This window comes from Macrotis lagotis, chromosome X (assembly GCF_037893015.1).
Source record: "Macrotis lagotis isolate mMagLag1 chromosome X, bilby.v1.9.chrom.fasta, whole genome shotgun sequence".
Lineage (NCBI taxonomy): Eukaryota > Metazoa > Chordata > Mammalia > Peramelemorphia > Peramelidae > Macrotis > Macrotis lagotis.
The window spans coordinates 193358852-193430940 of record NC_133666.1 but is presented as its reverse complement, the minus strand read 5'-3'; the positions used below and the strand labels follow the sequence as shown (position 1 = coordinate 193430940).

At 35.1% G+C, this 72089-nt stretch overlaps 2 protein-coding genes and 2 pseudogenes across 2 annotated transcripts; all 4 read left to right on the top strand.

Moving 5' to 3' along the window:
- Positions 1-5779: 5779 nt before the first annotated feature.
- On the top strand, positions 5780-6328 carry LOC141499883 (interferon alpha-16-like). The gene has a single exon (XM_074202672.1). The coding sequence runs from the start codon at positions 5780-5782 to the stop codon at positions 6326-6328; it is 549 nt and encodes a 182-aa protein (XP_074058773.1).
- A 9550-nt stretch (positions 6329-15878) lies between these two features.
- Positions 15879-29606, top strand: LOC141498929 (interferon alpha-1-like; annotated as a pseudogene).
- A 16339-nt stretch (positions 29607-45945) lies between these two features.
- LOC141499011 (interferon alpha-16-like) lies at positions 45946-46497 on the top strand. The gene has a single exon (XM_074201988.1). The coding sequence runs from the start codon at positions 45946-45948 to the stop codon at positions 46495-46497; it is 552 nt and encodes a 183-aa protein (XP_074058089.1).
- Positions 46498-51382: 4885 nt separating this feature from the next.
- LOC141498260 (ADP/ATP translocase 3-like) lies at positions 51383-52481 on the top strand (annotated as a pseudogene).
- Positions 52482-72089: the final 19608 nt, after the last annotated feature.

The window sequence follows — 72089 nt, the reverse complement described above, 5'->3', positions numbered from 1 at the left end:
TCATGGGAATGATGGGTATTTAATGAAATAGAGAATGATCAAGTAGATATGACAGTTTCTTTCCAAAATTATCAAATCATTTCATAGCTACATAACTTTTTTTTCCTTTTCTGTCTACCTTTAGACACATGTATGTTTGATCCTGTATTACTCTTTTTTCTTGACTTTCAATTTTATATGACGAAGTTGAATTCTGCTCTTAGATGGGAGGGGGCATTTTCCCAAACTTTAGGTTTTTTGGTGCAGCTGTTTTACAGCTAGTTGTAGGAGTCTGTAAGTTTAAAATTCTCCTGAGCTGGTATAATCTAAGGAGTTCTGTTTTCCTGCTCTCCAGAACTGTCCTCAGGTCTGTGATTAACCACAAATCATCTTTTCTGCCCTGGAACTATAACCTATGTCCCTGTTCTCCTGGGGCTCAAGTGTGCTAGTGCAACTGTGAGTTGAATCTGTTTATGGGCATTCAACAGAGTCCTTCACCCAGCGCAAGCCAAATACACTCCTGAATTTTTTGACTGAGAACTGTGGAAAGTACCTCTGCTGCCACTGAATCAATCCTGCATTGGCCTTCTGTGGATTTGTGGCTTCATGGCCCAGGTTAGAGCAACTTGTGCTAGAGAGACCCTGTTCTCCTCTCTCACTCAGGTGACAAAATAAATTCTTCCTCCTTCTAAGTTGTCCTACTTTTCCATTTTTTGGCAGCTCTTCATACTTTTTTTTTTTTAGGTTTTGGCAAGGAAAACTGGGTTAAGTGGCTTGTCCAAGGCCACAAAGCTAGGTAAATATTAAGTGTCTGACACCGGATTTGAACTCAGGTACTCCAGGGCCGGTGCTTTATCCACTACGCCACCTAGCGGCCCTGGCAACTCTTTATACTATATAAAAATCCATCTAGTCCTAAATGATGCATTGATTTAAACATGAATAAGTATTACTTTGTCAAAAGTTCTTTTTTAAAAAATATATTAGATATCATGACAGCTAGGTGGTGCAGTGGATAGAGCACTGGTCCTAGAGTCAGGAGGACCTGAGTTCAAATTCGGCCTCAGGCATTTAATAATTGCTTAGCTGTGTGACCTTGGGCAAGTCACTTAACCTTATTGACTTAAATAAATAAAATTTTAAAAAAGGTAGATATTGTGACTTTGATGGTTTTTTAAAAAATGTTTAAACTACATATTTTCTTAATGTTGGACTATTCTTATATATGACTTAAATCAATTGTACTCCTATTGAATAAATTTTCTCGAAAATTACTCAACTCTGATGATTTTACTGTAAAATATTTGAATAAAAATTCTTAGTTATATGACTTTTTTCAATCATTTATTCTTCATGATATCAGTCCACAGCTTTTCACCTTTCATTTATTCTTCCTTGTTTTAAACATTAAATCTACATTTATGGGGGCAGCTAGGTGGCACAGTGGATAAAGCACCAGCCCTGGAGTCAGGAGTACCTGAGTTCAAATCCGGTCTCAGACACTTAATAATTACCTAGCTGTATGGCCTTGGGCAAGCCACTTAACCCCATTTGCCTTGCAAAAAAACATACAAAAAAAATCTACATTTATTTAAAATTGGATTTTACAGCCTTGCTGAGTTTTTGAGAACAATTAGTATAGCAGAGCTACTAATAGTTTTTTAAGGGATCGATTCTAGAATTGTTCTAGAGTTTGATGAAAACTGATTGTTTTCTTTTAAGCTCATTCAAAAAATTTGAATTCATTTTATTGAAAGTGAACGATTAAATACTGCCACTTGTTTTATAAATTTAACTACCATATCTATGTATATGCCAATATTTATTTTCAATTTTCACATTTGTTGGCATATAAATTGGAAAGTAAAGTATAAAAAGTATTTTATAATTTGTTCTCTTTTTCATTAGTTTATTACTATTATTTTTTTTGTTGCACTGCTCTTTTTCTTGTATTGGTTAAATGTTATTTGTTGGTTTTTCTGAAAAAATCACTCAGATCTATTTATGAATTCTACAGAATTTTGAAATTCTAATTGATGCATTTGTCTTGAATTTTCTAGATTTTCTTTTTTGACCTATTTGAGTTTCTTTATTGTCTTTTTAAAAAATTTTATGTGTTCAGTTCATTGATGTTCAAAATATTTGGTAAATATTGTTGCTATATAACATATTCTCTCCATGCTACTTTAGAAAATAAAGACATGCTTATATGTTATCTCATCATTATGATTTTCATTCCTGAGTTGATTAGCTATTTCTCTAATTCATTCCTTGACATATTTGTACAGAATTAGGTTATTTAGTCTCCAGTTGCATTGCTTTGCTTGTGCTCCCTTCATTGAGCATTGTTTCTGTGAATTATTATCTACATAAAACATGAATTTTTTTTATTTTAGTACTTTAGTTTTATTATAATCTGGCTATACAAATTATATACCTGTGCATTTTCTCTTCTAAGAAATAGCAACAACAGCAATCATATAGAATCAGTAGATATATACAAAATGGTCTAAGATTTGTAAAGAATTTATATTATATATTTGTATTATATTATATATTTGTAATATATTACCTATTTGTAAAGAATTTATATATATCATATCTTTTGAGTCCCAAACCCATTATCAAGTATGAACTCATTTTCAAACCCCCAAGACCCAAATATGTAAACATTTTTAAAAAGTAAATCTGGTTGTGATTCAAGACATAAAAAAAGAAGAGATATTAACAAAACTGGTGAATGAAGATATTGAAGTTGATATAAGGATAGAAATGGGAATAAGAGAGAAAAGAAGAAAAACAAAGTAGAGAGTGGCCAGAACAAAATATATGAAAAAAGTACAAGCTAATGCTGAATATATAGGTTTCATATGGATGATAGAAGGTCTTACTATTGCTATGAATTTATTATTTGGAAAATAGTTAACCACATTTAAGAAGACATTCAAAATTTGTCCCCCCAATATCTTTTTAATATAATTTGAAAAATTTTAAAGAACTATATAAATATTATTACACTGAATTATCATTATTTACTTCATAACATTCTTAGTATAATTATTATTAGGTTCATTCTAATAGAGATAGAAATGGAAGGCATGAGAACCTTAGTAATTTGCTCTAGTTATAACTAAAAATTGCTTCAAGTGGGATTGAATTCAAAATTTTAGGTTCAAACCTAACATCCTAGATGATATGATACAGGGACTCTCATGTAACAGATTATATAATAGCTCTAATAATTTACAATAAACTATTCTAACAACCAGCCCTCCAAAAACTACACTTTGTACTTTAATTTTAAACTGCATTAGCTACCTACCGATTTTCCATTTCTTTCTAAAATTTAGACAATCAACAAGAGCAATAAAACAAACCATGATGAAATAATAATATTTGCCTATTTCTGAAGTATTCATAGCCAAGATGAAAACATGTGAAAATTAGCTGATATGAGCAAGTCTTCAGAATATTCTGGTTTGTGAAGCACTTTATATAAACTATTAAAGAGTCCTCAGCACCGTAACAGGGAGAGATAGGACTCATAGTTAGTAAGTGCAAAATGGTGAGATTACTTTCAGGACTTAATTTCTCCAGCTTTAGTATTCTTTTCTCCCCATGGTTGGTAATGGAGTGCCACTGGGAGAATTTGAGTAAGGGTATCTATATTAGAGCAATGCAAGATTAATATCTCCATTTTCAGGAGGAGTGAATTGACAGAGGATAACCTGGGCTCAAGAAAAAAATAGAATATAAATTTGGAAAAAAATTAAAATTAAATCAAAAAGCTTTAGCAAGAAGAGATCATGATCTGAATAGGATGGTTGTTGTGGAAGGTGAAATAAACTAACTGCAAGCACATTGCAGAGACCCACAAAGAGCTGGTGAATGAACTACATGTAGAGGGTGAAGGAGAAAAGAATCATAAATGATTCCAAGGTGAATCAAGGATTACATTGGTATCATTAAAAAAAATAGAATAACTTCTGTCACTTCTTGAGATTTTTCAAATGAATTAAGGTAATAGACATAAAAGGATGTGGAATTTATCTTTGAGATTTTAAACCATCTGAATTTGGTTTTTCTCTAGATCAAAAATTCCTCAAGAGTAAAAGGGATGTGAAAAAAACATAAGGAAAGTGAACTCATGTCAAATACTGAAAACAGAGGTAGAGAACATAGTTTCACTTCTTGTTAATGAAGAAAATTTAGATGATGTAAACCCAGTGCAGTGAGCTCAGCAATTCAGTGTACCAGCACAATCAAACTACAGGGTCAATATTGCCAGGATTTTCTTACATATTACATAATATACTATTGATGGAGTTGTAAACTAATCCAACCATAAAGAGTTATAACATTGCCTATATCCTTTGATGCAGAATACTGCATCAAAAATACTGCCTCATCTATATCCCATAGAGATCACAAAAAGGGGAAAAGACTCACTTGTGCAGAAACATTCAAAGCTGCTCTTTTGGTGAAGCTAACAATTGGATACTGGTGGCATGCTCATCAACTGAGAAATGGCTCAACAAGCTGTTGTATATGGTTGTGATGGAATATTAGTATTTTGTAGGAAAGAATGATCAAAATAATTTCATAAATACCTGGAAAGAATTACTGAAGCACAGTGAGGGGAGCAAAATCAGGAGGACATTGTATATTGTAACAATATTATATATTGAAGAATTGTGGATAATTTAGAAATTCTCAATAATACATTGATCCAAGATAAGCTCAACAGGCTATCTTCCTACAGAGAAAGGATTTATGTTGTCTGACTACATATTCAAGCGTATCATTTTTAACTTACCTTTATTATATATTGGTTTCTTTTACAAAGTTACTAAGGTGAAAATGGTTTACCACATTTTTCATAAATAATTATATCAGATTGCTCATTGTATCAGAGAAGGGCAAAGGGAATATGTGAGGGAAAGGGGAAAGAATATGGTACTGAAAACTTAAAGAAAAGTAAATGTTGAAGTTACTTTCATGTTCAATTAGAGAAAAAATAAAACATTATTTTTAAAAAGTTACAATATTGTTCAGGAAAGCCACAGGGGATTAGATTGGCATAACTTTTCAAGAATGTGACAGAGTTAACCTGAATAAGCTCTCATAGTTGGAACAAATGAGGTAAGGGAAGGCAGACTACAGAGGTTATACACATGGTTAACTGGAAGATAGCAGCAGAGTAAGATCAAGTATGACAGGAGAAAGGTGTAGGTGTAGTGGATGATGTGAAACAACCCTTTATCGGGAGGACTAGGTCACAAGATAGGAATTATAGGAATGAAAGGGCAAATATGATTATTGTCTGAATAGTTGGAGAATAGGTAAAGAGGAGGCCATGGATTGAAGTAAAGGAAAGAATATCATTGAAACCAAGGAATATACAAGGTAAGGAAGACTGAAACATAGATGATGGCAATGGAATTAGTGGGAAAAGGACTGGAGTGAGAAATATTTCAGGGACAAAACTAATAGCATTTTGTAAATGACAATATATGCCTTATAAGGGAATGAGAAAAATAGGAAGCCTCATTTGAAAGAGCTTAATCTGTAAACTCTAAGGGTAAATTTGGTTGCAGTTCCACAAATATTGTAAAGATAGGCTTGTTTAAAAATAAAAAAGGAAAGTAGCTGAAGGAAAGTGGAAATTCCATTAAAGTAATGATAATTGCATTCAGTACTATTTAAGACAGAGAGAGAATAGCCCAGAGACCATATACCCAAGACACTGAGACACTGATCTCCTAGCTCAGCCAGACCCAAATCATCCATCAGCATCACCATGACCTCCTGGACCTTGTTTGCAGTTGCGCTGGTGATGCTCTGTTCCAGCTCCCTATGTTCTCTGGGCTGTGACCTGACTCAAGGACTGCAGGAAGACTTCTCACTTCTGAACCAAATGAGCACATTTCCCCTGGTGCCATGTTGGAAGGACTGGATGGGGTTTAATTTCCCAAAGAAAGCCATGGAAGGCAGCCAACTTCAGAGGGGGAATGCCACAGTCATTGTTCATGAGATGCTCCAACAGATCTTCACCATCTTCAGTTTGAAAGTTGTTCCTGCTGCTTGGAATCAGACCCAGCTCATGCAACTGTTCATTGGACTGGATCAGCAGCTGCAACAACTGGAGAAGTGTTTTGGACAAGGTGTGGAGTGGGAAGAAACTTTGGATAATGAGAATCTCAGGCTATCCTTGAAGAGCTACTTCCAAGGAATAAGTCAGTACCTGCAAGGAAAAGAATATAGCCACTGTGCCTGGGAAATTGTGAGAGTAGAGATCAGGAGGGTCTTCCTGTTCATGAGTAAACTAACCAGAAAACTCAGAGACTGAGGAAGAAAAAATGACTTTCAGTTCTTCAAATTATTGACTGCTTCTTAAAATTAACAAACAGAAAGAATTATTTCTACACCAACTAAAAATCATCTGCATTCACTAAATGATTTTAATACAATATAAGTTGCCATTCCTTGGTTGAAAGGAGTATCATCATCTGCCTTCAATAGCTGAACAGTTTATAATTTGTGGACTTCTATTTCTATATCTATCTTTTATTTATACTATTTATTTTTATGGCAATATTTATATTTATTCTTCTTAGAAGGTATATTTTTCTAGTACTTATATTTAACATATGGTGAATTGTTTTTATTGCCAAATGAAATACAAAAATTTAAAGAACACATTTTTATGAATAAAATTATTTTATTAAGAAGATTCATGTGACAATGTTCATTTAACCATTCAGGGCAAGAATACAATTCAAGAAACTAAATCATCAATTTTCAAGGGGTTGTGCTACTTGGTGGATGCCAAACCATATTGACACTGTGGCCTCAGAACGATTACACTCTAATGGAAATGTGTCACTGGTTCCACAATACATGTGTCCATAGGCAAGACATGACAGAGACAAAGCTGTGGAGCTTTAAAATAATGCCAATTCTGGCAAAGAAATAATGATAATGGAATTAAAGGAGCTAAAATTTCCATACCCTTTGGCTGAGAAATTCCTTTATTTTGTTTACACTCTTAGGAAACCATTGGTAAGAAGAATGTCTCCAGTGGAGCCAAAATATTTTCAGGAACACTTTTAGTGTTTGGAAAGAATTGGAAACAAAGTAGACTGCCTTGGACTGAGAAATGGGAAAACTAGGACCATTGGTTATATTGCAACCAGCAACATTCTCAAGTGCTGTCTGAAAAACATTAAGATATAATTGGGAAATGTTTAACAAAATACCTAAGAATATAATGGAACAAAGAAAATCATATGTGATTTTTCTTAGTCAATCTGTGGACTGCAAAGTTCCTTATCTTCAGAACTAGATTTCATAGTGGAAAAGCTTGGAGTTAGGCAGATCTTAAAATGCCGACAGGGGCATTTTCTAGGTAGGTGACCTTGGGCAAGTCCCTTCAGCTCCTTCAATTTTATTTTCCTCATCTGTTAGATGGAGAAAATAATAGCACCTACCCTACAGGTAGAAGCTTAGAGGGTTCTTTTTTGTGAGAATGGAATTAGTTGACATTTGGAAGTGTTGTATAAAATGACAACCCGCAGTATTATCAATAATTATAATCATAATTATTCAAAAATTATTACTACTCAGAGTGTTCCATTACAGAGAATTTAAAGGGTCAATAGAGAAATATCAAAGTCAATGAGAAAGTGGAAGTGAATAGAGAATAGGAAAGGAGATTATCCATTTATAATCATGAATTAAAAGGAAAAGAATGGCAGAAAATAGTGGTATCATATTACAAGAGAGGAGAACATTCCACATTTCAGGTGATTTATGAAAACAATCCTTTTGCGTTTTCACAAATAAAGGAATTGATATTTCCCTATTACATTTGCCTTTCAGTTGTTGCATTTTCTGATCAGGCACAATTTGTTAAACTCTACCCTATATTCTCATTCATAAAGCAGGGAAATGGTACTGTCCTATATTCCTAAAGAGGTGAGGGGTCATATCCTTTGACTGGGATTCACTGATGGAAACTTGGCCCATTTATATACTGACACTTTTCTTGTCTTTTCAGACAGAGTTTGGGGTAAGCAAAGCATAAGGACCAGAGGAAGGAAAAAGAATAATGTTTGGGTATCTTTAACTATCATTTAACCTTAGAGAATCATGGTGTAATGGCATCACTGGATTGGGAACAAAGAAACCTGAATGTTAATGCTAACTTTCTCACAGATTACCTTGTCTCAGGGAAACATATCTTGCTTGTCCTCTCTTTGTTTCACTTTCCTAATCTTCATAGAAGGGATTTGATTTGACAAATTCAAAGTCTCTTCTGTTCAGAAAGTTATTGATATCTGAATTGGATAAATGTGTTTTATGCAGATGTTTGCTTCACTTAAATCATAACATACATACACTTATCTCCTCTCTGGAGTCCACACTTTCATTTGGTATTTCACTCTTCATATAGCAGAAGTCGTGAATAGTTTTCTCCAAAGATAATAAAAGACAATACACAAAAAATTAATCATTTCTTTTACTCTCAAGTCATTACATTTGTTTTTTTTTTTACTCTGCACTTGGGATCTTCACTGCATCAGGCAAAATTGTTTTCTCTCACTAGAACCATTTCTGTCCCTTGTTGTGTTTGTTCATGTCAACAAAAGTGTTAGATTAAAATCCCTAAATACTGTAGCTTGGATTTAGGTATGTAACTACTATGCTTAGTCACCTAATTTTATAGATGAAGAGCAAGACTTAGAGAGGTTTATGGCCATAATGGCAATAAATGTGAGAAATACAGAGAAGCTTGGAAAGATGCACCAAGTGATTAACATGAATTTAAAGGAACAATTAAAACCAATATGTTTCCAATGACTTACAAAGTAAAAGAAAAGAACAAACACCACATTCAACTAGACCATGAAAATGCTATAAAATTAAAATGACCAAATATGGCCTCAAGGAATAGATATGAGATGACATATTTGCCCATGTCCTTGCAGTGCTGAGGGGCCATTGGTAGAGTTCTTGGCACATAATATCACTATTTCAATATATTGTTTAATTATTTCCTTCTTTTTTTTCTTATAAGGGCTAACTGGTAAGAAGGATATAGTAGGAAATGATAATTTTTTTTTAAAGAACAGAAAGTCCATGAGAGCAGGGACTGTCTTTGCTATGTAAGTGGCAAACTCTGCTCTTTGCACAGTGTTCAACATATGATAATGGATTAATAAATGCTTTTTCTAAGGCAAAACCAAAATGACAGAGTAAAGGCAGCATAGTAACTACCCACATTTCCCCCAAATAATTTTCAACTGATATTAGAAATAGAATTCTGAAACAGCACTATCAACAAGATGTAGAAATAAGAGAATTCCCAGGCCAAGACAACTTAAGAGTGCAACACTAGTGATGACAGCAGCTACAGGAGCTCTCAACTCAGAGATGAAAATCCATGTACCAAAATGAGGTCAAAATATGTGTATGTATCAGTCATAAAGGGTAACATCATAAGCAAATTACAAGAGCAAGGAAATGTCTACTTGTCAGATCTATGGGGAAGGAAAGAATTTATGCCCAACGAAGAAATAGAAATAAGGACAAAATGTAAAACAGATAAATTTGTTTATATTAAATAAAAATGATTTTGCAGAAGAAAAATCAATGCAAACAAGAATTGAAGGAAAAGGACAAAGCTGGGAAATAATTCTAATAGAAAATGTCTCTACAAAAGGTTCATTTCTCAAACATATATAGAAAACAGAGTTAAATTTGTAAAAATACAAGATATTCCCCTATTCCTAAGTGGTCAAAGGATAGGAACAGGCAGTTTTTAGATGATAGCATACACACACACACACACACACACACACACACACACAAACACACACATATGTATACTACCATACTACCTATTGTGTCCCAGGTGTACCCATTTTGGGGGGGCTCACCTGTTTTTTCTTTTGTTTTTTTGCAAGGAAATGGGGTTAAGTGACTTGCCCAAAGTTACACAGCTAGGTAATTATTAAGTGTCTGAGGCCAGAATTGAACTCAGGGCTTCCTGATTCCAGGACTGGTGATCTTTCCACTGGGTCACCTAACTGCCCCTATATACTACAAAAATCCATGACAGCACATGTATATATTGTATCCAATTGCCTACCATTTTCTGAAGGAGAGAATAAAATGAGAGAGAAAAATTTGGAGCACATTTACATATGATTGCTAAATTTTATTGATGTGGAATTGTGGGGAAAAAAGAAATACTGTTTGAAAAGTAGGCATTGATCTACATTTTGATTCCATTAGATTTTCTTTGGAGATAGCATTTATCATAAGTTCTTTAGAATCAGGGGTGGAGCCAAGATGTTAGAGGAAAGCCAAGGACTGCCCCAAGTTCTCCCCCAAACTCTTCCAAATACCTATAAATAATGACTCTAAACAAATTATAGAGTGGCAGATCACACTAAAAGGTAAAAAATTTTACTGTCTAAAGGAATATGGAAGATTGACTAGGAAAGGTCTATTGCCTTAAGGTGAGAGAGGAGCACAGTGCAGATCTGACCAGGTCAGCACTGAACACCAGCCATCCAGGTACAGGAAACCAGGCTACTGTGTCAGTAGCAACTTGGGAGTTTCCAGACACCTCAGTCCAGAGACTGCAAAGAATATAAGCTTAGCCGGAAAAATCTGTCTGACCAGGGTGAGAGTGGAGCACAGTCCAATGCAGGCTTCAGAATCAACTCCATCTGACTATGAGCAGTACTTGGGAACCATTGCATTAGCAGCCAAGGCAGGTTCCCAGGTTCTCAGCCCACAGACTCTTAAGGATGCCATAAGGAGATTACAGGGGTCTCTTTGCTATCCCTGAGCTAGGATATTGCAGTTTTGCTCATACTCTGATTTAGGTCACAGTCTAGGGTTGCAGTCCTAGGAGAGGAGAAGCATTATCACAACAGAGCTTGTTGCCACCACAGAGCCAGAACCCTCCTCACAATTCCAGTGCAGAATGAATACTTGTGGTCACCCACAGACCAGAGTACAGACCAGGAGAGGAGTTAAAAACTTCTCCTTAGATCATACCATCTTAGAAGAACTGAGACATCAAAGACTACCAAAAATATCTCTGAAAAGGGTTTCATCAAAAAATCTAACACATAGGATAATGTCCCTTCCATCATGGAAGCATACTTCAGTGTTAACATATAAACTTAAAAGTTCTATATAAACTGAGATTATGAGCAAACAACAAGAATGGAATCTAACCATAGAAAGTTACAGTGATGATGGGGAAGATCAGATATCAGATAAGAAGAGAACAGAAACAAAACTGTTGCATCCAAAGCTTCAAAAATAAGAAAATGTGATTTTAGGTCATGTAAGAACTCCAATTAAAAAATCAAGGAAGAAAAGTAGAGGAAAAAATGTGAAAGAAAATGGTCTTAAGACCACAAAAATCTTTAAAAAAGGAGTAAAAATTTGGGAAAAGAATCACAAAAAAATGGAAGAAAAAAAATCACTTGAAAAACAGCATAAGCTAAATTCTAAAAGAAGCCTAAAATCCATTAAAGAAGAAAATCTCAAGTAGAATTAGCTAAATCACAAGGGAGGTACAAGAGCTAACTGAAGAAAATGATTCATTAAAAATTTGAATTGGGCAAGTGGAAGTTAATGATTCCTGGAGACATGAAGAATCAAAATCATGAAACATGAAACAAAATCAAGACAATGAAAAAAAATAGAAGAAAATGTGAAATATTTCCTAGGAAGAGCTAATGAGCTACAAAAATAAATCCAGGAAAGATAGTGTGAGAATTATATATCAGAGTCCTTCACCCAGTACCATGCCTAATACACCCCCTAAAGTCTTCTTGTGAACAGCCATCCAAACTCCTTACAATCTGTGCTTTGAGAGCTGTGGAAGCTTCCACTGCAGCCACTGATTCAATTACTCAGAAGCTTGATGTGGATTTGTGGCTTCATGGCCCAGCCTAGAGCAGCTTACTCTAGAGAGACCCCATTCTCTTCTCTCACTCTGGTGACATAGACCTTTCTCCTGCCTTCTAAGTTGTCCTAAAATTAGAGATTTTTTTTTTCTCCATGCTATTATGGACTCTGCTACTGGAGAATTTGTTTCTGGCTCTATTTAAAGTTGTCTGAAGAGTAGGAGAGCTCAGACAAGTCCCTGTCTAATCTAGGCTATTTTAACACCTATTCTACTTTTCACTTTTTGATTGCTCTTTTAACTGTGCAAAAACCCATCTAGTCCTAAACATTGTACCATTTTGAACATAAAAAGTATTGCTTTTTCAAAAACTTTTTAAATCTATAATATATCATTTATATATTATTACATTTGAAAAGCTTGAAAGCACTATAAAAATAATATTAAATTGGATAATTATTATTTATTTCATGATAATATAAATAGCATTGGGTCTATTTTAACTGGGGAAGAAATGGAAGCTATGAGAGCCTAATTTACTCTAGTTATAACTAATAATTGTCCCAGAGGAAATGGATTTAAGCCTTTTAACTCCAAATCAAACATCCCAGGTGAAGTGATTCTCATGTAATGGCTTATATAATGGCAATCATATAATGATTACAATAAACTGTTGTAAGCTATTAAATTTCAACAACCAGTTCTGTAAAAACACAGTGTACTTTTAAGTGAGAACTACATTAGCCACTATTTTCCACTCCTTTCTTAAATCTGGATAATCAACAAAGCAATAAAAAACAAGTCATGATCTGTAATGTTTGCCAATATCTGAAGCATTCATACCCATGATGAAAATGAGCTGATATGAGCAGTCTCCAGAATATCCATGTTTGTGAAACATTTTATATACATTATTTAACAAAGTTCTTCACTCTGTGACAGGAAGAGACAGTTTTCACAGTTAGGAAGTGCAAGAGATAGGATTTATACTCAGGTCCTAATTTCTCTGACTCTAGTATTCTTTTCTCCCCATAGTTGGCAATGGAGAGCCACAGGGAGAATTTGAGTAAGAGTGTCTATGTTAGAGCAATGTAAAATGACTCAGTCCATTTTCAGGAGGAAAGACTGTACAGAGAATGACTTGGGCTCAGGTAAAAGAATTAGGAAAAAATGAGAATAACATTAGCAAGAAGAGATCAGGACCTAAATTGGATGGTTGTTGTGGAAGATGAGACAAACTAATTGCAGGCACATTGCAGAGATCTACAAAGAGCCTGTGAATGAACTACATGTAGAAGAAGAAGGGGAAAGAAACCATAAATGATTCCACAATGAACCAGGGATGACACTGGTATCATTAACAAAAATAGAACAATTTCTCTCCCTTCTAGATTTTTTTTTGAAATGAATTCAGGTAGCAGACATAAAAGGATGCAAAATTCCTCTTTGGGTGTATTTAAAGCATCAGAATTCTGTTTTCTCTTGGTCAAAAATTCCTGGAGGGTAAAGGGAATGTGAAAAAACAAAAGGAAAGTCAGCTTATGCAAATACTGAAAAACAGAAATAGAGAACAATAGTTTCCTCTCTGCTCAATGAAGCAAATTGTGCTGAGGTAATCCCAGTGCAGTGAGCTCATCACTTCAGGGTACCAGCAAAATCAAAACTACAGAGCCATGATCGAAATATGTCCGGGTAAGTAAAAGAGATGTATCTGGGACTGGATCATTGGCTGAGGGGATTCTGTGAATCTGTAGGATACAGATAATTTACACAGACAGCTGCTCTATCACTTACTAAGGAAATACCAAGTTAGGCTATTTGAGTGGACATCCCACAACCTCAATAGAACCCCGACTGTCTCATGGTAGAACAAGTGTCAAAAGGGAATCCACAGGATGAGTCACTGCCTTACTCAACATCATGATGTGAGTAAAAATTGAGCTTACAATTGACTCCCTGAAATAGTCTTGCCAATCTGTCTTAATAAAATAAAAGTTTTTCTCATTCTTGAGGCATAGATCTTAAAACAAAAGAATGATGGAGCTAGAAGGAACTTTAGGAATAATTCCTTTGATTCTTTGAATCCTCAAACTAAGGCATATTGTGATGTGTTAATAGATCAAATTCAACAAACTCATGTAAATGTCATTTAATTTTTACAGTTCAGTTAAATTGTCTTTATGAAATTAGAGGCTCTACATAACAATGCATACATGTTTTAATTGGTTAATTTTTTTATACCACAATAAAGTATAGTGACTGATTTTCTGTAAGGGCAATGATCATTTTTATTTTTGCTTTGTCTGCAAGCACTTGTCTTCTAGATGATTGTTCTAATGCTCTTTGACTGTGCAATCTCTTCTATGAGTTCATGCATTTAAGTCAATACAAGGTTATCCTCACATCATCCTGAAAGCCAGCTGTTCCCAGGATATATCCCTTCTCATGGACCAGGATGATGTATATGGAGACAAAGCATTACCTTAGAGAAGGGGTCCCCTGTGGCACAAACTTTTCTTAGAATAAACCTTTTGGAAGCTGACTTCCCTTCCCTGTGGTAATACTATTTAATCACTAGAAAAGACAGGGATTACAAGATGAGGGATATTTTCTTCTGAAATTTTATTTTATTTTATTTTTTTGCAAGGCAATGGGGTTAAGTGACTTTCCCAAGACCACACAGCTAAGTAATTATTAAGTAATTATTAAGACTCCAAGACCAATGCTCTATCCACCGTGCCACCTAGCTGCCCCTCTTCTGAAATTTTAGAAGCACATAATGTACAGTTGGTAGAGTTTTCTATTGATCCAAACTTTGTGGAGGGCAATTGGAATTATGCACAAAGAACTATAAAACTAAGTATATCTTTTGATGAAGAAATATAACTGCTAGATCCCATAGTGATCAAATAAAATGGGAAAAGACTTGTACAGAAATATTCAAGGCAACTTTTTTGGTGGTGAAGAATTGGAAATTCAGGGTATGCCCATTAATTGAGAAATGGCTCAATAAAGTGTGTGATTTGTATATATATATATATATATATATATATATATATATATATATATATATATATATATATATAGTTGTGATTGAATGTTATTGTGCCATAAAAAATATTGTTCAGGATAATTTCAGAAATATATGGAAAGACTTACTTAAACTGAACAAAAGTGAAGTAAGCCAAACCAGAAGGATGTTGCACATAGGAATATTATACAGTGAAGAAATGTGGATAATTTAGGACTTCCCAATAATACAATGATCAAAGTCAACTTCAATATACTATCTTACTCCAGAGAAAGAACTGATATTGTTTGAATATATATATTCAAACATACTTTAGTTCCATTTTTTTGCTTATCTGTTACAAAATGACTAATGTGAAAATGGTTTATATGATTTCTCAAGTATAATCAAAATCAGACAACTTATTCTATCAGAGAGGGGCAAAAGGAGTATGGGAGGGAAAAGGGAAATAATATGGTACTGAAAACTTAAAAGAAAAACAAATGTTTAAATTGTTTTAATGTAAAATTAGAGAGCAAATAAAATGCCATTTTAAGTTAAAAGTTAAAAGTTTTTCAGGAAAGTCATAGGAGAACAGATTGTATACCTTCTCAAGAACATGACAGAACAAAGCTCTCAAATTTGGGAAGAGGGAGGTAAGAGAACATAGATCATAGAGGTTATACACATGGCTAGCTATCAGATAGCACAGTGAAATAAAATGTGACTAAAGGGAGGCTAAGATGTAATAGATAATGTGAGACAAGCATTTATGCAGAGGACTAGGTCACAGGGTGAGAACTGTAGGAATGAAAGGGCTAAGTACAACAAAATATGATTTCTAGTCTGAATAGTGGTAGAACAGGTAAAGATGAGACCATAGAATGAGGTGCAAAAAGGAATACCATTGAAACCAAAGGAAGGCAATAGATAAAGAAGATCTAAACATAGACAATGACAGTGGAGGTAATGGGAAGAGGACCAGAATGAGAAATATTTCAGCACTAAAATTAGTAGCATTTAGCAAATTACTATATGTACCTTGCAATGGAATGAGGGAAAATAAGTAAAATAGGATGCCTAATGTCAAAGAGCTTAATTTGAAAACTCTTTAGAAGGATCAATTTTCAGTTTCATAAATATTTTTAAAATGGAGTTGTTTTAAGATTAAAAAGGAAAGTAGCTTAAAGAAAGTGTTTTGCATTGAACTAAGAGCTGAGCTTGCTACTTACAGAGCAAAGACAGTCCCTGCTCTCATGGAGTCTCCATTCTTTAAAAGGACAACAACATCTAACAGTACCTACATTTCCCACTGAATTTTTTTTTTATCATCTTTCTGGAGAGATAAGGCTTATAAGAAGAAAAGATGAAAGGAAAAAAAAGGCCAGCAAAATAAATCAATGTATTGAAATAGAATGACATCATGTGCAAAGTACACTACTGATGGCCTCCCAATTCTGCAATGAAGTAGGGGGAATATATCTTCTCATATCTATTCTTTGAGTTGAAATTTAGTTATTGTATAGATGACTATCTCAAGATTCTTAACAATCAATCAGAATTTTTCAACAATTTCTCCTACATGAAGTGTTCTCATTATGGATAGTTTACTGGTTCTAAAACAGAAATATCAAAGCAAATGAGAAAGTGAAGGTGAATAGTGAATAGAAAAGGAGCTTAGACAATTGGAATCATGAATAAAAAGATAAAAGATGGCAAGATATAGTTGTAGCATATTATAGGATTGGAGAAAATTTCACAATTATGGTGATTCATTAAATCAACCACTTTTAGTCTTTCCAAGTAAAGTCACTGGTATTTATTATTCCTTTTTCTTTCAATTTTATCATTTTTTAATCAGGCACATTTTTAATAGCTAAACCCAACACTTTCATTCAATAAAGGAGGGAAAGGAAATTCACAAAGAGAGGAAGGCTCATATTTTTTGTCTGTGATCCACTGATGGAAACTTGCCCCATTGCTGTGTTGACTCTTTTCTTGTCTTTTCACATAGGGTTTGGGGTAAGCAGAGCATGGGGAGCAGAGGAAGGAAAAAGACTAATGTGTGCTGTTCTTTAACATTAACGGTTTCCTATTTCTTATTTGACCTTAGAAATATTGGTATAATAGCATTGCTGAATTGGGTACCAAGAAACCTCAATTGAAATTTTGTCTCACTGAATTACTGTCTTGTGGAAATTTACTTCAGCATCTTGTTGTTTCAGTTTCCTAATCTTCAGACAGAGGGGAGTAGTTTGGGCAAATTCTAAAGTCTTTTCTGTCTAGAAAGTTTTTGATATAAGGATTGGATTTTTTATGTTTTATGAGGTTGTTAGTTTCACTGCAGTCATCACATACATCCACTTATCTTCTCTCTGGAGGCCTTACTTTCATCTGGGGCTTCCCGGGTTATAGTTGTCTCCAAACTTAGCAAAGACAATAATGGAAATTTAAAATATGGTTATTCTCAAGTGATTATGTTATATTATATTTTTCACCTTGACCCTTCACTGGCTCATGACCTGGCAAAATTATTTTCTCTCCCTAGAACCATTATTGTCCACCTCCTTGTGGTTTTTCACATAAAGAAAAGAAATAAAATATAATTCCCCAAACCTAGCAGTTGGAATTATGGCTGTGAAATCACAATGCTTGGACACCTCATTTTACAGATGAAGAACCTCAGACTTAGAGGGCTTTATGGTCACAAAGGCAATAAAATGTGATAAATGCAGAGAAGCTTGGAAAGATGCATGATTCAAGTACACTTGCAGAAAAATGAAAAACAACTTACCTCCAATGACTTGAAAATAAAAAAGAACAAACACCACTTCCAGCTAAAGTATCAAAATGTAATGCTACAAAATTAAATAACTAAATTTCAACTCAAAGAATAGATATGAGAAGATATATTCCCCCTACTTCATTGCAGAATTGGGAGGCCATTAGTAGCATACTTTGCACATGATGTCATTCTATTTCAATACATTGGTTAATTTTGCTGGCCTTTTTTTCTTTCATCTTTTCTTCTTATAAGTCTTATCTCTCCAGAAAGATGATAAAAAAATTCAGTGGGGCATGTAGGTACTGTTAGATGTTGTTGTCCTTTTAAAGAATGGAGACTGCATGAGAGCAGGGACTGTCTTTGCTCTGTAAGTAGCAAGCTCAGCTTAGTTCAATGCTTAACATTCGATAATTGACAAATCATTGTTTTTCTTCTGAGGCAAAACCATAATGACAGTAAAGGCAGTATGATAACTCCCAACATTAACCACAAAGAACTTTGAACTAGGGCTACAAATAGAATTCTTAATCAGTACAACCAAAAAAAAAAGATAGAAATGAGATTTTTCCAGTCCCAGCACAAAGTGTGAGTCACAACAAGAATAGCTATGTACCTTGGAGGTGATGCATCAGAAACCACAGCAACTTCTGGAGCTCTCAACTCATAGCTGGGAAGCAGATCAGTTGACTGTTTAAAAAGAGTTTGCATTGGACCTCTTTGTAAGGACTGGGTGTCATTTTACATCTTCATTGCCTGTAATCAAGTTCCATATCATAGTTGCATTGCAGAGAGAAGCATATCCTTAGATCAAGCAAGAATACTACTTGGTCTAAATACCAAAGAGATCAAAGGTACTAAATAATAAAAATGTTTTTTTATCCTCAAAGCACAACACACTGTCAAATCTAATAGAGAACATTTCTTATGATTGGCATAACCAGAAAAAACTCACATTTTTGTAATAAAAATTGCCCACATTTATATCTTCCCTAAATCTTTCTTAAGTACTTTGCATTTATTATCTTATTTGATTTTTCAAACCACCTGTTTTGGCTGCATTTATCAGTCAGGCAATTAGAGGCTCAAATAAGTAATATCAGAGGTATAAATCATGCAGGCACATTAAAATGTAAAATATTTAATAATATAAATATATAAAACATATTTATATATAAATATATAATAAAATGTATAATGAATATAATATATAAATATATAATATAAATAATATAAATAATATAAATAAAACATCAGGAAAACAGAGTATTATAATATGATGTTTTAAAAGTCAATAAATAGGGGGCGGAGCCAAGATGGCGACAAGAAGGGATCGAGTCTTAGGAGCTCTCTGATAAAATTCATCAGCTAAGGACTCTAACTAAACTTTTGAGAGACAGAACCCACAAAGGGACCCAGCGAGGCAGTTTTCCTACTCAAGGTAACCTGGAAAAGAGCAGAAAGGCTCTGCTCCCCGGGATTGGAGAGGCGGCCTGCCAGAGGGGTGGCCCACCAGAGCCAAAGACCTTCAGCCTCCCAGAGGCAGCCCCAGGGAGCTGGGAGTCTCAGCTCACAGCAGCGGGGGAGTCTCCTGAGCTGCACCCCAGGGAGCACTGGGCACAAAGTGGGGGGACAGTGGGGGACCTCTGCCAGAGCCAGGACATGGAGCCCAGCACTCAGGGCACACAGCCAGTAGCTTGGTTTTTCCACAGCCCAGATCCAGAAACAGAAGCAGGCAGCTGGGAAGCAAGAGCCCCCAGGGCATGAGCCCATTGAGCTGAGGGAGGGGAGTGAAGAGAGACTGCTGAGCTCTGTCCTGTGCCCCTGGAACAGGACTCTGGGGCTCTGACCACATTCAGATCCTGATCCCAGTCTAGGCCCCACCTATAGAACAGCAGGCTCCCCCACCTCAGCCCCGTGGCAGAGTGGGGCGCTTATGGTCATTCACAGACCAGGAGGGACGACAGAGCCTCACACACTGAGACTCTTGTGGGAGTGTCCCAAAAGCTCAGGAAGCACCCCCTAAAACAGGGTTAGACTGGGAAAATGAGCAAGCAGTGAAACAAGAGAAACACCATTGAGAAATACATTATCTATGAACCCAAGAAAGATTAATATAGTCAGTCTGAAGATGAGGAAGCACAAGCTCCTGCATCCAAAGACTCCAAGAAAAATAGAAATTGGGCTCAGGCTATGGCAGAGCTCAAAAAAGACTTTGAAAATCAAATGAAGGAGTTGGAAGAAAAACTGGGAAAAGAAAGGAGAGAGATGCAGGAAAGACATCAAAATGAAATTAGCAGCCTAGTCAAGGAAATCCAAAAAAATGCTGAAGAAAATAGCATGCTAAAAACCAGCTTAGGTCAAATGGATAAAACAGTTCAAAAAGTTATTGAGGAGAAGAATACTTTAAAAAGCAAAATTGGCCAGATGGAAAAAGAAATAAGAAAACTCTCTGAGGAGAACAAATCCTTCAGACAAAGAATAGAATTCAGGGAGATTGATGAATTTAACAGAAATCGGAATCAATACTTCAAAACAAAAAAAATGAAAAATTAGAAGAAAATGTGAAATATCTCATTGAAAAAACAACTAATATGGAAAACAGACTTAGGAAAGATAATTTAAAAATTATTGGAATACCTGAAAGTCATCAGGAAAAGAGCCTTGACATCACTTTCAAAGAATTACTACAGGAAAATTGCCCTGATATTCTAGAAGCAGAGGGCAAAATAGAAATGGAGAGAATACACCGATCCCCCCCGAGAAAGAGATCCCAAAAAACCAACCCCTAGGAATATTATAGCCAAGTTCCAGAACCCCAAGTGAAAGAGAAAATATTACAAGCAGCCAGAAGGACACAGTTCAAATATCGTGGCGCTGCAGTCAGGATTACACAGGACTTAGCAGCAGCTACATGGGAAGCTTGGAGGGCTTGGAATACAATATACCGGAAGGCAAAAGAGCTTAGAATGCAGCCAAGAATGAACTACCCAGCAAGGATGAATGTCCTCTTCCAGGGAAAAAGATGGAATTTCAATGAACCAGGGGAATTTCAAAGGTCCTTTTGGAATGGCCAGAGCTGAACAGAAGGTTTGATCTTCAGATACAGGACTCAGGTGAAGCATGGAGATTGGAGGAGAGGGGGGGAAATATGAGGGACTTAATGAGGATGAACTGCATGTATTCCTGCATAGAAAAATGACACTGATAATACCCATATGAACCTTCTCAGTTAATAGAGCAGGTAGAGAGAGCTTTTATAGTTGAAGTACAGGAGAAAGCTGAATTCGAAGATAAAATATGGTGTAAAAATGGAGTCAATAGAAAAAAAAAAAGGGAAATGGAATGGGAGAAAGAAAAAGGAGAGGGGGAATAGTCCAAGATATCTCACATAAGATTTTTTTTATTACAATGAGCTATTGCAATGATATGGAAGTGGGGAGGCAAAGGAGAATGAGGGAACCTTTGCTCTCATCAGAGATGGCTAGGAGAGGAAACAGCATATATACTCAATGGGGTATAGACATCTGGAGTAAGAAGGAGCTGGGAGCAGGGGTAAGGGGTGGGGCTATGAATAAAGGAGGAGAGGATGGACCATGGTGGGGGGAGTCGCCAGATATAACACATTTTCTTTCTTAATTCTTGCAAGGGGCTGGGATTGGAAGGCCTGCCCAGGACCACAGGGCCAGGTGGATTCTGGGCCTAAGGGGTGGTATGGGGGCTCAGGGCTTCTTGGCCCCAGGACCAGGGTTCTGTCTGCTGCGCCACTCAGCGACCCTACAGCAGAGTCAGAGTGAAAGGAGAGAGAAAGTAGAGTACATGGTAGTGGAGAAATAAGAAAGGAGGGAGTTGCGATCAGCAATGGCAACGGTGGAAAAATATGGAAATAATTTTTGTGATGGACTTATCATAAAGAATGAAATCGACCCAAGACAGAGTTGTTGGTGTTGGAACAAAGACTCAAGCACATTTTTTGTTATTATTATTTGGGGGAGGGTGCAAGGCAAGTGGGGCTGGATGGCCTGCCTGGGGCCACATAGCAGGGTGATCTTTGGGTGTCTGGGGCCGGATTTGGACCCAGGTGCTCTTGGCTCAAGGGCCAATGCTCTGTCTGCCACCCAGCCACCCATACTATTATTACTATTTTATTTTATTTTATTTTGGGTCTTTTTTTCTTTCTTTTTTTTTTTGGTTTTTGCAGGGCAGTGGGGATCGGGTGGCTTGCATGTCACGCAGCTGGGTGATTGTTGGGTTTACGAGGCTGGATATGGACTCGGGTGCTCGTGGCTCCAGGGCTGGTGCTTCGTCCATTGTGCCACCTGGCCATACCTACAATTATTACTATTATTTTTTTATTTTAATTTTTTTCTCTCCCCTTTACTTTTTTCTCCCAAGCAAATCTATATTCATGGGGGAGGAGGGGTATTTTGTTTACTTGTAAACAAGAATTTTTTATTAATGTAAAAAAACACTTGTACAAAATGAGAATAAAAAATAAATTAAAAAACAATTGAAAAAAAAGTCAATAAATAGGGGCAGCTAGGTGACGCAGGGGGTAGAGCACCAGCCCTGGAGTCAGGAGTATCTGAGTTCAAATCTGGCCTCAGACACTTAATAATTACCTAGCTGTGTGACTCTGGGCAAGCTACTTAACCTCATTGCCTTGCAAAAAATAATAAATAAAAGTCAATAAATAGCCCAGTATGATCCTGAAAAGTTTATTGGCCCTGTTCTTTGCAACTGAAAAGTTTCATTGGCCTGTAAAGTTCATTGATCTGTTTCTTTTTTCTATTTGACACCATTGAGTTAAATGACATGTCCAAGGTCAGCTACTAATAAGTTTCCAAGATGGAAGTCAACCTCAGCTCTTCCTATTTTCATCATTTGTATTTTATTCGTTTTGTCAGGAAGCATTTTCAATGTGCAGGTTTGTACATCTGGATGGACAGAGCAAAATTTAAGTTCCAGAAACAGACTCAGGAAAAGCAAAGTGCCACAGAAAACTGTCAATTCTTTGCCTCTCTTTATTTCTTTAAATATTTTAAATAATTTTAATAATTTTATAATAAAATAAATAATTTAAAATAGATAAATATTTCTTTAAATATTTAAATATTTTGCTCACAGCTTATTGCTTTTATTGCCATTTCAAAAATTATATCAAACAGTAATTGTGTAAAGTGAACAGTTTGGCTATATTTTTGCATTTATGGAAATAATATCTAATGTTTCTTCATTCTATATAAACCTGTCTTTGCTTTCTTCAACTGAATATTTTATATTTTCCCAATTACATGAGAAAATAATGTTAAACATTTATTTTCCAATTTCTAAATTCCAAATCTTTTCCTTTCCTCAATTTTCTCTATTCTCATTGAGAAGGAAAGACTTTCATGTAGGTTATACATATGCATTCATACAAAACATATTGATTTATAGTCATGTGAAAATAAACCAAAAAATCCCAAGAAAAACAAAGAAAAAAGTTTTTTTTTGTTTAAAATATGCTTCCCCTTTCTCCCAAGATGGCACTGAAGTTAAAAAAGAAAGCAATTGCTTTCACAACACCCAAGGTAAAAGCAAATCCAAGTCTTGAAGGCCAAGAAGGTAGAGTTGAAGGATGCCCATAGCTAGAAAAAAAGAAGGAATGCCCATGTCCCCTACCTTATGTTTCTTGCTAAGGTTTTTAAGGAATCTTAAATAGCCTTGGAAAAGTGACCTGCTTTGGAGAAGGAAGTTTGATAACTATGCCATTATTAATTTTCCTGTATTCATAGAATCATTTTTGAAGTACATTGAGGACAAGAAAATCCAAGTCTTCATTGTAAAGTCAAGGTAGCAAGCATCACATCAAGCAAGCAGTAAAGAAGACATTGATGTGGCTAAGGTCAACACACTGATGGAAAGAAGCAGATTTGTGCCCAATGTGTTATAATGTTTTAGATATTGCCAACAAGATTGGAATCATCTAACTGTATGACTCTACCTACAAGGTTAAAAAAAATCATTTTCCACAGCTTTTGTGATAAGAACTCAGACAAGAACTATTTGGAAAACTGGAAAAGAAAATTAGATTTAATCCAACACCTCACACCATGTACCAAAATGGAAGTCAAAATATGTGCATGATTTAGACGTTAAGGTTGATACCAAGAGCAAATTAGATGAGAAGGGATAGTGGACCTGTCAGACCTATGGGGAAGGGAAGAATTCATGACCAAAGAAGAGATAGAAAACATGACAAAGTGCAAAACAGATAAATTTGATTATATTAAACTAAAAGGTTTTTAAACAAATAAAACTAAAGCAATCAAGATAGGAAGGGAAATAGAAAGCTGGAAAATAATCCTAATAGTAAGAGTCTCTGATCAAGGCTTCAAATCATAAGAATCAAATTCATAAAAATGCTAGTCATTCCTCAATTAATAAATGGTCAAACAATATCAACTATCAACAGGCAGTTTTCAGATGATAGCACATATATTTGCTATATGCAGCTAAATATTACATTCAGAATGGGGGGAGAAGAGGGAAGAGGAAGAAAAATTTGGATCTTGATTGTAAATATAAAGGTTAAAATTTTACACATGAAATTTTTGAAAAAAATGAAATAATACTGAAAAATTTGGCATCAATTTACATTTTACTTTTTATAGTTTTCCTCAGGTGATCGATAGCATTTTTAATCAAAAGTACTTTAGAATTGGGGTGGGGCCAAGATGTCAGAGAAAGACAAGGGACTTGCCTGAGTTATCCCCCAAATTGCTCCAAATATTTTTAAATAAAGTCTCCAAACAAATTTGAGAGTGGCAGAACCCACCAAAAGAGAAAGTGAATCAATTGGCTGGAAAAGGTCTGTTGTCCTGAGGTGAGAGGAGCACAGTGCAGGGAAGATCAGGCCAGCACCACATATTCCCAGCCATCCAGGGAAAGGAAACAAACTCTGGTGTGCTAGTGCAACTGTGACCTGAACCTGTTTGGGGCATTCCACAAAAGTGCTTCACCACAGTCAGCCAAGTACAGCCCTCTAGTCTGCGTGTGACAAGTCATCCAAGCTCCCTACAGTCTATAGACTGAGAGCTGTGGAAGCTGCCCCTGCAGCTACTTATTCATCCCCCCATAGACTGGCTGTGGATTTATTACTTCATGGTCCAGGCTAGAGCAGCTTGTGCTAGAGAAGCCCTGTTCTCCTCTCACTCTGGTGACACAAACCTTTCCTTCCTGCCCTTCCAAGTTTTCCTGAGATGAAACATTGTTTCACCCCATGTTTTTGTGGAGTCTTGCTCCAAAAATGCTCTGGAGGCTCTATTTAAAGTTGTCTGAAGGGGGAAGAGCTCAGAAAAATCTAAAATTCAAAAATTATTTCAAATTTTTTATTTTTCTTTATTTTATGACTTCTTTTTGATTGATTTTTGGCAAACTTGTGTTTTTAACTGTTGGGTAAGCACATATTCAATTTCTTAGTGTTTTTCTATAAAGTTGTTCTTCATTTTATATATGTGTGTGTGTACATATATATACATGAATTCTATAGAACTTTATGATTCTAAATCATGCATTTTTTCTTGAATTTTCTAGATTTTCTTTTCTGTCTTTGGGTTTTTTATTGCATTAAAATATGTGTTCAGTTCATTGCTGTTCATAATATTTTGTAAATGTTCTGGAATTATTTTTGCTATAAAATGTATTCTCTGAACATTCTTTTACATAAGTAAAGATATGCTGCTGTGTTATCTCATCATTATGACTTTTTCCAAATCAACTTTTTCTCTAATTTATTCTTTGACATATTTGTTTAGAATTATGTTATTTAGTCGTCAGTACTATTGTTTTTCTTGCTTTTCCCTTCATTGATTACTATTTGTGTAAATTATCATCTACAAAAATATAAACTTCTTTCTGACCTAAAAAATCTCTATCAATAAACACTCTTTAAAAATAAATTTGGTTGCAATTCCAGAATTATAAGAAAGAAGGGGTTTTAATGACAACTATCAGAAAAGATATTGAGCATGATATAAGACAAAGAAATGAGAATAAGAGGGAAGAGAAGAAAAATGAAGGTTAGAGTGGCTACATAAAGTATCTGGAAAGAAATATAAGGTAAGACTGAATACCCTAGAAGGAATACAGCCTATGGGGCTTTGCTTGTTGTTTGGAAAATAGTTAATCACATTAAAAGTTTGGAAAACAAACATTTCCTTATAATAACTGAAAAAATTTAAAGCATTATATACATATTATTAAAATGGTACATTTATTTGCTTCATATGGCGTTTAATATAAATATTATTAGGTCCATTTTAATAGGGGAAGGCATGAAAACCTCAGAAATTTATTCTGGTTATAACTAATAATTGTCTCATGTGGGATTGGATTCAAATCTTTTTTTTGTTTGTTTGCTTGTTTTTTGCAAGGCAAATGGGGTTAAGTGGCTTGCCCAAGGCCACACAGCTAGGTAATTATTAAGTGTGAGGCTGGATTTGAACTCAGGTACTCCTGACTCCAGAGCTGGTGCTCTATCTATTATGCCACCTAGCTACCCCGATTCAAATCTTTTTGATCCAAACTTAACATCCTAGATGATATGCTACTATGACTCTCATGTAATAGCTTATATAATGGCACTCATATAATAACTTACAGTAAACTGCTGTAGGCTGCAAAATGGCAACAAACAACTCTCCCAAAAAACACAGCATATTTTTAAATTTAACTACATTAGTCACCTATTTCTTTAATAAACCTAGACAATCAGCAAAGCAATGAAACAAACCACGAATAGATTTAATTCAACGACTTCAGCTAAATGTCTTTGTCTTTTTGCAATTCCATCAAATTTTCTTTATGAATCTGGAGGCTCTACAGGATAAAACATATGTTTTCATTGGTTAATTTTTATGCTACTTTAAAGGATAGTACCTTTGTTTTTCTGTAAGAACAATGATAATATTTATTTTTGCTTTGTTTGAAAGCACTTGCAATCTAGATGACTGTGTTCTTGCTCTTTAAAAGGGAAATTTCATCTATGAGTCCATGCTTTTGAGCCAACACAGACTCATCCTCACACCTCCTGATAGCCAGCTATCCCCAGGAGAACACTTGCCCCTTCTCATTGACCTGAATATTGTGTATAGAGACAACACATTCTTTTAGAGAAAGGGTCCACTGTGGCACCAACTATTCTCAAAATAAACTCATTGCAAATTTGTTTTCCTTCTACAAGGTAATGCTATTTAATTGCTAATTGATCCAGGGATTGGAAGAGTACTGAAGGCATGAGAAAACAGTTTAATTTCTCCCTAATATGCAAGAACCTAGATGATGAGGTTAAGGTTTGAAGAGTGACCACTTTAAGGATTAACAATCTCTGCGCTTCATTGATAAGTATTTTGCCTTGTGAGGTTACTTCCCTATTTTTACCTTATGAATTCTGTAGTAATTGATCTAGCACCTAATTTCTCTTGGAATTAAGAACTGGAGAAGGTAACTTATTCTCACTGTTAAGTGATGACAAGACATTCATTTAGGAATTCACATTCTAACAATAGGAGTCAATACACCTAGGCAAGTGTCTCCAAGCAGGAGTATTGCTTTATTAAATGCTAGAAGTATATAACACACTGCTTCTTGAGTTGTAAACTGATTCTCCCATTCTGGAAAGCAATTTGGAAATATGCGCTAAGAGTCATAAAGCTGTGCATATACTTTAAAGCAGTTAGATTTATATCCCAAATAGATAAAAAAAAGGGGGGGGAGATACTTACAGAACTTTTCATTTGTAACTTTTTGAGGTTGTTAAGAATTAGAACTTGAAAGTATGCCAACCAATAGGGAAAGGGCACCATATGCTGTAGTATATGATTCTGATGAAATATTACTAAGCTATAAGAAGTGATGATCTGAATAATTTCAGAAAAATCTGGAAAACTTTGGAAAGAGTTACATAAAAATGAAACAAAGTGAAGCGAGCAAAACCAGGCAGACACTATATCACAACAACAACGTTATACAATGAAGAATCATGGATAACTTAGTTATTCTCAATAATACAATGATTCAAGGCAACTTCAACATGCTATCTGTCTTCCTCCAGAGAAAACTGTTTTTGTCTAAATATATACCCAAGCATACTAATTTTTCTTTCTTTCTTTCATTTTTTTTTTAGTTTTTGCAAGGCAATGGGGTTAAGTGGCTTGCTCAAGGCCATACAGCTAGTTAACTAGTAAGTGTCTGAGGCTGGATTTGAACTCCAGTACTCCTGACTCCAAGGCCAGTGTTTGATCCACTGTGCCACCTAGCCACCCCTTTCTTTAATTTTTAAGTTTTCTTTTGCAAAAATACTAACATGAAAATAGTTGATGTAATTTCTCATTTATAACATATCAAATTAGTTGATGTATCACAGGGGGGCAAGGTAAGGATGGGACAGAAAAAGGAAAGAATATGGAACCGAAAATTTAAAGAAAACCAAATGCTGAAATTGCTTTCACATATAATTAGAGAACATATGAAATATTAGTTTTATCAAAAATTGCAAGTTTGTTCAGGAAAGTCGTAGGGGAATAGATTGGCATACATTTTCAAAAAATGCAACAGAGTTAAGCAGAATAAAATCTCAAATTTGGAAAGAATGAGGTGAAGGAAGGCAGGTCACAGACATTGTACACTTGAATAACTACAAGATAGCAGCACAGTGAAATCAAGTATGACTGCAGGAATACTTAGATGTAGTGGATGATGAAAGGCAAACATTAATCAGGAGAATGAGGTCACAGGGTGGGAATGATGGGCATGAAAGGGCTGAGTTCAACAAAATAAGATTTTTGGTCTGAATAGCTGGCATACAGGTAAGTGGGAGGTCATGGAATGAAGTGAAGAAAGGAATAACCCTGAAACCAAAGGAAGAAAAAAAAAAGATAATTAAGACCTAATCAAAAATGTTGGCAATGGCAGCACTAGGGAGAGGATTGTAGTGAAAAATATTTTAGTTATAAAATTAAAAGCATTTAGTAAATGACTATATGTGTCTTACAAGGGAATGAGAAAAATTTAAGTAAAATAGTATGCCTCATCTCAAAGAATTTAATCTATGAACTCTCCAAAAAGGGGGAAATTTGCTTGCAGTTTTACAAAGATTTAAAAGATGGGTTGGTTTTAAGGTTAAAAAAAAGACAGTGGAAATTCCGTTTTAAGTAATGAAAAGTAATTACATTTAGCACTATTTAAGAGAAAGTAACCCAAAGACCAGATATCCAAGACACTGACAAAGACTCACTGATCTCCCAGCTCAGCCAAACCCAAACCATCCATCAGCATCACCAAGACCTTCTAGACCTTATTGCCATTTGCCCTGGTGCAGGTCTGCTCCAGTTCCCTCTGCTCTCTGGGTTGTGATCTGACTCAGGGATTGCAGGAAGACTTCCCACTTCTGAACCAAATAAGCATATTTCCCCCTGGTGCTATCTTGGAAGGACTGGACCAGCTTTAAGTTCCCAAAGGAAGCCATGGAAGGCAGAGTCATTATTCATGAAATGCTCCAACAGATCTTCACCATCTTCAGTCTGAAAGCTGTTCCTGCAGCTTGAAATCAGACCCAGCTCATGCAACTGCTCATTGGACTGGGTCAGCAGCTGCAGCAGCTGGAGAAGTGTCTTGGGCAAGATGGGCAGTAGGAAGACCTTTTCTTGGAGAGCCAGAACCTCGGGCTGGCCTTGAAGAGCTACTTCCAAGGAATAAGCCAGTACCTGCAAGGAAGAGAGTATAGTCACTGTGCCTGGGAGATTGTGCAAGTAGAGATCAGGAGCATCTTCCTGTTTATGGGTACACTACCAAGAAAATTCGAAAACTGCAGAATAAAAAAACGACTTTCAGTTCTTCAAATACTGAGTCCTTCCTAAAATTATGCAAACATTAGAAAGAATTATTTCTACACAAAGTAAAAATTATTGGGATTAAGTCAATGATTTTGTCACAATATAAGTTTCTATTCCTTTATTGAAAGGAAATCTGATTCTGGGGAATCATCATCTGTTTTCAAGGACTTAACATTTTATAATTGGGAGCTTTCTATTTATGTATCTATCTTTTTATTTTTTACTATTTGTTGTTATGCTAATGTTTATTTTTCTCCTTTGAAGAAGGAACACTTCTCTAGTACTCATAAAGTTTATTGTGAATTGTATTTTGCATATGAAATAAATTCTTTTAAAGTACTCTATTTTATTAAAAAAGACATTCTTTGTTAATAAATATGATAAGAAAATGAAGATTTAACTACACATGAGTTCAGAGGAGATTCATTACAAGAATGCAATTCGAGAAGCTAAACCAACTCTGCAACTCAGTGGATTTATATAGTTGCAAAATAACACAGAGAATGTGCTCCTAGATAAATCATATTCTAAAGGAAAGGTACAACCTATTCCAAAATACATGTGTCCATAGGAAAGACTTAATTAACATTGAAAAAATATTGTAGCTTACGAATAACAAGACAATTCTGGGAAAGAAATCATAATCTTGGAAATAAAACCACTAAAGTTTTTATACCCTTTAGCTGAGAAATTCCACTAAGTTTACACCCCAAGGAGACCATTGATTGATAAGAACAATATGTCCAATTGAGTCAAAATATTTATAGAAATGCTTATAAGGATATGAAAGAAGTGGAAACAAAGTAGACTTCCATTGACTGAGGAATGGCAAACTTTTGGCATTACATATGTTTCAGGAAGCAAGTATTGACTGAATTACATTAAAAATGTTTAACAAAATACCTAACATTGTAATAGTACATAGATAATGACCATATGTGATTTTCTAAGTCAATATGTGGCCTGCAGAGATATTTATATTCTGAGCTAGATGCTCAAGTGGATAAACTTCAAGTCACCTGATAGAGGTGACCTTGGGCAAATCCCTTCAGCCCTTATAACTTTATTTCCCTCATTTGTAAAATGGAAAAATATAATTGCATCTACATTACAGGGTTTTTGCTGGGAATATCAAATTAGTTTACAAAGGAAAGGTATTGTGTAAAAGACAACTCTCATTACTATTAAAAATTACAATCAGAATTATTTAACAATTACTTGGCACTTGGAATAATTAGGACTCATATACAAAGTTCAAAATAGAAATATCAAAGTAAATGAGAAAGTGGAGTTGAATAGTCAATAGGAAAGAATCTTAGGCATTTAGAAAAATGAATGAAAAGAAAAAGGGATGGTAGGAAGTGGTTGTAGCATATTGTAAGAGAGGAAAAAATTCCACATTTCATATGATTCATGAAAAAAAACATTTTCAGTCTTCGCAGGTTAAGGAATTGACAATTCTTTGTTTCATTTGTCTTTTAATTTTGTCATTTTCTGATTAAACACAATTCTTTTATTTCAGCCCCATATTCTCATTCATAAAGGAGGGAAAGGTATCTTTCATATATATATATGCATATGCATATATATAAAATATATATATATTCATGAAGAAATGAAGGGTCATATCTCTTGTCCGTGATTCACTTATGGAAACTTGCCCCATATCTATGTTGACTCATTTCTGGTCTTTTCAGGAAGGGTTTGATGTAAGCATCATAGGGAGCAGAGGAAAGAATAAGTATTGTATTTGTTACTCTTTCCTTTGACCTTAGAAATCTTGGTGTAATGGCATTATAGTACTGGATAACAAGAAACCTGAGTTTTACTGTGGACTTTGTCAATGACTGTCTTTCTCAGGAAAACTTACTTTGCTTTTGTTTCCTAATCTTTAAACAGAGTGGAAGAGTTTGGCAAATCCCAAAAGTCTCTTTTGTCTAGGAAGTTTTTATTATCTAAATTAGATAGATGTGTTTTATGAGGATGTTTGCTTCACTGCTATCACTGTACATAGCCACTTATCTTCTTTCTGGAGACCACACTTTCATCTGGAGTTTCCCTCTTCAAATAGGGGAAGTCCTACTCATAGTTTTCTCCAAAGTCTATAAAGGCAATAATGAAAATTAATTATTGCTTTTACTCTCCAGTGGCTACATTTTAATTTGTACTCCTGGGCTCTTCACTGGCTCATATTAGGCAAAGTTGTTATCTCTCCCTGGACCCATTTCTGTGTCTAAAATCTGTAAATTCTAGAAACTTGGATTATAGATGTTAGATGACCATATTTGTACACTTCAGTTTTACGGATGAAGAACCTGAGGTTTAGAGTGATTCTTGGTCACAATGGCAATAAATGAGATAAATACAAAGAAGCTTGGAAAGATACATGAATAGAATCAAGTATAGAAATAGAAACCCATTATACCACCATTGGTTCACAATATAAAAGAGAAGAAAAAAGATCATGAAAATTGAATGCTACAAAATTAAAATAACCAAATTTAATTTCAATGAATAGCTATGAGAAGACCCATCCCCCCATTTCATGGCAGAGTTTGAGGGTCATTTATAGAGTATTTTGCAAATAATGACACTCTGTTCCAAGACATTGGTGGGGCAGCTAGGTGGTGCAGTGGATAGAGTACTGGACCTGGAGTCAGGAAGACCTGAGTTTAAATCTGACCTCAGACACTCAATAATTGCCTAGCTGTGTGATCTTGGGCAAGTCACTTAACCCCATTGCCTTAATTTTTTTTAAAGAAATATTTTATTTTGAGTTTTATGATTATCCCCCCATTCTTGCTTTCTACCCCCCCCACAGAAGGCATTCTGTTAGTCTTAACATTGGCTATATCTTATACATTGATCTCAGTTGAATGTGATGAGAGAGAAATCATATCCTTAAGGAATAAAAATAAATTATGAGATAGTGAACTTACATAATAATATAACATTTTTAGGTTTTTGCAAGGCAAATGGGGTTAAGTTGCTTGCCCAAAGCTACACATCTAGGTAATTATTAAGTGTCTGAGGCTGGATTTGAACTCAGGTACTCCTGACTCCAGGGCCTGTGCTCTAACCACTGCACCACCTAGCCACCCTGAGAGTTATGAACTTTGAACAAAGACCAAGGATGATTACCATCAAATTAGAAAAAAAAAGTTAGGGGCTGCTAGTTATATATACATATATATATGCATATATATATATGCACACACATATATCTATCTATATATGTATATATATATATATATATATATATATATATATATATATATATATGATATCACATTTTGTTAAGCCATTCTCCAATTGAAGGACATTCACTTAATTTCCAATTTTTTGCCATCACAAACAGGGCTGCTATAAATATATTTGTACAAGTGATGTTTTTATCCTTTTTCATAATCTCTTCAGGGTATTGACCCAGTAGTGGTATTGCTGGGTCAAAGGCTATGTACATTTTTGTTGCCCTTTGAGCATAATCCCAAATTGCTCTCCAGAAAGGTTGGATGAGTTCACAGCTCCATCTGCAATGTATTAGTGTCCCAGATTTCCCGCATCCCTTCCAACATTGATCATTGTCCTTTCTGGTCATGTTGGTCAGTCTGAGAGGTGTGAGGTGGTATCTCAGAGATGCTTTAATTTGCATTTCTTTAATAAGTAATGATTTGGAGCATTTTTTCATATGACTATGGATTGCTTTGATTTCCTCATCTGTAAATTGACTTTGCATATCCTTTGACCAGTTGTCAATTAGAGAATGACTTGCTATTTTGAAAATTTGACTCAGTTCTCTGTATATTTTAGAAATGAGTCCTTTGTCAGAAATACTAGTTGCAAAAATTGTTTACCAATTTGCTACATTTCTTTTGATCTTGGTAACAGTGGTTTTGTCTGTGCAAAAGCTTTTTAATTTAATGTAATCAAAATTATCTAGTTTGTTTTGAATGGTGTTTTCTATCTCTTCCTTTATCATAAACTGCTTCCCTTTCCATAGATCTGACAGGTAAACTACTCCTCGATCTTCTAGTTTGCTTATATTATTGTTTTTCATACCTAAATCCTATATCCATTTGGTATCCTAGTGTAGGGTGTGAGGTGTTGGTCTAATCTAAGTTTCTTCCATAATAACTTCCAATTTTCCCAACAGTTTTTATCAAAGAGAGAGTTTTTTATCCCAATAGCTGGACTCTTTTGGTTTCTCAGACAGCAGATTAGTATAATCATTTTCTGCTATTGCACCTAGTCTATTCCACTGATGCATGACACTATTTCTTAGCCAATACCAGACAATTTTGAGGACTGATGCTTTATAATATAATTTTAGACCCAGTAAGGCTAAGCCACCTTCTTTTGCACTTTTTTTCATTGAATCCCTGGAAATTCTTGACTTTATTACTCCATATAAGTTTACTTACAACTTTTTCTAACTCATTAAAGTAATTTTTTTGAAATTTTGTTTGATAGGGTGCTAAATAAGTAGTTTAGTTTTGGTATAATTGTCATTTTTATTATATTAGCTCTACCTGTCAGTGAGTAGTTGATGTTTGCTCAGGTACTTAAATCTTATTTTATTTTATTTTTTTTAGGTTTTTTTTTTTTTGCAAGGCAAATGGGGTTAAGTGGCTTGCCCAAGGCCACACAGCTAAGTAATTATTAAGTGTCTGAGACTGGATTTGAACCCAGGTACTCCTGACTCCAAGGCCGGGACTCTATCCACTACGCCACCTAGCCACCCCCTAAATCTTATTTTATTTATGTGAGAAGTGTTTTGTAATTGTTTTCAAAAAGTTTTTGAGTCTGCCTTGGCAGGTAGACTGCATTGCCTTAAATTAAAAAAATTAAGTCATTGGTTAATTTTGCTGTCATATTTTTCTACTTTTCTTCCTATATGTATTAACTCTCTAGAAAGAAGGTAAGAAGGATACAGTGGGAAATGTAGGTAACGTTAAAGGTTAAGTTTTCTTTTTGTGAAAAAGAGCAGAAGATTCATGAGAACAAGGCTTCTTTTTCATTTTGTAAGCAGCAAACTCAGATCTCAGCATAGCATTCAACATATAATTTCTTAATAATTGAGGCAAAGTCAAAATGGCAGAGTAAAAGCAGCATGATAACTGCCAATATTCCCCCCCAAACAACTTTAAACTAATGCTACAAATAGAATTCTAAACTAGTTCAACCAACAACATGCAAGAATAGGACTTTTCCAAGTCCAAGACAACTTAGCAGGCCAGGGCCCAGCCCAAAGTGTGAGCCACAATAACACTAGCTATTTGTCTTGGAGGTGACAGCAGCAGCAGCAGCAGCAGTAGCTGAAGCAGTTTTAGGAGCTGTCAGCTCAGAGATGGGAAGATAATCAGAAGACATTTCCAAATGAGTTTTCATTGGACCCTTTTGTTAGCACTGGCTGCCAATTCACATTTCTATTACCTAAGTTCCATATCATAGTTACAGGGCAAAGCTTACCCTTTGATCCAGCAAGGATACTACTAGTTCCACATCACTACTAGTTCCAACATCACTCAAGCCAATAAACAAAAATGGCCATATATCCTCAGAGCACATTACATTGCAAAACTTAACTGGCATAACAAGAAAAATTTCATATATTTGTAATAGTAATTGCTCACATGACTTCTTCCAAAATATTTCTAAAATATTTTGTATTCATTATATTGCTTGATTCTTAAAATCATCTGTTTTATCCCTATTTATTAGTCAAGCAAATGACATCTCAGAATAGTAATATCAGGTAGAATATACATACAGCAAAAACAAAATGTAAAATGTTGAATTTTCAATAAAATACATAATAAGACACTAGAACAAATCATATTATATTATGTTTATGAAGTGAATAGGTAGCCCAATATGTTCTTGAGGTTAACATTAGTGACCCATTTCTTCTTTCCATTTGACTCCATTGACTTAAATGAATTGTTCAAGTTCACCCACCAAGAAGAATCCAAGATGGGAGTCAATCTCAGCTCATCTTGATTTCAACATTTGCCTTTTTTCTTCTGTCAAGAAGTATTTTCTTTGTGCAGGTATTTACATCTGAATTTTGAAAGGAATATTTAATTTCCAAAATTAGGCAGAAGAAAAACAAAGTCCCTCAGGTAATATTGTTAGCTCTTTGCTTCTCTTTTTAGTTCTTTAAATATTTTGTTCACATCATGTTGCTCTATCAAGCATTTCAAAAATTATGTTAAATGATAATTGTGTAAAGTGAACACCTTGGCTATATTTTTGTATTTGTGGAAGTGTTTTCTAGTATTTCTTAATTCTAAATGAAATTATCTTTAATTTCTTTACTAGAATATTTTATTTTTCCCCAACTACATCAAAAAATGTTAAACCATTGTTTTCAAATTTCTGAATTCCAAATCTTCTCCTTTCCTCTCTTTCATCCATTCTCATTAGGAAGTTAAAGAATTTCTTGTACATTATACATATGCAGACACACATGTTTGCTTATTAGTCAAGCTGTGAAAATTAACAAGGACCAAAAGATACCAAGATAAATTAAAAAACATTTTTTTAAGAATGCTGCCCCGTACCCCAGATGACACTGAAGGTGAAAAAGGAAGCAGTTGCTCTCACAGCCCTGTGCCAGATAGGAGCAAAGTCTTGAAGGCCAAGAAGGCAGTGTTAAAGGCTGTTCATAGCTACAATAAGAAGATCTGAATCTCCTACCTAAGGCTTTGAAGGTAGCCCAAATAGCCTTGGAAAAGTGACCCTTGGAGAAGCAAGAAAGAAAATATGCCAACATTAACATTCCTTTATACACTGAATCAGCTTTGATGTAGATTGATGACAACACCACTAGTCTTCATTGTAAAGGTCAAAGTCACGAGCATTAGAGAAAGTAGACAGTAAAGAAGACAACATAGCAGTTAACGTTAACACACTGATCTAGCCTGATGGAAAGAAGCAGAAGTATGTCCTAATTGCTCCAGACTATGATGCTTTAGATGTTATCAAGAAGCTTTGAATCATCTGAACTGTGTCCAGCTTTATGATTCCACCTACAATAGTTAAACAGTTTAAAAGAATTGCTCCCTCTATCTTTTGTGATAAGAACTCTGGTAAAAACTGCTGAGAAAACTGGAAAGGAAAAGTAGGTTTAATCCAAAACTTCACACCTTGTACCAAGATGAGTTGTGTATGATTTGTATACATGTAGGATTTATATATAAATTTGTGTATGTGTATGATTTATATATAAATTGTGACATAAGCAAATTAGATGGACAAGGAATAGTCCACCTGTTAGATCTATGGTAAGGAGAAGAATTCATCACCACCTAAGAGATCAAAATCATGATAAAAATTAAAACAAATAATTTTGGTTATATTAAACTAAATAGTTTTTGTACAAACAAAACCAATGCAACCAAAATGAGAAAGACATGGAAAGCTGGGAAATAATCCTAAATAGCACATATCTCTGATCAAGGTTTCATTGTCAAATATATAGAAAATTGAGTTAAATTTATAAGAATACAAGCCATTTCCGAGTTGATAAATGGTCACAGGATATGAATAGGCAGTTTTCAGATGATAGTAATATGAATATATACTATATACAATTGCCTACAATTTTCAGAATTGGGGTAAAGAGGGAATGAGGGAGAAAAATTTGGAATGTAAAATCATTTTAAAAGGAATGTTAAAATTTTATTCATATGCAATTGTTGAAAGAAAGGTAATACTATTTAAAAAGCTGGCATAAATGTACATTTGACTACTTTAGTTTTTTCTCTGCAGATGGATAGCATTTTTATCAATCATACTTTAGAATTGGGAGTGGAGTCAAGATGTCAGAGTAAAGGCAGTGATTTAGCCAATCTCTCCACCAAACTCCTCCAAATACCTTTAAATAAGGACTCCAAATAAGTTCTCCACTGGCAGAATCCACAAAAAGACCAAGGGAAATGATTTTCCAGTACGGGTAACTTCCAGTTGGTAATGATCTATTGCCTGGAGGTGAGAGAGGAGCACAGTCCAGTGCAGGCTTCAGGAGCAACACTAGTTGAACAGGAGCAGTCCTTGGGAGCCACTGCATTAGTAGCCATGGCTGGTTCCTGAGTTCTCAGCCCCTAGTCTGTAAGGGTATCAGAAAGAGATCACAGTGGTCTCTTTGCTATCATGAGGCAGGATGCTGCTGTTTTCCTAGACTCTGATCTAGGTCTCAGTCCGGGGTTGCAGTTCCAGGAGGAGCATTAGCACAATCGAGCTTGTTGCTAGAGAAGAACAATGATCCTCCTCACCAACAGACTAAAGCTCAGACCAGGAAAGGAATAAAAATCTCTACTTAGATAAAACCACCTCAGAAGAACTGAAACATCAAAACTTCACAGAAATTGCTCTGAAAAGTGTTTCACCCAAAAACCAATAGTTTGGAATAACGTCCCTTCAACCCTGGAAGAACACTTCAACTTTAACATAATAAATGTCAAAAAAATTAAGCTGAGATTATGAACAAACAAGAAGAAAAGAATCTGACCATGAAAGTTACTTGTGATATTAGGAAAGATCATAACATCAAATCACAAGACAATGAAAGACTCAAAAATAAGAATGTTTCAGATCATGACAGAGCTCCAAAGGTAATTAAGAGTCATGTAAGAGCCATAGAAGAAAAATGTGAAAGGAGATGTTATTAATGCAAAAGAAATCTTTAAAAGAGTGTTGATAGGGGGCAGCTAAGTGGTACAGGGAATAGAGCACTGGCCCTAGAGTCAGGAGGATCTGAATTCAATTCTAGCCTCAGACACTTAATAATTGCCTAGTTCTGTGACCTTGGGCAAACCACTTAAACCCTTTGCCTTAAATAAATTTTTTTTAAAAAAGGAGAGAGCTGACAACTTGGTAAAGGAGGCACAAAAATATGGAAAAAAATAAATCTGAAAATAGAGTATGTCAAATGGTAGAGGCCAAATATACAGGGAGGTCCAAAAGCTCAATGAACCTTTAAAAATTAGAATTGGACAAGAAGAAGGTAATGATTCCTGGAGACATGAAAACATAATGAAACAAAAGAATGAAAAATATAAGAAAATGTGAAATATTCTATTAGAAAAACTACTGAAGTCAAAAAATGAATCCAAGAGTGATAATTTGAGCATTATTGAACTACCTGAATTATATGATTAAAAAGTATAAATGCCATCCCTCAAATTATGAAGTCAATCCCCCCAACATTCTAGAATGAGAGAATAAAATAGAAAATTAAAGAATCTACCAAAGACTTCCTGAAAAAAATCACAAAATGAAATCTCCCAGGAATATCATAACCAAATGCCAAAGCTACTGTCCCAGGGAGAAAATATTTCAAGCAGCCTGAACAAAACAATTCAGATATCAAAGTCAGGAAAACACATGATTTAACAGCTTCTACATTAAAGGATCAGAGTGCTTGGAATATGGCATTCCAATGAATAAAGGAGCTAGGATTATAACTGAGATTCACCTGCCAAGCAAAAATGAGTATAATAATCCTTCATGGGAATGATGGGTATTCATTGAAATAAAGGATGTTCAAGAAGACCTGATAATTTCCTTTCTAAAATTGTCAGATCATTTCATAGCTACACAGCATTTTCTCTATTTTGTCTAGTCTTTAGACACATGTATGTTGGACCCTTGTGTTTCCCTTATTTCTTGACTTTCAATTTTATGACAAAACTGAATTCTGCTCCCAGATGGGAGGGGACATTTCCCCAAGCTTTAGGTTTTTTGGTACAGCTATTTTTAGAGCTAGTTATGGGAGTCTGTAAGTTTAAAGTTTTCCTGAGCTGGTATAATCTAAGAAGATGTGTTTTCCTGCTCTCCAGAACTGTCCTCAGGTCTGTGAGTAACCACAAATACTCTTTTCTACCCTGGAACTGTGACTTATGTCTCTATTCTACTGGGATTACAACCAATGCTGGTGTGCTAGTGCAACTGTGACCTTAATCTGTTTATAGACATTAAACAGAGTCCTTCACCCTGTGCCAGTCAAATACATCCCTGAATTTTGGGGCTACAAGCTATAGAAGCTACCACTGCTGCCACTGATACAATCCCCCATTAGCCTGGTGTGGATTTGTTGTTTCAGGATCCAGGTTAAAGTAGCTTGTGCTAGAGAAGCTGCATTCTCCTCTCACTGATGACAAAATAAATTCTTCCTCCTTCTAAGTTGTCCTACTTTTTAGTCTTTGGAAGCTCTTTATACTATATAAAAATTCATCTTGTCCTAATTGATGTACAGATTTGAACATGAATAAAAATTACTTTGTCAAAAGTTCTTTTTTATCTAATAGATATCATAATTTTGAGGTCTTTTAAAAAATGTTTAAACTACATATTTTCGGGGGGAGGCTAGGTGGCGCAGTAGATAGAGCACCAGCCCTGGAGTCAGGAGTACCTGAGTTCAAATCCAGCCTCAGACACTTAATAATTACCTAGTTGTGTGGCCTTGGGCAAGCCACTTAACCCCATATTCCTTGCAAAGAAACCAAAAAAACCCCTACATTTTTTCTTAATGTTGAACTATTCTTACATATAAGATCTAAATAAATTTTGCTCATATTGAATAATTTTTCTCAAAAATTGCTGTACTCTGATATTACCATAAAATATTTGAATATTCTTAGTTATGTCTTTTTCTTATCATTCATTCTTAGTGATATGTCTATAGTTTTTCATCTTTCATTTATCCTTCCATGTTATATACATTAAATCTATATTTCTTTAAAATTGGATTTCATAGCCCTGCTGAGTTTTTGAAAATAATTAGTGAAGCAGAGCCAACAATAGTTTTTAAGGGAACTATAAATTGTTCTTGAGTTTGATGACTAATGTGATTATTTTCTTTTGTACTTCATTCAGAAATATTTGAATTCATTTTATTGAGAATGAATGATTAAATATTGCTACTTGTTTCATAAATTTGTCTACCATATCTATTTATATGCCATTATTTATTTTAATTTTCACATTTGTTGGCATAAAATTTGGTACAGTGAAATATAAAAATTATTTTGTATTTTCTTCCCTTTTCATTATTTTGTGATTATTTTTTCTGCTGAACTTTTCTTTTTATTGTATTTGTTAAACATTCATTTGGTTTTTTTTCAAAAAAAGTCACTCAGATTGATTTATAAATTCTCTAGAATTTTAAGATTCTAATTTATGTATTTTTCTTCAATTTTCCAGATTTTCTTTTCTGTTCTGTTTGGGTTTCTTTATGTGTATAGTTCATTGATGTTCTTAATGTTCTGTAAATGTCTGTGCTATATAATATGTTCCCTGTGCATTACTTTAGAAAAATAAATGCTATTGTTTTATCTCATCATTATAATTGCCTTTCTTGAATTTATGAACAATTTCTCTAATTTATTCTTTGACTTATTTGTTTGTAATTATGTTATTTAGTATCCAGTTCTATTGCTTTCCTTTGCTCCCTTTATTGATTATTATTTGTCTGAATTATTGTCAATACAAAGCATGAGCTCCTTTTTTTAACTTTAGTACTTCAGTTTTCTTATGGTCTGGAAATAGGAATTATATCCCTGTACATTTAATTTCCTAAGTAGTAGCAACAACAGCAATTGTAGAAGAATCAGGAGATATTGACAAAATGCTCTCAGATTCATTGAGGGAGTTACCAAGTACGAACTCATTTTCAGACCCCCAAAATCTGAATCTGCAAACACTGTCTAAAAGTGAATCTGGTTGTGATTTAAGACTTATCAAAAGGAAAAGATTTTAATAAAACTGGTGAATTAAGATATTAAGCATGATACAAGGATAGAAATGGGAATGAGAGAAAAGAAGAAAAGCAAAGGACAGAGTAGCCAGAACATAAAGTATATGAAAAGAAGTATAAGGCAATGCTGAATATATTGGTAGTATATGGACAAAAGAAAGTCTTACCTGTGCCATGAATTTATTATTTGGAAATTATATAACCACTTTTAAGAAGATCTTTAATGTTTGTAAAGAAAAACTTCCTTATACAATTTGAAAAAAATTAAATATTTATATAAATGTTATTACATTGAATTATTATTTTTGCTTCATAAGGTTCTTCATAAAAGTATTATTAGGTTCATCATAATATGGAAATAAATGAAAGTTATGAGAACCTTAGTAATTTAAGCTGTTTATAACTAAAAATTGTTTCAAGTAGGATGAATTCAAACCTTTTAGGTTCAAATTTAACATCCTAGATGATATGCCATAGTGACTCTCATATAATAGATTATATAATAGCTCTCATATAAATGTTTACAATAAATTATTCTAACAACCAGCTCTCCAAAAAAATACACTGCATACTTTTAATTTTAAACTGCATTAGCTACCTAGTTTCCATTTCTTTCTAAAATGTAGACAATCCACAAAAGCAATAAAACTAACATGATCATCCAGTAATGTTTGCCTATTTCTGAAGCATTCTTAGTCATGATGAAAGTAATTGAAAATTGGTTGATACGAGCAAGTCTCCAAGAATGTCCTGGTTTGTGAAGCACTTTATATAGATTATTAAATAGATTTCTCAACTCTGTTACAGGGAATGACAAGATTCATGGTTAGTTATTTGAAGAGGTGAGATTAACACTCAGGTATTAATTTCTCCAACTCTAGTATTTTTTTCTTCCCATGATTGGCAATGGGGAGCCACTAGAAGAATTAAAATAAGAGTAGAGCAATGTAAGTAGAGCATTGTAAAAGTATTCTTTCCATTTTCAGGAAGAATGGACAGAGGATTACCTGGGCTCAAGAAAAATTATTATGAAACAATTAAAATGGGGAAAAATTAAAATTAAAACCTTTAGCAAGAAGAAATCAGAACCTGAATAGGATGATTGTTGAGGAAGGTGAGATAAACTAATTGCAGGCACATTGCAGAGACCCACAAAGAGCTGGTGAATGAACTACATGTAGAGGGTGAAGGAGAAAGGAATTATAAATGATTCCAAAATGAGAAGGCTGACACTGTTATCATTAACAAAAATAAAATAATTTCTGACCTTTCTTGAGATTTTTCAAATGACTTATGGTAACAGACATAAAAGGATGTAGAATTTGCCTTTGGGGTTTTTAAAGTATCAGAATTCGACGTTCTCTAGATCAAAAATTCCTGGAGAGTAAAAGGGATGTGAAAAAAACAAAAGGAAAGTGAATTCATGTCAAACATTGAAAATAGAAGTAGAGAATATGGTTTCCCTTCTTGTCAATGAAGAATATTTAGATGAGGTAAGCCCAGTGCAGTGAGCTCAGCAATTCAGGGTACCAGCAACACCGAACTACCCAGACATGATATAAGAAAATCTTGGCAAGAAAAAGAGCTGTATCTGGGGGTCGGATCACATCTCTAGGGGGATTCTGTGAATCTAAAAGTTCCAGATAATTCCCACAGACAATTAAACTATCAATAATTCAGAAAATGACAATTTTGTCTATTTGTGTGGACACCATGAGTGTCTCTAAGTAGAGCAAGTGTCAAAGGGAAATCCACAGGACAGGAGTCCCTGCCTCACAAACTAACAAGTGACTCCCTAGAAATGGGATCTCACCTGATCAGACTTTTCAGAAAATTTCTTTCTCATTGAGGCATAAATCTCCAAATGAGGAAATGTTGGAGCAAAAAGGAACTTTAGAATTATTTCCTGTTGATTCTTTGAATTATCAAACTTTGATATATATTCATGCTCATGTAAATGTCTTTTTCTTTTATCAATTCAGGCAAATTTTCTTTATGGATTTGGAGGCTTTGCAGGGTAATACATTCAGGTTTTAATTGCTTAATTTTTAAGCTTCTATAAAATAAATTGCCTTTGTTTTTCTCTGAGGACAATGATTTTTTTTGTCCAAATGCATTTGTCTTCTAGATGATTGTGCTCCTGCTCCTTAAGTGGGGTGTCAAATCTTTGAGTCCATGCATTTGAACCATCACAGGCTTATAGTCACTTCATCCTGAAAGTCAGCTGTCCCCGGGATCACACCTATTCTGTCTCATTGACTAGGATGCTGGGTATGGGGAAAAGTATTCTCTTGTATAAGGGGTTCTCTGGGGTACCAATTATTTTCATATTAGACCTTATGAAAGTTGACTTTCCTTACCTGAGTAAAGCTACATGAGCCAGGGATTCCAAGAGCCTTGGGAACACAGTTTAATTTCTACCTACTTCCAAGAGCCTAGAGGATGAGGATAAGAGGAGAGAAGAGTGATCAACTTAAGATTTAGTGATTTGTGGAATTCCTCAATAAGGATTTTGCCTTACCAGGTTACTTTATTATTCTGATCTATATCTAGCACCTAATTCCTCTTGGAATAGTTTATTGTGACTGGAGAATATAATTTGTCCTTACTGTTAAGTGATGATTTGACCCTCATTTAGGTTCCTATATTCTAATAAATGAAGATAATACATCTAAATGTGATGAGGGAGTAGTATTTTCTTATGAAATATTAGAAGTGTATAATATACTGTTAATAGAGTTGTAACCTGACCCAACCATTCTGGAGAGCAGTTTGAAACTAAGCTTAAAGAGCTTTAAAACTGTATATCTTTGATGCAACAATACTGCTTCTAGATCTATGTACCAAACAATCACAAAAAAGAGAGAAAGACTTACTTGTACAGAAATATGCATAGGAGTTCATTTGGTGAAGGCTAAAAATTGGAAACTGGTGGTATACACATCATTTGGGAAATTGTTGTATGCCAGCTGGCTAACTTATACTTGACTCATAACCTATTACTTGATTGAGTCCAGCTGTAGTCAAGTTCTCAGGAAAATGTTGAAGAGGTAGGAGACAAAGATATAAAGTTCTCCATTTATTTAACCCAAAGTAAGTGCTTAAAAAAACCCTTTCTTAGTCCCTGGCACACTCCCAATCCTGCGGCATTCTCTAATTACCAGTCAAACAATGCTCCTGTGCTTGTGGACAGCAGATGATAAAAGTTTACTTCCTCAGGCTAGTACTTTCACACAATGTTCCAGGAAGTGCCAAAACATAAGGAACAGATAAGAAGATCCAGAGAGCTGACTCAGGTAAGTAGGCAATTGGTATAGGTGGGCAAGAGGACATTTAAGTCATTTCTAGTCACGCAATAACCTTTCTGTGACCCTCAACAGTCTCTTACAGGAAATAGCACAACAAACTGTAGTATATGGTTGTGATGGAATGTAAAAGACAGGATGATTAGCATAATTTCAGAAAGACCTGGAAAGATATATATAAATTGAGGAGATTGAAAGGAACAGAACCTGGAGTACATTGTACATCGTATCAGCAATATTATAAAATGAATAATTGTGAATAATTTAGCAATTCTAAATAATACAATGATCCAAGACAACTGCAACATGCTATCTTCCTCCAGAGAAAGAACTGAATTTGTCTGAATACATACTCAAGCATACCATTTTTACTTTCTTCCTTTTGCTCTATTTTGATTTCTCATGTATAATGGATAGATTACAGTATCAGAGAGGAGCAAATGGAGTACCGGAGAAAAAAAGGAAAGAACATGGAATTGTAAACTTTATGAAATACAAATGTTAAAATTGTTTAAACATAATTAATGAACAAATAAAATACTGTTTTTAAAATTTTTACAGGTTTATTCAGGAAAACCATGAGGAATGGATTGGTATAATTTTTCAAGAACATAACAGAGTTAAACTGAATAAGCTCCTCTAATTTGGAAAGAATGAGGTATGGGAAGGCAGACCACAGAGGTTACAAATGTAGCTTATTAGAAGATAGCAGTACAGAGAAATAAAGTATGATGGGAAGAATGTTTAGGTGTAGAGGATGATGTGGGACTAGTACAGAGGGTTGGAATTATGGGAATGAAAGTGTTAATAGTTTCATCAAAATATTATTTCTGCTCTGAATATTTGGAAAGCAGTTAAAGAGGAGATCATGGAGTGAAATGAAGAAAGGAATAAAAAAAAAACCTAAACACAGATGATGGCATTGGAGGGGGTGGGAAGAAGATTGGAGTAAGAAATATTTCAGGATTAAAGTCAAGAGCATTTAACAAATGACTATAAGTATCTTAGAAGGGAATGAGAAAAAATAAGAAAAATGGGATGCTTCAACTTGAATAACTTAATCTGTAAACTCTCTTTAAGGGTAAAATTCATTGCAGTTTTACAAATATTTTAAATATGAGGTTGTTCTAAGATGAAAAAGGAAAGTAGTTTAAAGAAAATGGAAATTCCATTTAAGAATTGAAAATTAACTCAGCACTATTTAAAAGAGAGTAGACCAGGGACCTGAAACCCAAGACATTGAGACAAAAACTCACTGATCTCCCAATTCATCAGACCCAAACTACCCCTCAACATCACCATGACCTCCTGGACATTGTTGCCAGTTACCCTTCTGCTGCTCTGCCCCAGCTCCCTCTGCTCTCTGGGTTGTGACCTGACTAAGGGACTTCAGGAAGACTTCTCACTTCTGAACCAAATGAGCACATTTCCCCTGGTGCTATGTTGGAAGGACTGGACCAGATTTAACTTTCCAAAGGAAGCCATGGAAAGTAGTGAATTCCAGAGGAGGGATACCACAGTCATTGTTCATGAGGTGCTCCACCAAATCTTCACCATCTTCAGTCTGAAAGCTGTTCCTGCTGCTTGGAATCAGACCCAGCTCATACAACTGTTCATTGGACTGGATCAGCAGCTGCAACAGCTGGAGAAGTGTCTTGGCCAAGAGGGGGAGTGGGAAGAGCCTTTCTTAGAGAGGGAGAACTTCAGATTGGCCTTGAAGAGCTACTTCCAAGGAATAAGTCAGTACCTGCAGGGAAAAGAGTATAGTCACTGTGCCTGGGAGATTGTGCGAGTAGAGATCAGGAGGGTCTTCCTGTTCATAAGTAAACTATCAAAAAAACTCAGAGACTGAGGAAGAAAAAAAGATTTTGAGTTCTGCAAAGTATTGACTGCTTCCTGAAATTAAGGAATGATTAGACAGATTTATTTCTACATCAAGTAAATATCATCTGTTTTCAACCAATGATTTTCACACAAAGAAGATTTGGATACATGGAATCATTATCTGTGTTCAATAATTGAATGTTTTATAATTCAGAGCTGTCTATTTATGTACCTTTCTATTTATTTAAACTATTTATTACTATTTATTATATTATCCTATTATAATATTTATGCTATTTTTATTTATTCTTCATAGAAGCAACATTTTCTATTACTTATACTGTGAATTCTTATAATTCTTGTATAAAATCCATTCTTTTAAAGAACTTTATTTTATTAATAAAACCATTTTGTTAATAAGCCTCCTGTGAAAATTATTGTTTTATTTACTCATGAGTTCAGAGAATATTCATTGCAAGAATGCAATTCAAGCTCTCCTGTGCTACTTAGTGGATTTTATATAGTTCCAAAATACTTTGTGCCCACAATTGGGTTATAATCTAAAGGCAAGATAAAACCTATTCCAAAATACATGTGTGTCTAGGCCAGACATAATAAACACAAAGCTTTGGAGGTTTGAAATGACATGACAATTCAGGGAAAGAAATTTTAATGATGGAAATGAAGGTACTAAAATTTTCATGCCCTTAGGTAAGAAATTCCATTACCAATTTTGTACCTTAAGGAAGTCATTGATAATAAAAACGTCTCCATTTGAGCCAAAATATTTATAGGAACACTTTTAGTGAATGAATTAGAAACAAATTAGACTGTCATGGACTGAGAAGGGGCAAAACTACGACCAATGACATATTGCAGGAAACAACAGTCCCAAGTGCTACCTGAACTATAATAAAAATATTTACCAAAATACAAATGTGTAATAGATTATAGATAATGTTCATATGTGGTTTTCTAAGTCAATATGTGAATTGTAAACATCTTTATGTTCAGAGTTATACAGCACAATGGATTAACTGGGAGTCAGGAAGTTCTTCAAATTCTCATAGAGGCCCTTCCTAGTTAGGTGACCAAGGGAAAGTCCCTTTAGCTCTTTCAACTTGTTTTCATCATCTCTGAAGTAGACAAAACAATAACACCTACCATATAGGGTTATTGCTATGGAAATCAAATTAGTTGAAATATATGTAGTGTTGTATAAATTGCAACTCTCAAGATTATTTACAATTACAATAAGAATCTTTCAACAATTACTCCCACATTGGGGTGTTCTCATAATGGAGAATTTACCCTGTCTAATCCAGAAATATCAAAGCAAATGAGAAATTGGAGGTAAATAAATAATAGAAAAGGAGCTTAGACATTTAGAATCATAAATGAAAAGAAAAAAGATGGCAGAATGTAGTTGTAGCACATTGTAAGAGAGGAGAAAATGACACAATTCATGTGATTCATAAAATTAATCACTTTTAGTCTTTCCAAGTAAAATAATTGGCATTTCTATATTACATTTGTCTTTCAATTTTGCCATTTTTGGATAAAGCATACTTTTTTTAGCTTAGTCCCATATTTTCTTTCATAAAGGAGGGAAAGGGAACTATCATATATTCAGAAAGTGATGAAGGATCATATTTTTTGTCTATGATCCACTGATGGAAACTTGTCCCATTACTGGGTTGATGATTTTCTGGTCTTTTCAGGCAGGATTTGGGAGAAGCAGAGTACAGGGAATAGAGGAAGGAGAAAGACTAATGTGTGCCGCTCTTTAACATTAAGGGTTTCTCTTTTTCTCATTTGACCTTAGAAATCTTGTGTAATGGGATCACTGGATTGGGTACCAAGAAACCTCAGTTGTAATTTTAACTGTCTCATCGAATATCTGTCTCACATTGTTTTGTTTCAATTTCCTAAACTTCAGACAGAGGGCTATAGTTTTGACAAATTCTTAAGTCTCTTCTGTCTATAAAGTTTTTAATATCTGGATTGGATACATGTGTTTTATGAGGATGTTCCTTTCACAACAATGATCACATACCTCCTCTTATCTTTTCTCTGGAGACCACACTTTCATTTGGGGCTTCCCACTTCAAGTAGGGGGAAGTTCTACTCATAGTTGTCTCCAAAGACAATAGCAAAGACAATAATGGAAATTAATAATGTGCTTTATTTAAAGTGATGATTTTACATTTTTCAATCTGCACCTTGGCCCTTCACTTGTCCATGACCTGGCAAAGTTGTTTTCCTTTCCTGGAACCATTATTGTCTGCCTCCTTGTAGTTTTTTTATTTATGTGAAAAAGAGTTAGATTAAAATCCCCCAAACCTAAGCAATTATGATTATGGCTGTAGAACCACTATGCTTGGACATCTTATTTTATAGATGAAGAACTTGAGACTTAGAGGGCTTTATGGTCACAAGGACAATAAAATGTGATAAATGCAGAGAAGCTTGGAAAGATGCATGATTCAAATACATTTAACAATTTGCCCCCAATGACTTACAATATAAAAAGAAAGAACAAACACTTTCACCTATACTATCAAAATTGAATGCTACAAAATTAAGATATCTAAATTTGAACTCAAGGAATAGATATGAGAATACATCCCACTTTGTTGCAGAACTGGGAGGCAATTAAAAGTGTACTTTGCACATAATGTCATTCATATTTATATTGATTTATTTTGCTGGCCTTTTTTTTTCTTCATCTTTTCTTCTTATAAGTGCTAACTCTTCAGAAAAAGATGGTAAAAATACAGTGGGAGATATAGGCACTGTTAAATTTTAAGGATTTTTTTAAAACAGCAGTATGATAACTTCCAACATTAACCTCCAAACAACTTTGTAGTAGGGCTACAAATGGAATTCTAAATCAGTACAACCAAAAAATGTAGAAATAAGATTTTTCCCAGTCCCAGACCAAAGTGTGAACCTCAGTAAGAATAGCTATGCACCTTGGAAGTGACAGAAGTGGAAACTGCAGCAGCTTCAGGTGCTTTCAACTCATAGCTAGGAAGGTTATCAAGGTGACTGCTCAAAAAAGAATTTGCATTGGACCACTTTGTTAGGACTGGCTGCCACTTTACATATCCATTGCCTGTAACCAAGGTCCATATCATAGATTCATGGAAGAGAGGAGCAAATCATTGGATTAAGCAAGAATACTACTACGTCTATATCCCAAAGAGATCAAAAAGATCAAAGTGAAGGCACTAAACAATAAAAATGGTTTTTTAATCCTCAAATCATAGCACACTGTCCAATCTAATAGAGAACATTTCTTTTGATTGGCAAAATAAGAAAAAAAATCACATTTTTGTAATAATAATTGCCTGCATCTTCCCTAAATGTTTCTTAAGTACTTTGCATTTATTATCTTATTTGGCCCTTCAAAGTACCTATTTTGGCCCCATTTATCAGTCAGTCCACAAGAGGCTCAAATATGTTATATCAGAGGTATAAAACACACAGATATACTGAAAGGAAAATGTTAAATATTTAATAAAATAAATAAAATGTCAATAAAACAGAGTATTATGATGTTTTAAAATTCAATAAGTAGCCCACCTATGATCCTGAGATAAAAACATATTGCTTGTTTCTTCTTTCCATTGGACACCATTGAGTTAAATGACTTGGCCAAGGTCATCTACTAATAAGTTTTCAAGATGAAAGTCAACCTCAGCTCTTCCTGATTTCATCATTTATGTTCTTTTCATTTGGCCAAGAAGATTTTCAATGCGCAGGTTTGTATATCTGTATGGACAGAGGAAAAGTTAAGTTCCAGAAACAGACTCAGGAAAAACAAAGTTCCACAGGAAACTTTGTCAACTATTTGCCTCTCTTTAGTTCTTTAAATATTTTGCTCACATCTTGTTGTTTTTACTACCAGTTCAAAAATTATGTCAAATAGTAATTATATAAATGGAACAGCTGGGCTATACTTTTACATTTATGGAAATAAATCTAGTGTTTCTTCATTCTATATAAAGCTGTCTTTACTTTCTTTAATTGAATGTTTTGTTTCTTCCGAATTACCTAAGAAAATAATGTTAAACATTTGCTTTCAAATCACTGAATCCTAAATCTTCTCCTTTCCTCACTTTCATCCTTTCTCATTGAGAAGGAAAGACTTTTATGTAGGTTATACATATGCATTCATACAAAATGGATTTGTTTATAGTCATGTTGTGAAAATAAACAGAACCAAAAAAATCGCAAGGCAACCAAAGAAAAACGTTTTTGTTTAAAGTATGCTCCCCTTTTCTCCCAAGATGGCACTGAAGCCAAAAAAAGCAGTTGTTCTCACAACCCCCAAGATAAAAGCAAAGCTAAGCCTTGAAGACCAAGAAGGTGGAGTTGAAGAATGTCCATTTCTAGAAAAAGGAGAAATGTTAATGCCCCTACCTTACATGTCTCACAAAGGTTTTTAAGGCATCTTAAAGAGCCTTGGGAAAGAGACTTATGTAGGAGGAAGTTTGATAACTATGCAATCATTAACTTCCCCTTATCCACTGAATCATTTTTGAAGTAGATTGAGGTGAACAACATCCAAATCTTCATTGTAAGGTCAAGGTGGCAAACATCAGATCAAGCAGGCAGTAAAGAAGACATTGATGTACCTAAGGTCAACACACTGCTTGGAAAGGAGCAGATTTATGTCCAATTTGTTATGATGTTTTAGATGTTGCCAATAAGATTAGCATCATCTAAACTGACACCAGCTATATGGCTCCACCTACAATAAAAAGTTTTCCAAGTTAAAAAAAAAATTGAGCCTTTTGCTCTGAGCTGTAGCGAGTGGCTGTGCGGGCGGCAATGACTTCTCCGGCTTTTGGCCCTCTCTCGCCGGCTTTCTACTCCTAACTCCAGCTCCTTTTCCCGCCGCAACCATGACGGAACAGGCCACCTCCTTCGGCAAGGACTTCTTGGCCGGCAGCATCGCTGCTGCCATCTCCAAGGCCGGGGTGGCCCCCATCAAGAGAGTCAAGCTGCTGTTGCAGGTGCAGCATGCAAGTAAACAAATTGCTGCAGATAAGCAGTACAAAGGCATTATGGACTGTATAGTCCGAATTACAAAGGAACAATGGATGCTTTCTTTTTGGTGGGGCAGCTTAGCAAATGTCATCATCTATTTCCCCACCCAGGCTCTTAACTTTGCCTTTAAGGATAAGTATAAGCAGGTGTTTTTGGGAGGAGTGGACAAGCACACACAATTTTGGAGGTATTTTGCTGGCAATCTGGCCTCTGGTGGTACAGCTGGAGCCACTTCTCTCTGCTTTGTCTATCCCTTGTATTTTGCAAGAACCCACTTGGCAGCTGATGTTGGGAAGTCTGGCACTGAAAGAGAATTCAAAGGCCTGGGAGACTGCCTTGTGAAAAATCACCAAGTCTGATGGAATTCGTAGCTTGTATCAAGGTTTTTAATGTCTCAGTTCAGGGTATCATTATTTATAGAGCAGCCTACTTTGGAATCTATGATACAGCAAAAGGTATACTTCCAGATCCGAAGAACATTCACATTGTGGTAAGCTGGACGATTACACAGACAGTGACTGCTATAGCAGGTGTGGTCTCCTATCCTTTTGATACCATAAGGCGGCGAATGATGATGCAGTCTGGATGCAAAGGAGCTGATATCATGTACACTGGTACAATTGACTGCTGGAGGAAAATCGCTAAAGATGAGGGTGGCAAAGCTTTCCTCAAGGGTGCTTGGTCCAATGTTCTGAGAGGCATGGGTGGAGCTTTCATGCTTGTCCTGTATGATGAATTGAAGAAAGTAATCTAAGAACATCCTAACTAAAAATGGAACCAGTAAATATAGATCATGTAGAATACTTAACCATATTTAGCATTTTTAGACCATTGACCTTCAAGAAATTCCTGTTGTTTTTTTATTCAGGCCAGATCATATTTGTAGAAGAGCCAAGAACAGCTCTTAGAAAAAGGGACTAATTTATTGTGATCCATTATTCACACAGTGGAACTGATGATGATTCTGCATATTGATTCTATTAGTTTTTGGGAAAATAACATTTGCTGTGGGTCCAAGAAAGTAGATCAACTTAGACCATCTAGTTTAAATGCTCTTTTGTAGGACCATAAATTTGTATTTAAGTATTTATTTAAAAAAAAATCAAGTCTCCCATTTGTACTTAAGCACTATATATACTATTTTGCACAGCTGGCTATTTGGCAGTTATGATGATCTGTGTTGGGCATTCTGTTGTAAAACAATAAATACACAGAAGACTCTAAAAAAAATTGATTCCCACAGCTTTTGTGATAAGAACACATACAAGAACTGTTGGGAAAACTGGAAAAGAAAACTGGGTTTAATCCAACACTTCACACCATATGCCAATTAAAGTAAAAAATGTGTGTATGATTTAGACATGAAGTGTGATACCATAAGCAAATTAGTTGAGCAAGGAATCTTGAATCTGTCAGACCTATACGGAAGAGAAGAATTCATGACCAAAGAAGAGAGAGAAAGTATGACAAAATGTAAAACAGATACATTTGATTATATTTAACTAAAAGGCTTTTACACAAATAAAACCAATGTAATCAAGATAGGAAGGAAAATAGAAAGCTGGAACATAATCCTAATATCAAATATCTCTGAACAAAATTTCATTTCTCAAATATTCAGAAAACTGAATTAAATTTATAAGAATACAAACTATTTCCCAATTGATAAATGGTCAAACAATATGAACATGCAGTTTTCAGATGATTTAGGTATATGTAAATGCTATATGCAGCTAAATACTACTTTCAGAATGGGAGAGAGGAGGGAATAAAGGAGAAAAATTTGGATCTCAATATCCTGTAAAAATGAAGGTTAAAATTTTATTCATATGAAATTGCTGAAAAAATGAAATAATATTTTAAAAGTTGGCATCAATTTTCATTTTAATTCATTAGTTTTTTTCTGTTGAGATAGCATTTTTTATCATAAATATTTTAGAATTGGCGGTGGAGCCAAGATGTCAGAGAAAGACAGGGGCTTGCCCTTAGTTCTCCCCCAAACTGCTCCAAATACCTTTAAGTAAAGTCTCCAAATAAATTCAGGAGTGGCAGAATCCACCAAATGATGAAGTGAAACAATTTCCCAGTCCAACACAACTTGGAAAACTGACTGGAAAAGGTCTGTTGCCCTGAGGTGAGAGCGGAGCATAGTGCAGGGAAGACCAGACCAGCATCAAATACCTACCTCGAGTATAGACTGAGAAGGAACAACTTGAGAATTATAGGTCTTCCTGAAAGCATTGAAGAGAAAAAAAAGCCTGGACTTAATATTACAGGATTTAGAGATGGAAAATTGCCTTAATATCATGGAACCAGAGGGCAAAATAGTTACTGAAAGAATACATCAATCCCCTCTGGAAAGAGATCCTAAAATGAAAACACCAAGGAATGTTGTGGCCAAATTCCAGAACTATCAGATAAAAGAAAATATCCTACAAGCTTCCAGAAAGAAACAATTTTAATTCCAAGGAACCAGAGTAAGGATTACACAGGACGTGGTTGCATCCTTATTAAAGGATTGAAGGGCTTGGAATGAGATATTCCAAAGAGCAAGGGAGCTTGGAATGCAGTCAAGAATCCACTATCCAGCAAAGCTGAGCCTTCTCACTGGTTATATCCCAGCATGGGTAAAAAATTCTGAAAACTCTTGAGAACTGTAACTCTAACAGAGAGAATATACCTAGCCAGAAGTTATGGACACTCATGACTTATCCATGAGACTGTAATACAATGGGATAAAACTGTCTATAACCCTACTTGGGAGAAAGACTCCAAGAACTCTCAAGAATTGTAACTCTAGTAGAGAGAATATACTTAGAAGTGATGGATACTCAACATTTATTATAACTCAGAGAGAATGATTTAAAAACACTTCCTCCTTAAAAAGGGGGACAAGAAAGAGATAGGGGGATGGAGGGTGGAGGGCAATAAAGAGTTAGTAATTATAACTTTGGACGTGAATGGAATGAACCCTCCATTAAAATGTAATTGAATAGCAGACTGGATTAAAGAACAGAATACTACAATATGCTGCTTACAGGAAACTCATTTGAAGTAGAGAAATACATATAGAGCAAAGGCAAAAGGTTGGAAAAAAAATATATTTTGCTTCAGATGAAGTAAAAAAAAAACCAGGGGTAGCAATCCTTATCTCAGACAAAGCAGGTGCAAATATAGATAATGTTAAAAGAGATAAGGAAGGAAACTATATCCTCCTAAAAGGTACCATAGACAATAAAGTAATTTCAATACTAAATATGTATGCACCCAATGGGAGAGCATCTAAATTCTTGAGGAGAAGTTGAAAGAGTTACAGGAAGGCATAGACGGCAAAACTCTACTAGTGGGAGACCTCAACCTCCTGCCTTCAGATTTAGATAAATCAAATCATGAAATAAACAAGAAAGAAGTTAAGGAGGTAACTAAGTGTTTAGAAAACCTAGATATAATAGACTTATGGAGGAAACTGAATGGGAATAGAAAGGAATATACCTTTTACTCTGCAGTACATGGTGCTTACACAAAAATTAAACATGAACTAGGGCATGAAAACCTAATAATCAATTGCAGAAAGGCAGAAATAGTGAATACATCTTTTTCAGATCGCAATGCAATAAAAATCATATGCAATATTGGGCCAGGGAGATATAGAACCAAAACTAATTGGAAACTGATTAAGCTCATTTTAAAGAATGAGTAGATCAAACAACAAATTATAGAAATAATTAATTATTTTATGCTAGATAATGACAATAATGAAACAATATACCAAAACCTATGGGATTCACTCAGTGGGGCTGTAAGGGATATATTATAACTTTAAATGCTTACATGAATAAATTGGAGAAAGAAGAAATCAATTAACTAAATATGCAACTAAAGAAATTAGAGACAGAACAAATTAAACCCCACCCAAATAAATACCAAATTAGAAATTCTAAAAATTAAAGGAGAAATTAATAACATTACAAACAAAAACTATTGAATTAATAAATAAAACTAAGAGTTGGTTTTATGAAAAAAACCAATAAAATTGATAAACCTCTGTTCAATTTGATTAATAACAGAAAGAAGAAAACCAAATTGCTAGTATCATAAATGAAAAAAAGGTGAACTTACCAATGAGGATGAAATTAAAGTAATAATTCAGAAATAATTTGCCCAACTCCATGCCAATAAATTTGACAGTCTAAGTGAAATGGATGAATATTTACAAAAATATGTTAAATGAAGAGGTGATTAAATACCTAAACAACTCTATCTCAGAAAAGGAAATTCAATAAGCCATTATTGAACTCCCTAAGGAAAAATCTCCAGGGTCTGATGGATTCACAAATTAATTCTACCAAACATTTAAGGAACAATTGGTTCCAATTCTATATAAACTCTTTATAAAAATAGATGAAGACAGAACTCTGCCTAACTCTTTCTATGACACCAATATGGTGCTGATACCTAAACCAGGAAGAGTTCAAAGAGCAAAAGAAAATTGTAGACTTATCTCCCTGATGAATACAGATGCAAAAGTCTTAAACAAACTCTTAGCAAAATGATCTGAACCCATCAACAAGCATTATATTCAAAGGGGAGAGGCCAGAGGCATTCCCAGTAAGATCAGGGTTGAAACAAGGATGCCCATTATCACCACTACTATTCAATATCATATTAGAAATGTTAGCTTCAGAAATAAGAGGGGGGGGAAAGTAATTGAAGGATTTAGAATTGGGAAGGAAGAGACAAAACTTTAACTCTTTGCAGAAGACATGATGGCATACCTAGATAATCCCAAGAAATCCAAAAAACTACTGGAAACAAATAGTAATTTTAGCAAAGTAGCAGGATATAAAATAAACCCTCATAATTTCTCAACATTTCTATATATGACTAACAAGATACAACAGAAAGAACTATAAAGAGAAATCCCAATCAAAGTAACCTCAGACAATATAAAATACCCAGGAGTCTATTTTCTAAGGCAGACTCAGACACTTTTTGAAAACAATTACAAAACACTTCTCACATAAATAAAATCAAATTTAAATAACTGGGCAAACATCAACTACTCACTGACAGGTCGAGCTAATATAATAAAAATGACAATTCTACCAAAACTAAACTACCTGTTTAGTGCCCTACCAATCAAAATTCCAAAAAATTACTTTAATAAATTAGAAAAAAAAGTTGTAAATGAATTTATATGGAGAAGTAGAAAGTCAGGAATTTCCAAAGATTCAATGAAAAAATGTGCAAAAGAAGGTGGCTTAGCCCTACCAGATCTAAAATTATATTATAAAGCAACAGTCCTCAAAACTGTATGGTATTGGCTAAGAAATAGAGTGGTGGACCAGTGGAATAGACTAGGTGGAATAGCAGGAAATGATTATAGTAATCTGCTGTTTGATAAACCCAAAGAGTCCAACTATTGGGTTAAAAACTCTCTCTGATAAAAAATATGCTGTGAAAATTGGAAGGTAGTGTGGAAGAATCTTAGATTAGACCAACACCTCACATGCTATACCAAGATAAGATCAAAATGGATTACAGGATTTAGACAGAACAAAACAGTATTATAAGTAAACTAGAAGAACAAGTAGTTTACTTGTCAGATCTATGGAAAGGGAATCAGTTTACTACTAAGGAAGAGTTGGAGAACATTAATAAAAACAAACTAGATGATTTTGATTACATTAAATTAAAAAGCTTTTGAACAGACAAAACCACTGTAACCAAGATCAAAAGAAACATAGGAAACTGGGAAACAATCTTCACAATGAGTATTTCTGACAAAGGACTCATTTCTAAAATATACAGAGAACTGAGTCAAATTTTTTAAAAAGCCATTCTCCAATTGAAAAATGGTCAAAGGTTATGGAAAGGCAATTTACAGATGAGGAGATCAAAGTGATCCATAGTCACATGAAAATTGCTCCAAATCATTACTTATTAGAGAAATGCAAATCAAAGCATCTCTGAGGTACCACCTCACACCTCTCAGACTGGCCAATATAACCAGAAAGGACAGTGATCAATGTTGGAAAGGATGTGGGAAATCTGGGACACTAATTCATTGTTGATGTAGCTGTGAACTCTCATCCAACTTTTCTGGAGAGCAATCTGGAACTATGCACAAAGGGCAATAAAAATGTGCATACCCTTTGATCCAACAATACCACTACTGGATCTATACCCTGAAGAGATGATGAAAAAGAGTAAAAACAACACTTGTACAAAAAATATTCATAGCAGCCCTGTTTGTGGTACCAAAGAACTGGAAATCAAGTAAATGTCCTTCAATTGGGGAATGGCCTAACAAACTGTGGTATATGTATGTCATGGAACACTATTGTTCTATTGGAAGCCTGGAGGGATTTGCATGAACTGATGCTGAGCAAGATGAGCAGAACCAGAAAAACATTGTACACCCTTACAGCAACATAGGGGTGATGATCAACCTTGACGGATTTGCTCATTCCATCAGTACAACAATCAGGGACAATTTGGGGCTGTCCATGATGGAGAATACCATCTGTATCCAGAGAAAGAACCATGGAGTTTGATGAAAGACCACAGACTATTACCTTTAAATAAAAAAAAAAACTTGATATCTTATTGTCTGAACTTGCTATCCCTTATACTTTATGTTTTTTCCTTTGGATATGATTTCTCTCTTATCTCATTCAATTTGGATATATCCCATGGAAACACTGTAAAGACTGGCAAATTGCCTTCTGTGGGGTGTAGGGGGAGGGCATTAGGATTAAGGGAAAACTGTAAAACTCAAAATAAATAAAATCTTTAAAAAAAAGAAAGCAATTTCCCCTCTTGTCAATGAAGAATATTTAGCTGTTGTAAACCCAGCAGTGAGTTCTGCAATTCAGGGGACCACCAAAACCAACTACATGGACATGATATAAGAAAATCCTGACAAGTAGAAGAACTCTATCTGGGGGCTGGATCACTATCTGGAGGGATTCTGTGAATCTGAAAGGTCCATAAAATTCACCCACAGCTGCACTATCATCACTAACTAGGGAAATGCCAAGTTAGGTTATTTCTGTGGACACCCCAGAACATCAATAGAAATCCCAGTGTCTCCTGGTAGAGCAAGTGTCAAAGGGGAATATAGGGGACAAGAGTACCTCCCTGCCTTAATCTGTTCTCTGGGTTGTGACCTGACTCAGGACCTTCAGAAAGACTTCTCACTAAAGGAAGCCATGGAAGGCAGCCTACTCCATAAGAGGAATGCCGCAGTCATTGCTCGTGAGATGCTCCAGCAGATCTTCACCATCTTCAGTCTGAAAGCCATTCCTACTGCTTGGAATCAGATTCAGCTCATGCTACTGTTCATTGGACTGGATCAGCAGCTGCAACAACTGGAGGAGTGTCTTGGGCAAGATGGGGAATGGGAAGAACCTTTCTTGGAGAATGAGAATCTCAGGTTGGCATTGAAGAGCTGCTTCCAAGGAGTAAGTCAGTACCGGCAAGGAAAAAGAGTAAAGCCACTGAGCCTGGGAAATTGTATGGGTAGAAATCAGGAGGATTTTCCTGATTTCATGAGTAAACTAACAAGAGAATTCAGAAACTGAGGAATAATAAAAAAAAGACTTTCAGTTCTTCAAGAATTGATTGCTTCCTAAAGTTATGCAAACATTAGAAAGAATTATTTCTACAAAAATTAAAAATCATTGGTATTAACTCAATAATTTTATCACAATATAAATTGTCATTCCTGCATTGAAAGGAAATTTGCTTCTGGGGAATCAGCCTCTGTTTTCAAGAACTTAGCATTTTATAATTTGGACCTTTCTATTTCTGTATCTATCTATCTATCTATCTATCTATCTATCTATCTATATTTACTATTTTTTGTTATGCTAATATATTTCCCCTCATAGAAGGAACAATTTCTTAGTACTGATATAAACTTTATTGTGAATTATTATATTTATCATATAAAATTAATTATTTTAAAGAATTATATTTTATTAATAAAGATATTTTTGCTAATAAGAACTGAAAATGTTGATTTAATCACACATGAGTTCATAGAAAATTTATTATAAGAATGCAATTCAAGAAGTTAAACCAACTGTGCTACTCAGTGGATTTATATAGGAGCAAAATGACAGATACAATGTACTCCCATATGAATTACATTCTAAATTAAAGGTTCAACGAATTTCAAAATACATGTTTCCATAGGAAAGACTTAGCATTGACAAAGTAAGTGGTGGAGCTTTGAAATAGCAAGACAATTGTGGGAAAGAAATCATAATGATGGAAATAAAACCCCTAAAATTTTCACACTCTTTAGCTGAGAAATTTCATCACTAACTTTATACCCCAAAGAAGCCATTGATTAGAACCATGTCTCCAATTGAGTCAAAATATTTACAGCAACATTTATAAAGATAGGAAAGAATTGGAAACAATGTTGACTGCCTTTGACTAAGAAATGGCAAAACTTGTTGCATTAGCTATATTTCAGGAAGCAACTGTCCCAAGGGCTGCCTGAAATATATTTAAAATGTTTAACAAAATACCTAACAATTGAATAGAACATAGATAATGTCCATATGTAATTTTCTAAGTCAATATGTGACCTGCAGAAATCTTTATGTTTAGAGCTAGCTGTCTAAGTGAATAAACTTGATGTCAGGGAGATCTTAAAATCCTGACAGAGGTGACCTTGGGCAAATCCTTTCAGCTATCACAACTTTATTTCCCTCATCTGTAAAACAGAAAAAAATAATAGCATTTACCTTACAGGGTTATTGCTGGGAATAGTTGACATAGGAAAAGTCTTGTGTAAAAGGCAACTCTATTATTTTTTTTATATTTTATTTTATTTTATTTTTTTATTCTCATTTTGTACAAATGTTTTTTTACATTAATAAAATATTCTTGTTTAAGAGTAAACAAAATACCCCCCCCCCATGAATATAGACTTGCTTGGGCGATAAAGTAAAGGGGAGAGAAAAAAATTAAAATTAAAAAAAATAATAGTAATAATTGTAGGCATGGCCAGGTGGCGCAATGGACGAAGCACCAGCCCTGGAGCCATGAGCACCCAAGCCCATATCCAGCCTCGTAAACCCAACAATCACCCAGCCGTGTGACATGCAAGCCACCCGATCCCCACTGCCCTGCAAAAACCAAAAAGAAGGGAAAAAAAAACCCAAAATAAACTAAAATAGTAATAATAGTAGGGTTGGCTGGGTGGCAGACAGAGCATCGGCCCTTGAGCCAGGATCACCCTGCTATGTGGTCCCAGGCAGGCCACCCAGCCCCATTTGCCCTGCACCCTCCCCCAAATAATAATAGTAAAAAATGTGCTTCAGTCTTTGTTCCAGCACCAACAACTCTGTCATGGGTGGATCGAATTCTTTATGGTAAGTCCATCGCAAAAATTGCTTCCATATTGTTCCAATGTTGCCATTGCTGATCACAACTCCCTCCTTTCTTATTTCTCCACTACCATGTACTCTATTTTCTCTCTCCTTTCACTCTGACTCTGCTGTAGGGTCGCTGAGTGGCGCAGCAGACAGATCCCTGGTCTTGGGGCCAAGAAGCCCTGAGCCCCCATACCACCCCTTAGGCCCACCATCCACCTGGCCCTATGGTCCAGGACAGGCCATCCAATCCCAGCCCCTTGCAAGAAGTAAAAAAGAAAATGTGTTATATCTGACCACTCTCCCCCCATGGTCCATCCTCTCCTCCTTTATTCACATCCCCACCTGTTCCCCCTGCTCCCCCCCCCTTCTTACTCCAGATGCCTATACCCCATTGAGTATATATGCTGTTTCCTCTCCTAGCCACCTCTGATGAGAGCAAAGGTTCCCTCATTCCCCCTTGCCTCCCCCCTTCCATATCATTGCAATAGCTCATTGTAATAAAAAAATCTTATTATATGAAATATCTTGGCCTATTCCCCCTCTCCTTTTTCTTTCTCCCATTCCATTTCCCTTTTTTTCTATTGACTCCATTTTTACACCATATTTTATCTTCGAATTCAGCTTTCTCCTGTGCTTCAACTATAAAAGCTCCCTCTACCTACTCTATTAACTGAGAAGGTTCATATGAGTTTTATCAGTGTCATTTTTCTATGCAGGAATACATGCAGTTCATCCTCATTAAGTCCCTCATATTTCCCCCCTCTCCTCCAATCTCCATGCTTCACCTGAGTCCTGTATCTGAAGATCAAACCTTCTGTTCAGCTCTAGCCATTCCAAAAGGAAACTTTGAAATTCCCCTGGTTCATTGAAAGTCCATCTTTTTCCTGAAAGAGGACATTCAGCCTTGCTGGGTAGTTCATTCTTGGCTGCATTCTAAGCTCTTTTGCCTTCAGATATATTGTATTCCAAGCCCTACGAGCTTCCAATGTAGATGCTGCTAAGTCCTGAGTGATCCTGACTCCAGCTCCACGATATTTGAACTGTGTCCTTCTGGCTGCTTGTAATATTTTCTCTTTGACTTGGGAGTTCTGGAACTTGGCTATAATATTCCCCGGGGTTGGTTTTTTGGGATCTCTTTTTCGGGGGGATCGGTGGATTCTCTCCATTTCTATTTTGCCCTCTGCTTCTAGAATATCAGGGCAATTTTCCTGTAGTAATTCTTTGAAAATGATGTCAAGGCTCTTTTCCTGATCATGACTTTCAGGTATTTCAATAATTTTTAAATTATCTTTCCCAAGTCTGTTTTCTATATCAGTTGTTTTTCCAATGAGATATTTCACATTTTCTTCTAATTTTTCATTTTTTGGTTTTGAAGTATTGATTCCTGATTTCTGGTAAATTCATCAATCTCCCTGAATTTTTTCTTTGTCTGAAGGATTTGTTCTCCTCAGAGAGTTTTCTTATCTCTTTTTCCATCTGTCCAATTTTGCTTTTTTAAGGCATTCTTCTCCTCAATAACTTTTTGAACTGTTTCATCCATTTGACCTAAGCTGGTTTTTAACATGCCGTTTTCTTCAGCATTTTTTTTTTGGATTTCCTTGACTAAGCTGCTGACTTCATTTTCATGTTTTTCCTGCATCTCTCTCCTTTCTTTTCCCAGTTTTTCTTCCAACTCCCTCATTTGATTTTCAAAGTCTTTTTTGAGCTCTGTCATAGCCTGAGCCCGATTTCTGTTTTTCTTGGAGTCTTTAGATGCAGGAGCTTGTGCTTCCTCATCTTCAGACTGAGTATTTTGATCCTTCCTGGGCTCATTTGCAAAATATTTCTCAATGGTCTTCCTTTTGTTTCTTTGCTTGCTCATTTTCCCAGCCTGAGCCTGGTTTTGGGGTGCTTCCTGAGCTTTGGGGACACTCCCACAAGGGTCTCAATGTGTGAGGGTCTGTCCTCCCTCCTGGTCTGTGAATGACCAGAAGCACCCCCCTCTGCCATGGGGCTGAGGTGGAGGGGCCTGCTGTTCTATGGGGGGGCCTAGACTGGGATCAGGATCTGAATGTAGTCAGAACCCCAGAGTCCTGTTCCAGGGGAAGAGGACAGAGCTCTGTAGTCTCTCTTCACTCCCCTCCCTCAGCTCAATGGGCTCATGCCCTGGGGGGCTCTTGCTTCCCAGCTGCCTGCTTCTGTTTCTGGATCTGGGCTGTGGAAAAACCAAGCTACTGGCTGTGTGCCCTGAGCGCTGGGCTCCATGTGCTGGCTCTGGCAGAGGTCCCCCACTGTTCCCCCACTTTGTGCCCAGTGCTCCCTGGGGTGCAGCTCAGGAGACTTCCCAGCTGCACCCTGGGGCTGCCTCCGGGAGGCTGAAGTTATTTCACTCTGGTGGGCCACCCCTCTGGCAAGCCGCCCTTCCGACCTGGGGAGCAGAGCCTTTCTACTCTTTTCCAGGTTACCTTGAGTAGGAAAACTGCCTCAGTGGGTCCCTTTGTGGGTTCTGTCTCTCGAAAGTTTAGTTAGAGTCCTTAGTTTCAAGTTTTATCACAGAGCACCTTAGAGTGGATCACTTCTTGTCTCTATCTTGGCTCTGTCCCCCCCCAACTCTATTATTAATAATTGCAATTGGAATTATTCAACAACTACTCCCACTTTGAGTAATTATGGAGTTTATATAAGGTTCAATACAGAAATATCAAAGTAAATGAGAAAGTGAAGGTCAATAGTCAATAGAAAAGAAGCTTAGTCATTTAGAAAAATGAAGGAAAAGAAAAAAAGATGGTAGGAAATAGTTGCAGCATATTATAAGAGAGGAGGAAAAAATTTCACAATTCTTGTGATTCATGAAAAAAACCCATTTTCAGTCTTCCTGGATTAAGGAATTGCCAGTTCTTTACTTCATTTGTCTTTCAGTTTTTTCATTTCCTGATTAGGCACAATACTTTTACTTCAGTTCTATATTCTTATTCATAAAGGAGGGAAAGGTAACATTCATATATATTCATGAAGAAATGAAGGATAATATCTTTTGTCTTTTATCCACTGATGGAAACTTACCCCATTTCTATACTGACTCATTCCTGGTCTTTCCAGGATGGGTTTGTTGTAAGCAGCGTAGGGATTAGAGGCAGGAAAAATAATTATATTTTCTACTCTTTTTCTCGTTTGACCTTGAAAATGTTGGAATAATGACATCATAGGATTGGATACCAAGAAAATTTGACTATTTGTCTCAAGGAAACTCACTTTGAACTCTCTGTGATTCTGTTTCCTAATATTCAGACAGAGGGGAAGAGTTTTGGCAAATCCAAGAGTCTCTTCTCTCTAAAAGTTTTTTTTTTTTAATCTAAATTGGAAAGATGTGTTTTATGAGGATGTTTGTGGGAGACCACACTTTCAAGTGGGCTTCCCTCTTCAAGAAGGGTGAAGTCTTACTCATAGTTTTCTCCAAAGTCTTAAAGGCATTGATGAAATTAATTATTGATTTTCCTCTCTAGTGACTATATTTTATTTTGTACTCCTGGGCTCTTCACTGACTCACAATCAGGCAAAGTTGTTTTTTTTTTTCCCTGGACCCATTTCTTTGCCTTCTTGGGATTGTTCACAGAAACAAAAGTGTTAAATTAAAATGTGTAAATCCTAGAAACTGGGATTATAGATATGGGGTCACCAAAATTGTATACCTCTTTTTTACAGATGAAGAATCTAACATTTAGAATAGGTTATAGTCTCAATGGCAATAAATGAGATAAATGGAAAGATGCTTGGAAAGATACATGAACATATTCAAATGAAGTTAATAGAACAATGAAATCTATCATACCTCCAGTAGTTGATAATACAAAAGAAGAAAGACCACTTCCAACTAGACCGTGAAAATAGAATGCGACAAAATTAAACTAACCAAATTTAATTTCAACAGATAGATAAGATGAAGATCTGAATCCCCTACCTTCTGGTGACCTATTAAGGCAAAGCGACTCTTGAAGAAGCAAAGAAGAATATATGCCTTCATTAAATTTCCTGTATACACTGAATCTGCTTTGAAGTAGATTGAGGACAACACCACCAGTCTCCATTGTAAGAATCAAGGTCAAAAAGATAATGAAGTAGCTATCATTAATAACTCATCTGGCCTGTTGGAAAAAAAATAGGCCTAAGTCCTGTTTTCTCCTGTTTGCTTGAGATGTTTCCAACAAGATTGGAATCATCTGAATAGTCTATAGCTATATGATTCCACCTACAATAAAGTTATACAATTAAAAAAAATTGCTTCCCCTAGCTTTTGTGATAAGACCTCTGACAAAAATTTCTGAGAAAACTGGAAAAGAGGGTTTAATCCAAACCTTCATACCTTATACTAAAATTAGTTCAAAACAAGCATGTGGTTTAGATATAAATGGTGACATGAGCAAATTAGTTTAATTAACAGCTTCTACATTAAAGGATCAGAGTGCTTTGAATATGACATTTTTTTTAGGTTTTTGCAAAGCAAATGGAGTAAAGTGGCTTGCCCAAGGCCACACAGCTAGGTCATTATTAAGTGTCTGAGACCAGATTTGAACCCAGGTACTACTGACTCCAAGGCTGGTGCTTTATCCACTACGCCACCTAGCTGCCCTTGAATATGATATTTTAATAGACAAAGGAGCTAGGATTAAAACCAAGATTCACCTGACAAGCAAAACTGAGTATAATAATCCTTCATGGGAATGATGGGCATTTAATGAAATAGAGCATATTCAAGTACACCTGATACTTTCCAAGACTGTCAAATCATTTCATAGCTACACAGCTTTTCCTGTTTTCTGTCTAGTCTTTAGACACATGTATGCTGGATCCTTGTCTTTCTCCTATTTCTTGACTTTCAATTTTATATGACAAAGTTGAATTCTGCTCCCAGATGGAAAGGGGCATTTTCCCAAGCTTTAGGATTTCTGGTGCAGCTGTTTTTACAGTTGTGGGAGTCTTTTAAGTTTTGCAGTTGTGGGAGTCTTTTAAGTTTAAAATTCTTCTGAGCTGATATAATCTAAAGAGATTTGCTTTCCTGCTCTCCAGAACTTTCCTCAGGTCTGTGATTAACAACAAATACTCTTTTCTGCCCTGGAACTGTAACCTATATCCTGTTCCCTTGTGGCTACAACCAATTCTGGTGTACTACTGTAACTGTGATCTGAATCTGTTTATGGGCAGTCAACAGAGTCTTTCACTCAGTGCCAGTCAAATACAACCCTGAATTTTTGCGCTGAGAGCTGTGGAACCTACCACTGCTGTCACTGATACAATCCTCCATTAGTCTGCTGTGGATTTGTATCTTCATGCCCCAGGCTAGAGCAGGTTGTGCTAGAGATGCCCTGTTCTCCTAACTCTGATGACAAAATAAATTCTTCGTTCTTCTAAGTTGTCCTGAGATGAGATGTTATTTTACCCTATGGTTTTGTGGATCCTGCAGCTCCAGAATTTGTTTTGAGGCTTTATTAAAAGTCGAGAGAGCTCAGAGAAGTCTCTGTCTACTCTTGGTTTTGACAGCTCTTTATACTATATAAAAATCCATCTAGTCCTAAGTTATGCATTGATTTGAACATGAATAAATATTACTTTGTCAAAAGTTCTTTTTTTTTAGCTATTAGATATCATGACTTTGAGGGCTTTTGAAAAATGTCTAAACCACATGCTTTCTTAATGGTGATCTATTCTTATATCTAAGACTAAAATAAATATTGTTCATATTGAATATTTTTTCTCCAAAAGTGCTATATTCTGATGATTTTGCTATAAAATATTTGAACAAATATTTTGTTATATGTCTTTTTTCTATCATTTATTCTTAGTGATATCAGTCTTTAATTTTTCAGTTTTCATTTATCCTTCCCTGTTATAAAATTAAATCTTTACTTGTTTAAAATTGGATTTCATAGCTTTGCTGAGTTTTTGAGAATAATTAATGCAACAGAGCTAATAATAGTATTTTAAGGGATTGATAGAATTGTTCTAGATTTTGATGAAGAATAATATGATTGTTTCCCTTTGTAGTTCATAAAAATATTTGAATTCATTTTATTGGAAGTTAATCATTAAATATTGCCAAATACTGCCATTTAATGACTATATCTATGTATATATCTACATTTCTTTTGAATTTTCATATTTGTTGACATATATTTTGGAACAGTAAAATTCAAAAATTATTTTATGTTTTCTTTTTTCATTATTTTATGACTTCTTTTTTGCTGCCCTTTTCTTTTTATTTTAATGGTTAAACATTCATTTGTTGTTTTTCAAAAAAAGTCACTCAAATCTATTTATGAATTCTATAGAATTTTTATTATAAGAATGCAATTCAAGAAGCTAAACCAACTGTGCTATTCAGTGGATTTATATAGGAGCAAAATGACAGACACAATTTACTTCCAGATGAATTACACTCTAAATGAAAAGTGCAACCAATTTCAAAATACATGTTTCCATAGGAAAGACATAACATTGACAAAGTAAGTGGTGGAGCTTTGAAATAGCAATAAATAGCAATAAATTCTAATTTATATATTTTTTCCTTGAATTTTCTAGATTGTCTTTTCTGTCCTTTTTGGGTTTCTTTATTGTCTTTTAAAAATTTATTTGTTCAGTTCATTGATGTTTATAATATTCCATAAATATTTGTGCTCTAAAATATATTATATGTGTACTACTATAGAAAAATAATGAAATGTTGGGTTATTTCATCATTATTGTCTTTCCTAATTTATTAACTATTTCTCTAATTTATTCTTTGACATATTTGTTTGGAATTATGTTATTAAGTTTCTAGTTCTATTGCTTTGCTTGTACTCCTTTCATTGATTATCATTTGTCTGAATTATTGTCAACATAAAGCATGAGCTTTTTTATTTTAGTACTTTAGTTTTATTATAGGCTGGGAATAGGAAGTATATCCCTGGACATTTTCTCTCCTAAGTAATAGCAACAATAGCAATCACAGTAGAATCAGTAGATATTTATAAAATGCTCTAAGATTTGCAAATAACTTGCTTTTCTTATACTATGTCCTTTGAGACTCAAACCCATTGAGGGAGCTATCAAGTATGAACTCATTTTCAGAACCCCAAAAATCTGATTCTGTAATCACTCTTTAAAAGAAATTTGATTGTGATTCAAGATTTATCAAAAAGGAAGAGATTTTAATAAAACCAGTCAATGAAGATATTGAGCTTGATATAAAGACAGAAATGGGAATAAGATGGAAAAGAAGAAAAATAGAGAGAAGAGTAGCCAGAACGTAAGGTATATGAAAAGAACCATAAGGAAACAGCAAATATATAGATTGAATGTGGACAATAGAAGGCCTTACTAGTGCCATGAATTTATTATTTGGAGAATAGTCAATCACATTAAAGAAGACCTTTAAAGTTTGCCAAAAAAAAATGTCCTTAAATAATAAGACAATTTTAAAGATCCATATAAATATAATTGCATCAAATTATAATTATTTACTTCATAAGGATCTTAGTATAAATATTATTAGGTTCATTCTAATAGGGAAAGAAATGAAAACAATTAGTACTTTAATAATTTACTCTGGTTATAACTATAAATTATTTCAAATGGAAGTGAATTCAAATCTTTTAGGTTCAAATCTAATATCCTAAATAATATACCACAGTGACTCTCATGTAATAGATTATATAATAGTTCTTATATAATAGTTTACAGTAAACTTCTATCAACCAGCTCACTAAAAAATATACTGCATACTTTTAATTTTAAACATTAACTACCTATTTTCCATTTCTTTCAAAAATGTAGGGAAACAACAAAAGCAAGAAAACAAACCATGATCAACCAGTAATGTTTGCCTATTTCTGAACCAATCATAGCCACGATGAAAATATATGAAAGTTAGCTGATATGAACAAGTCTCCAGAATATCCTCATTTGTGAAGCACTTCATATAAATTATTAAACAGTGACCTCAAGTCTGTAACAGGGAGAAACAGGACTAATGGTTAGTAAGTTCAAGAGGTGAGATTAACACTCAGGTCTCAATTTCTCCAACTCTAGTATTCTTTTCTCCCCATGGTTGACAATGGCAAACCACTGGGAGAATTTGAGTAAGAGTGTCTATATTAGAGCAATGCAAGATTAATATCTCCATTATCAGGAGGAGAGAAAGGACAGAGGATAACCTGAGCTCAGAAAAAAAAAATTAGGAAACAATTAAAATTAGGAAAAAATTAAAATTAAATGAAAAGGCTTTCGTAAGAAGAGATCAGGACCTGAATAGGAAAGGTATTGTGGAAGGTGAGACAAACTAATTGCAGTTACATTGCAGAAACCCACAAAGAGCTGGAGAGTGAATTAAATGTAGAGTGTGAAGGGGAAAGGAATTAGAAATGATTCAATTATAAATGAACCAAGGATGACATTGGTATCATTAATAAAAATAGTATAATTTCTGTCCCTTCTTGAGATTTTTCAAATGAATTAATGGAACAGACATAATTAAAATGAATTAAGGTGACAGACATAACAAACATGTGGAATTTTTCTTTGGGGTTTTTAAAGCATCAGAATTCGGCTTACTCTAGATCAAAAACTCCTTGAGAGTAAACAGTATGTGAAAAAATTAAAACAAAAAGTAAAGTGAACTCATGTTAAACATTGAAAATATAAGTATAAAACATAGATTCCCTTCTTGTCAGTGAAGAAAATATAGCTGATACAAACCCAGTGCATTGGGCTCAGCAACTCAAGGTATCAGCAAAACCAAACTACAGGTCAATATGTAAGAAAATCTTGGCAAGAAAAAGAACTGTATCTGGGAGTTGGATCATGTCTCTAGGGGGATTCTGTGAATCTGAAAGTTCCAGATAATTCCCACAGACAACTGCACTATCACTGATTCAGAAAATGACAATTTTGTCTATTTATGTGGAGTATCTCCCTGAGTATCGACTTGGAGAGCAAGTAACAAAGGGGAATCTATGGGACAGAAGTCCCCACCATACTAGCTCACAAGTGACTCCCTAGAAATGGAATTTCACCCATTTAAACTTCACAGGAAACTTCTTTCTCATTGAGATATAAATCACAGAATGAGAAAATGATGAAACAAAGGGGAATTTTAGAATTAATTCCTGTTGAATCTTTGAATCTTCAAACTTATGCATATTCAACCTCATGTAAATGTCTTTATCTTTTAGCAATTCAGATAAATTTTCTTTATGAATTTGGAGGTTCTACAGGGTAATGCATGATGGTTTTAATTGCTTAATTTTTATGCTGCTAGGAAAAATAGTGTCTTTATTTTTCCTCTAAAGGCAAAGATAATTTTTATTTCTGTTTTGTCCAAAAGCATTTAACAATTGTCCTTCTTAACTACACTGTCTCACCTATGAGTCCATGCATTTGAACCATCACAAGTTTATAGTCACACCATCCTGAAAGTCAGTTGTCCCCAGGACCACACCTATCCCTTCTCATTCACCAGGATGTTGTATATTGGGACAAAGTATTCTCTCATATAAGGGATTCACTGTGGTATCAATTATCCTCAGATTAAACCTTTTGCAAGCTGACATTCCTTCTCTGTGGTAAAGCTATTTAGTCCCTAGATAAGCCAGGGATTCTAAGATGATTAAAGGCATGAGGACACAGTTTAATTTCTACCTACTATTAATAGGCTAGAGGATGAGGATAAGGGAGGGAAGAGTGAGAACTTTAAACATTAGTAATATAGGGTATTCCTTGATAAGGATTTTACTTTGTCAGATTACTTTATTATTTTGATGTATAACTAGCACCTAACTCCTCTTAGAATAGTTCATTGGGTCTGGAGAAGGTAACTTGTCCTCACTATTTTTTTTTTAATTTTTTTATTCTTTTTTTATTTTCTAATTTTTTAATTCTCATTTCGTACAAATGGTTTTTTTTACATTAATAAAATATACTCGTTTACAAGTAAACAAAATACCCCTCCCCCATGAATATAGATAGACTTGCTTGGGCGAAAAAGTAAAGGGGAGAGAAAAAAAATTAAAATAAAAAAAATAATAGTAATAATTGTAGGTATGGCCAGGTGGCGCAATGGATGAAGCACCAGCCCTGGAGCCACGAACACCCGAGTCCATATCCAGCCTCGTACACCCAATAATCACCCAGCCATGTGACATGCAAGCCACCTGATCCCCACTGCCCTGCAAAAACCAAAAAGAAGAAAGAAAGAAAAAAAAAGACCCAAAATAAAGTAAAATAGTAATAATAGTAGGGGTGGCTGGGTGGCAGACAGAGCATTGGCCCTTGAGCCAGGAGCACCTGGGTCCGAATCTGGCCTCAGACACCCAAAGATCATTCTGCTATGTGGCTCCAGGCAGGCCACACAGCCCCACTTGCCTTGCACCCTCCCCCAAATAATAATAACAAAAAATATGCTTCAGTCTTTGTTCCAACACCATCAACTCTGTCGTGAGTGGATCACTTTCTTTATGATTAAATCCAACACAAAAGTTACTTCCATATTTTTCCAACGTTGCCATTGCTGATCGCAACTCCCTCCTTTCTTATTCCTCCACTATCGTGTACTATATTTTCTCTCTCCTTTCACTCTGGCTCTGCTGTAGGGTCGCTGAGTGGCGCAGCAGACAGATCCCTGGTCTTGGGGCCAAGAAGCCCTGAGCCCCCATACCACCCCTTAGGCCCAGAATCCACCTGGCCCTATGGTCCTGGGCAGGCCATCCAATCCCAGCCCCTTGCAAGAAGTAAAAAAAAAATGTGTTATATCTGAACACTGTCCCCCCATGGTCCATCCTCTCCTTCTTTATTTACATCCCCACCCCTTCCCCCTGCTCCCCCCTCCTTCTTACTCCAGATGTCTATATCCCATTAAGTATATTTGCTGTTTCCTCTACTAGCCATCTCTGATGAGAGCAAAGGATCCCTCATTCCCCCTTGCCTCCCCACTTCCATATCATTGCAATAGCTCATTGTAATAAAAAAAATCTTATTATGTGAAATATCTTGGACTATTCCCCCTCTCCTTTTTCTTTCTCCCTTTCCATTTCCCTTTTTTTCCTATTGACTCCATTTTTACACCATATTTTATCTTCAAATTCAGCTTTCTCCTGTGCTTCAACTATAAAAGCTCCCTCTACCTGTTCTATTAACTGAGATGGTTCATATGAATATT

Excerpts from the sequence above, each read along its gene's own strand:
- LOC141499011 (XM_074201988.1), top strand. The coding sequence starts at position 45,946 with ATGACCTCCTGGACATTGTTGCCAGTTACCCTTCTGCTGCTCTGCCCC.
- LOC141499883 (XM_074202672.1), top strand. The coding sequence starts at position 5,780 with ATGACCTCCTGGACCTTGTTTGCAGTTGCGCTGGTGATGCTCTGTTCC.